The sequence below is a fragment of the Camellia sinensis genome, chromosome 6 (assembly GCF_055761805.1).
Source record: "Camellia sinensis isolate YWXY chromosome 6, ASM5576180v1, whole genome shotgun sequence".
NCBI classification, from domain to species: domain Eukaryota; kingdom Viridiplantae; phylum Streptophyta; class Magnoliopsida; order Ericales; family Theaceae; genus Camellia; species Camellia sinensis.
The window spans coordinates 112,052,803-112,124,891 of record NC_138966.1 but is presented as its reverse complement, the minus strand read 5'-3'; the positions used below and the strand labels follow the sequence as shown (position 1 = coordinate 112,124,891).

General features: G+C 35.8%; 2 pseudogenes across 1 annotated transcript; one reads left to right on the top strand and one right to left on the bottom strand.

Annotated features, from left to right (window-relative positions):
* Nucleotides 1-17,197: 17,197 nt before the first annotated feature.
* On the top strand, nucleotides 17,198-36,964 carry LOC145792838 (thioredoxin Y1, chloroplastic-like; annotated as a pseudogene). The gene is made up of 5 exons (XR_014332839.1): nucleotides 17,198-17,577; nucleotides 35,615-35,674; nucleotides 35,824-36,002; nucleotides 36,516-36,589; nucleotides 36,695-36,964. The product of XR_014332839.1 is annotated as a thioredoxin Y1, chloroplastic-like (transcript).
* A 10,579-nt stretch (nucleotides 36,965-47,543) lies between these two features.
* LOC114271033 (BURP domain protein RD22-like) lies at nucleotides 47,544-51,880 on the bottom strand (annotated as a pseudogene).
* Between the last annotated feature and the right edge of the window lie 20,209 nt (nucleotides 51,881-72,089).

The window sequence follows — 72,089 nt, the reverse complement described above, 5'->3', positions numbered from 1 at the left end:
ATAAAAAAATTCGTGGTCTCTGCTTTCTTGATTTAGAGAAGCGTCGGCGGTGGTCTTCAAATGGAGTGCAAAGCAAGCTGTAGAGAGAGGAGTAGGGTTTGACAAAAAGGAATAAGGTTATATATATATATATATATATATAAGTGGTGGGCCTTATCTCTCCAAGATTCAAAAATAAATGGGCTGCTGTATTGTAAAAGAAAGTGTGGCCATATCTTGTCAAGAATAAAAAAAAATAGGTTCTTTAATTTGCTTTGACTTGGAGTAAAACAATGCATCTTCAAATGTTCTAAAAGACTTGGAATTATTCAGGCTCTTAAAGAATTAAAGGATCAGGATTGGTTTCTGCAGAAATACGTAGCACAAATATTTATTTGGTGTCCAAAAAACAATATGTTTTTTTAGTTGTTGTAAAAAAAAAAAATTTATTTATTTATTTATTTTTTTTAATGTTACTTGTCGATTTTATCTGTAAATTACGATGAATTTTTAGCTTTATCTTTAGACTCTATCAAGACCAAATATTCCCGAAGACGTAATGCGGAGCATGGCTGATAAGGTGAAATTATGCATGTCCAAGAAATCTACAATTTCTCATACACGCAAGGGGCAAAAAAATATAGGAGAGGGTTCAAGAAAGGAGTTGGAAAATTCGAAGATCTTCGAAGATCCTTGAAGAACAACTTCGAATTTTCTAGAAGAAATGTGAGAGGCTTAGATTCTTCAATGGTCTCAACTCAAGAACACAAAGGTAAAGGAGATGATGGAGATAGGAGATTGGGTGAAGAAGAAGGCAAAATAGCTAGAGAAAGAATAATGGCAAGGCTCTCCCATGGATCTCCCACTTTCACTCTCAAGGTTGAAAATGGAGATGGGAAATTAGTTCTTTCCCAAGAGTCATCTCTCCAAAAATTCATCCCTTGTAAAGCTATGGGTGGGTACTATTTATAGGCACCTCATGATGTAAGATGGAGCCCATGTGCAAGGCACATGGGGAATATTCTCTCTAACCACCTTGTCCGAGGAGGTGACCTCTCCGAGGATGAGGAAAACCCCAAAGAGGAGATCAACCTCTCGATGAACCCTTCTTCTTAGCCACACCTAACCAATGATCCCCAATCATCCCAAAGGGTCAGGGGTAGTCCCAGAGGACGTCCTGCCGCAAATATTGCCGAGTTTCAGGGACCCCCTATATAGCGATCCCGGTTTTCCCTTTTGTGTTTAACTGTAATTCGGACTCGGTTCCGTAAGGGTGCTGTTGTCTTATCCTCTTTCTATCCCTTACTCTTTGTGATCGAGTTTTGGGTTGTGTTGGGCAAGTTGGGAATAAGTTGGTTGTGTTTTAAAACGTAAAATCTTTGCCCAGTTTTTGGTCTTTCCGCTCGAGCGGCGCTTTTGACGCTTGAGCGGGCCTTGTTGTTGCTTATCCGGTCGAGCGAGGGTGTTGGCGCTCGAACGGGGAAATCACCCATCCAGTATTTCGTCTGCAGTGGTAGACACTCGAGCGGGGGATTGACCGCTTGAGCGGGAGTTTGTGTCTGACGCTCGAGCGGGGAGATTTACGCTCGAGCGAGGACCATGTCTGTAAAAGTTCTGGGAGTGTGCATCTGCCGCTCGAGCGGGAGTTTGGACGCTCGAGCGGGAGTCTGTGAGTGACGCTCGAGCGGGGGGTTTCCACGCTCGAGCGTGGCGACTTTTATATAAAGCCGAGATCCGACTTTTTTGTTCACTTTTCAACATCCTTTCTCTCTCTTACTTTTCCAGAAAGCTATTTTGAGAGTTCTTCTCACTAAAACCCTAACTTCTCTCTTAGGATTGATCTAGTAGGAGTTGTTTTCTCACCTCCAACCTTTACAAAAGTTGTGTTGATCGTCGAGGGCTATCTTTTAATCTGAAAATTTCGAGATTTGGAGCATTTTCGTTTTCTTCATCTCCTTCGTTGGGATTAATCATTCGAGGTAGGGATATCCTACTCCTCTTTATGAGTTTTGTCGTTAAATTTTAGTATTTTGATACGTTGGGGGTTGTTGGGTAATTTTGAGAAAGTTTGGGCCTTTGTGTAATTTTACAAAAGTTGGGGTTTTAAATATATAAAACCTATATGCATGTTTGGCATGGAGAAGTGGAATTAATGTTGAAACATTAATGAAAATGAAACCTTAGGGTTGCAATATTAATTATGGAAAATGCCCTAATTACATTGATTAATTAATTTGTATAATTAATTGTAAGAAATGAGGAATTGAAATGAGAAAGTCGAGATTGAGAATGTATGGGATTAAAGGGTGTAGTTGAATCATTTATCGCTCACCAAATTGAAATGTTGACTACAATATCCGTTGGATGCATTTATTTTCTGTTTAGAAATAATTGCTTTGGGCTATCGGTAGAGGGTAGTTTTGATTGTTGTAGACAATGCATGATGATTAGGCAAACTAAAACTAATCAATTGGCTGTGTCATAGAGTATGACGGTTGAAAGAATACATTAACTTTATGTATTGATTGATTATGTATACTACCGATGTGTATATATATATATATATATGTTGTTTTGTGTTAACGATTTATTGGAAGAAAGGGGCTGGACCTCTAAACCAAATGGTTTATTGGAAGAAAGGGGCTGGACCTCTAAACCGGAAATTGATACAGCTCATATGCTTATCTTTTGAAGTATTGATATAGCTCATATGCTTATCTTTGAAGTGTTGATTTAGCTCATATGCTTATCTTTTGAAATGTTGATATAGCTCATATGTTTATCTTTCGAAGTGTTGATATAACTCATATGCTTATCCTTTGAAGTGTGGATGCAGCTTGTGTGTTTATCTGTTGAAGTATTGATATAGCTAGTAAATGGAAAAATGTTAAAGATGAATTATTGTCTCATACAAGTTGTTTGGCTGGGTTCTGAACTATGGTATGAACTGAGAATTGGATAAGAAACGGAAAGTGAAATGTAACTTGGACATGATTGTCATGAAACTGTAACACGGTATAAGTGGGAATATAAGTGTGGACCATCTGTTGAATGCTATTATTTTAGTCATTGTTTATAATTGGTTTAGTGTATTTCTACTGGGTTGTGGCTCACCCTATATGGGAACATCATTTCAGGTACAGGTAGCATGCCACCTCCAAAGACATAGCTTGGGAGGCTAGAGGCGGATAGACATTTTTGTTGTCTATTTTCTTGATGTATTACATGTAATTTAGGCCAAGGGCTTAATATGTATTTGAGTTAGCACTCTATTTTCTTGTAACCAAGTGTTGACTTGGAAAGCTGTAAGCCCGTAGGGCATTTGCTTTGTTAATAACATGTAATACTGTTGTAAGAACTACTTTGATTAATAGAAGAATGTTGGTCTTTTGTATATCAATACATTTCAATATAGGTGGGTTTGTTGTATTATTTTGAGGGAGTTACAACTTGGTATCAGAGCGTACCGGGTTCGAATACTTCGGGTACGTGGGAAGGGATTAGTATCATAATGGGTTTGTCTCGCTTGATTAGAGACTTAGATGTAATGTTATGTGCTTATGTGATAACATGTTTATGTGACTACTTGGGTATGGGATTTAATTTCTAGGATGTTGATTGGACCCTTGGGTTTCTGTGAGTCTTGTTGGAAAAGCACTTGATCAATGTTGTTTCTAACCGGAACTCTAGTAACGCCTCGGGACTATCATTATCCAGAAATGAAATTCGTAAGTGCTTATGTGTTTATGTGCTTACGTGGATTGAATTACAGCTGTCCATCGTGTTAGGATGCTAGTGAAATAATTTTGGCACCGTTGTCGTTGTGCTAATACCTTTGTTACTTTTACTAGGATGCCTAGGCGAAGAAGTTTTGATTTCCCTCCTTCCACACGGGAAGAGTTGTGGAAACAGTTTGTGGAGTTGCGCCAAGGTACTACTCCTTTGGTGCAGATTGAGGCATGGTTTGCTAACTTGTCGAGGTTTTCCCTAGAGTTGGTGGAAACGGAGGAATTGCGTTGTGCGGAGTTTGAGAGTAGGTTGTGTAACGGCATCCGAGGAAAGATTGCGGGGTCTTGGCGTAGGAGCTATAGTGCGCTTGTTGGGGCAGCGGCTTATATTGAGGCAGCGGTGCTAGCTATGGGGCAGAGTGGGGAGGAAGCCATCTCGGCGACTCCTGTAACTCAGGGTGTTGGTAGGCCTTTTAAGAGGCAGAGGGTTCTAAACCTGCAACATGGAGGTCAGTCTAGAGCTACCTTTTCAATGTCGGATTTGGGTTCGGGAGGAAGTAAATAGAGGAGTGTTACTTGTTTCAAGTGTGGTCTGCTGGGCCACAAGTCTTCGGTTTGCCCACAGAGGAAGAGGGCAGGTTTAGCAGTTCAACCAGTAGTTGTGCCACCAGCATTACCTAAAGAGCCAGGTTTTGAGTCGACTGGAAGTTCAGTGGGGAGGCAGTTGTTGGGGCCTCCATCAGCTCAGACTTTGAATCAGTCTCGTGCTTGGGAGTTGTTTACTTGTTGGGTGTGTAATCAACCAGGGCATATCAGACGTTTCTGTACTCAACCAGGGGCTTCTTTGGGAGTCTTACAACCTAGTCAGGTCCAGCCTTATTCGACTGGGCAGGAGCAATACCGTTTTGGGGGACAATCAGGCCAAATTTCGAGGGCCTCGGGTGAGTCGAGTTCCCAAATCCCAGTTGGGGAAATTAGTGGTTGTTCTAGGTGTGGCCAGATGGGGCACGCCAGTAGTTCGTGTCCGTGGCTTGTAAGCTCGTAGGTATCCTGTGTTTGGAGATGACCAACTTTGGCGGTCCAGTGAGGGACAGTAGTGGTGGTAATACCGATGGGATAGTTTTGTTTTGACTAATCCGTTTTGTAATCGGTGAATTATCGTTTTGAAATCATTGGGTTCTGTTGTGTAATCAATGTGTTTTGGAAATGTTGGAACATCAAGGTTGTTTGTTTCTATATATATGTTTATATAGTTGTGTGTGCTAGTGCTTATCTATTTTCTTGAAATGGGCAAGTTAGAGCTTGTGGTGGCTCGAAAATTTTTACTAATATAATAGGTTGTGGTGAGACCATAAAATCTTTGGTAATAATGCATTTATATGCGTGCGTTTTGGTTTGGAAAAAAATGAGGGCTGATGAGCCATGTGTTTCAAATTTGAAAGGATTACTGAGAGATGTTTATCTTAATCAGGATTACAAGGAGGCGAGAACAATTATACTTACCGGGTGTTCGAAATTTCCTTAGTGTTATCTAATTGACCTTATGTGCGTGAAAGTAATGTTGATCTACTGTCGTGAGGACTTCTCGAGGGGATGTGAAGTGTGCGAGTAATACTAGGTGTAGTATGTATTTAACATGGTGCTTTACGAGGGCATGGTGCATAATCTTATTAGGAATAGACTTGTACCTTCGTGGTAAGTAACGTTGCCGAACTGGCATATGTACTGGTTGGTTGTTTTGATTGAGGGATGGTTAGCCCCTACATGGGGGTATGGTTGTTGGCATTGGGGAGTGATGTGTTGTAAGCAGTTGGTGCTATATCTCGGGTAGTAGTATATGGGTGTTTCCTAAGTTTTTGGGCTCTTTTATTATGATTGAATGTGATAGGTTTGACCTTAACACTGGTTAGGTCGGGAGATACTGTCGTAAGGGTTGATTGGGTGTACAGCCCGTAGTTAGGGTGTGACCCGTGGATAGAGTCATAGTGGTATGGTAGTTGCGGATAGAGGTGTGGGTTAATAGTGAGGAAGGTGAGGACCTTTACTCTGCTGGATAGTTAGGATGGTGAGTCTTTGAAAGCCTGGTCGGCATCATGCTTTGGTGTCGGGGTTTGGTGCAAGACAGTTGTTTAGTTGTAGTAATGGCGGATGGTTGGGCACGTAGACCTAGTGTGTTGGTTGTACTCTCGGAATGAGTGACAAATAGAATGAGCAATAAAGTATGGATCCTATAGGTCAGTGTTGGATGAAGATACTATGATTGATTGTGTTCGATACGAAAGGTTGATGGGTAATGTTAAGTGTTGTGTTGTAGCAAACCCTGTTAGTTAACTCAGTACGAGGGAAGGAATAAGCAAATTCTGTTACTTCGAGTTCAGTCGAGGTAGTGGGTGAAATCTCTAAGTGAAGAAGTTTTGCATAGTACGATGCGTATTAATGTGTGGTTCGTATGTTGTTAGTAGATGATGTGTAGAAGGGGATTGATCATAGGAAATCCCTGGCGGATACCTTGGTAAGGCTATAATATGGTTACTGATGGAAGTGTGGTTTGAAGTTTGAAGTTTGGTAAAGCTAGGTCACTTTGGCATGAGTGCCCGTCGTTCAGTTTGGATAGTGGTAAAACGAGTAAGGGAGTGAAAGTGTGTGGAGTAAGTGTGGCACACTGTTAGAGTCGTTTCGACTTATTCAGTCCTGTCTGTGCGGTGGAAGGCGTGGGGGTGTATAAAGTTATCCTTCATGTTGCTGCGTTGTTGGGAACTTCAAACGTTTAGGAGTCCCTAGTGTGATAATACTGCTTTTGGGAATTGCGTCATTACGGTGAGTATAGGTTGGTCAAAGTGGTCCTTCGTGTTTGGGTTGTCGTGATTGAGGTTGACCATGTCGGTCTTCAGTCAAGGAAGTGGGCAGGCTTGCTAGATAGCCATGGCGGGGGATGGTGATTCCCTGAGACGCAGTGTTGATACGGTTCAATTTTAGGAGAACCGGTGAGATTCCAAAATTTATGGTTTGTGTAGGGAACTCTGTGTTTGGGGTTAGTGGTTTGAGTGGCACATCAGTGTGTGGATTACTGAGTGTAGAGTTTATTGAGTTGATTAGTTAGCTTGTCGGTATCGGGTTTTGGGTTGGCATTGGTCACCTTGAGTTTAGTCTCGTTTGTTGTAGACTTTGTATGTTGATTAGGGAAAACTGAAACTAATCAAACATGTTTTGTCGTTGAATTTGACGGTTGGAATAATACATCTAATATGTGTATTGATTGATCATTGTGAATGATTGGCTTTTTATACATTATGTATGTATGATGTTTGGTTTGATATTGATACAGCACTAAAATGTATACATTATGTATGTATGATGTTTGGTTTGATATTGATACATCACTAAAATGTGTATCATTTGTGTATTCAAGGGGTATTGTTGAGATGAGATGTGCTCTCATTTGGTTGTTGGCCAGGTCCTGAACCGTATTTATGATTTTTTTTTGGTAAAGGGAGGCGGAATGAAATTGCAAAACCATGAACCTCTTATACCTTATGTGCTGTTAGTACTGTTGTTATTTCTATTAACTATCATTATAGAAATGTTATATTCTGTGTCGGTTGTGGCATCACTGTGTGAGTGATGGTTGTGGATAGTGCTGTTTCGGAAAGAAATGGAAAAACAAAATTTTTCCAATGTTTGGGCCATCTAAGGGCATTGTTGAAGAGTTGATCTAATTCAAGGATTTTAAAGAATTCCAGATTTATCTTCTTGGCAAATAAACTGTGGATGACTCTGCGTTTTGGGTAACACCGTATTTGTGAAAAATGTTTACAAAGCTTTTGAGTTTTCGTATGGAAAATGCAAGATTTATTCCAGAACGTTAACGTTGAAAATTTAAACATCTTTGAGAAATACCTCTTGAACAAGAAAATGTTTTCTTATTATCTACTTTAAAGATTTGCTTCGGTCGTGTTGTTGAGTGGTGACTTAGCTTGAAGCACTAGTCGGTTGTTGGTGAATTGTTTTGGGGGAGGTTTGGTTTGTTGAGGCTTGCGTGCCTAAGGTGTTGTCATTTAGAACGTGTTCCCCTGGTTAGTCTCTCCCTTGGTAAGAGTGAGTCGGAGGTTTGTTGTGAAAGTAATTTCTTTCCCTGGGGCTCGGATGTTGAATGCTCTGTGATCTGTTAACCCTGTGTTTTGGCGTATCCTTAATTTCAGGGACGAAATTCTTTAAGGGGGGGAGGTTATAGCGATCCCGGTTTTCCCTTTTGTGTTTAACTGTAATCCGGACTCGGTTCCGTAAGGGTGCTATTGTCTTATCCTCTTTCTATCCCTTACTCTTTGTGATCGAGTTTTGGGTTGTGTTGGGCAAGTTGAGAATAAGTTGGTTGTGTTTTAAAACGTAAAATCTTTGCCCAGTTTTTGGTCTTTCCGCTCGAGCGGCGCTTTTGACGCTCGAGCGGGCCTTGTTGTTGCTTATCCGGTCGAGCGGGGGTGTTGGCGCTCGAGCGGGGAAATCACCCATCCAGTATTTCATCTGCAGTGGTAAACGCTCGAGCGGGGGATTGACCGCTCGAGCGGGAGTTTGTGTCTGATGCTCGAGCGGGGAGGTTTACGCTCGAGCGAGGACCATGTCTGTAAAAGTTCTGGGAGTGTGCATCCGCCGCTCGAGCGGGAGTTTGGACGCTATAGCGGGAGTCTGTGAGTGACGCTCGAGCGGGGGCTTTCCACGCTCGAGCGGGGCGACTTTTATATAAAGCTGAGATCCGACTTTTTTGTTCACTTTTCAACATCCTTTCTCTCTCTTACTTTTCCAGAAAGCTATTTTGAGAGTTCCTCTCACTAAAACCCTAACTTCTCTCTTAGGATTGATCTAGTAGGAGTTGTTTTCTCACCTCCAACCTTTACAAAAGTTGTGTTGATCGTCGAGGGCTATCTTTTAATCTGAAAATTTCAGGATTTGGAGAATTTTCGTTTTCTTCATCTCCTTCGTTGGGATTCATCATTCGAGATAGGGATATCCTACTCCTCTTTATGAGCTTTGTCGTTAAATTTTAGTATTTTGATATGTTGGGGGTTGTTGGGTAATTTTGAGAAAGTTTGGGCCTTTGTGTAATTTTACAAAAGTTGGGGTTTTAAATATATAAAACCTATATGCATGTTTGGCATGGAGAAGTGGAATTAATGTTGAAACATTGATGAAAATGAAACCTTAGGGTTGCAATATTAATTATGGAAAATGCCCTAATTACATTGATTAATTAATTTGTATAATTAATTGTAAGAAATGAGGAATTGAAATGAGAAAGTCGAGATTGAGAATGTATGGGATTAAAGGGTGTAGTTGAATCATTTATCGCTCACCAAATTGAAATGTTGACTACAATATCCGTTGGATGCATTTATTTTCTGTTTAGAAATAATTGTTTTGGGCTACCGGTGGAGGGTAGTTTTGATTGTTGTAGACAATGCATGATGATTAGGCAAACTAAAACTAATAAATTGGCTGTGTCATAGAGTATGACGGTTGAAAGAATACATTAACTTTATGTATTGATTGATTATGTATACTACCGATGTGTATATATATATATATATATATATGTTGTTTTGTGCAAACGGTTTATTGGAAGAAAGGGGCTGGACCTCTAAATCGGAAATTGATACAACTCATATGCTTATCTTTTGAAGTATTGATACAGCTCATATGCTTATCTTTGAAGTGTTGATTTAGCTCATATGCTTATCTTTTGAAATGTTGATATAGCTCATATGCTTATCTTTCGAAGTGTTGATATAACTCATATGCTTATCCTTTGAAGTGTGGATGCAGCTTGTGTGTTTATCTGTTGAAGTATTGATATAGCTAGTAAATGGAAAAATGTTAAAGATGAGTTATTGTCTCATACAAGTTGTTTGGCTGGGTTCTAAACTATGGTATGAACTGAGAATTGGATAAGAAACAGAAAGTGAAATGTAACTTGGACATGATTGTCATGAAACTGTAACACGGTATAAGTGGGAATATAAGTGTGGACCATCTGTTGAATGCTATTATTTTAGTCATTGTTTATAATTGGTTTAGTGTATTTCTACTGTGCTGTGGCTCACCCTATATGGGAACATCATTTCAGGTACAGGTAGCATGCCACCTCCAAGGACATAGCTTGGGAGGCTAAAGGCGGACAGACATTTTTGTTGTCTATTTTCTTGATGTATTACATGTAATTCAGGCCAATGGCTTAATATGTATTTGAGTTAGCACTCTATTTTCTTGTAACCAAGTGTTGACTTGGAAAGCTGTAAGCCCGTAGGGCATTTGGTTTGTTGGTCTTTTGTATATCAATACATTTCAATATAGGTGGGTTTGTTGTATTATTTTGAGGGAGTTACACCCTAGATCGTGCCACCTCGACCCGGGTATAGGCTAGTTTAACCAAAGAGTAAATTTATCTCCACTCACCGTCCTCGGGATTAAGTCCTTTGTTCGAACTCCATTACGCCCATGGTTCTGGTGCGTAGATCCCGGAAAGCTCCGAGCCCGCAAGTGTTCTGGGACTCATTAATGGAGCGACTTCTAGATTGCGTCTGAATCCGTTCGAAGTCAAGTGCTTCGGATCTCTAAGTTCGTGGATCCGAACTCTTTCGAGTCCGAGTGCCTCGGATCTCTAGGCTTGCTCAATACCCTTTCGAGTCCGGGCCCGAGTAAGTCTCTAAGTTCGTGGATCCGAACCCTTTCGACGCTTAGAGTAATTCAGCCCGTTTGATGGCGATAAATCCGGGCCCACTAATCTTGGACTTGCGATAAATTCGGGCCCACCAATCTTGGACTATTAGGCCTAATTAATTTAATGGGCTCAAATTAGCCCCTCTTACACTTGGTTATCCGAATTTGTATGCCCTGAATAGCTTGAATGTATTAAAACGACGTCATTTTACCTCCAAAACGACATCGTTTTGAGATATTCGAGCCATTCGAACTATGAAAATTTGGACTACCAAGTATTGTTGAATAAATTGTGTTATATGCGAGGTGAATTTGGCACAAGTAGAATTGGAGCTACATGATCAATTAGTGTAATCTAAGAATTGTGGCATGCAATTAAGAGAACACCGTAAATTACTGCGTGGTTAAAATTTGACTTGAGAAGTTCCTCCAACAATAAAGTTAGAAATATAGAAAATACGGTTATGAGCAAAAAAAACATACGGAGAACAAGAGATTAGAGAGTTTCAATGTATTCTCCAAAGAAGAATTTATTTATTTATTTATTTTTGAACTCCTCCAAAGAAGATGAAAGTTATATTTTGGGTTCGTTTGAGAAGTGGGTTGGCTTTTTGGCTATTTTAAGTTTAGGGTTAAAAAGTCTCGTTTGGGAAGGATTTTTTGATTTTTTTGACTTTTTATGAGAGAAAGAATGTAATGATTATGGGTTAGATGTGATGTTTTGTTTTATTGGAGTAAAAAACTTATTTTATTTTTTTGTAACTATTTTAACCAAAAAATTCCAAACCTCAACTTCCCATACGAGCTCTTTATAGTGTTGATCCTTCCTTTCCAAGAACCACATGAGAATAACCGTCTCATGTGCACCTTTGTTCAGGTCATTCATGCGCTTAGAGTAGGAGGAAGATCATTCTATTAGATTTAATTTCTACGAGGAGAATTCGTTATTCCATATAACTTAAAGATCCTTTTTTATTTTATCTCGCTAAATAAAATTTCTAATATCGTAACCTTCTCTATATGTAAATCATCTTAACCCTAAGGCCTAGTTTGGGAATTAATATTTTAGTCAAAAAATCACTATAAGTTATCACGTCACTCTCTCTCTCTTTTAACATATTGTTTCGTAAAAAATCAAAAAAAATACTAAAATAACATATTTGCAAACGAGGCCTAATTGTGCTATCCACTTCACCACTCGGCCCGTAGTCTAGGGTGCTCGCCATATGAATGCTTGGCCCATGCCCACAAAGGGATTCAACCCGTGGTCCAACAGGTGCTTGACCTATCCAACTTTACATGGTCATTTTCACCTTTTCATAATTTTGGATATTCTACCTGAGCAATTGATCGATGATTAAAAACACATAAAATATGACGAGTGTTTTTGATCGAAAGAAATTTCCATTAAAGTGAAGATTGTCAAACAACACTTAACAAGGAAATCATCAAACAAGTTTATACCAAACTAAGGAAAAATCTTGTGTAAAACAAAGGAAGATCCCCAAATAAAGCACCAAAGACAAGGTCAGGATAGATCTAGACATAACGTTTATACGGCAAAGTAGACGTCGACCATAAAAGCTCAACACTAGAATAAGTCTAACAAAAATACATAAACTATATCTAAACTGTTTGGATAAGCTATGAACACACAAAAACAAAAACAAAACAAAAACCCTTAAAACCTATAACTCCAGGCATTTGTGGTGACAGAGCTGCCGGTGGAAGGCAATGGAGCAAGATGATGGCGGCAGATCTGGGGGAGAGGTAGTAGATTCGGTGGAAAGAGGAGGTGAATAGGAGGTGGTGGCGGCCAAAACAGGAGGCGACGCCCGAGTGGATTAGAGAAGATGAGAGGTGGCAGATCCGTGGCGACCATGATCGAAGTTAAAACAAAGGGAGATAAGCACCTCACAAAGGAGGGAGAGGGTGGAAAGCCCAAAGCTTCAAAGTTATTGAGTAGAAAGCACGGAAAAGAAAGAAATGGGGGTAAGGGGAGCGAAGAGGAGGCCAAAGGTCGCCGGAAAACCCCTTCCCTACTCTAGTTGCCGCTCACACCTAAACCCTAAGGAAGGAAAAGTACAGAGAGAGAAGCTCTCAAAGTTGGATGGAGAGAGAGTGACATATATATACAGAGAATAATGATTTGTCCCCCTGATTTTTCCCCCCCCCCCCGAATCCCCCGAAAAACAGATGGAGAAGAGAAAGAGGGAGAAAGAAGAGGGGAGAAAGAGAGAGGAGAAGAGAGAGGGAAACAGAGAGACAGAGAGGCCCCTCCATTCTGCCGATCGCCGATCGTCGTCGCAGCTCGCCGATCGTTGTCCCAGCTCGTCGATCGTCGTCGCAGCTCGTTCGCCTCCGCCGATCGTCGTCCCAGCTCTGCCTTCTTCTCTTATTCTTTCTTCTTCTCTTCTTTCTTTCTTCTTCTTTCTTCTTCTTCTTCTGTATTTCTGATTGAAAAAAAAAAAAATTCAAACGACGAAACGACATCGTTTCGCCAATTAGGAGGATTCGGGGGGCTGAATTCGAGCTCTCTAGCACGGTCCATATTTTTAGGACCGAGTATTTTTAAGTTGACAAAAAATAATGATATATAAATTAAAAAATATATACATAAAATGGTGTGGCATATTATTATTATCTTAAATTAAATTATTCATTATTATTTATAATTTTAAGAATGTTCATTCAAATTCAATTTTTAAAAATAAAAATCTGTTTGTTTTCATAAAAATAAAAAGGATAAATTAAAAATACACTTTTGAAATTTGTTTAAAATACGAATTGTCTTCTATGATTTTGGAAATTATATTCCATCCCTTCACGTTTCTAATTGCATAATAAATAACTCATTTTATTAATAAATTATCAAATCAATTAACAGTATTTAATAACGTTGGAAATATATTTTAATTAATAATTCAAGTTATTTTATTGCTATATAAAAAAATCAAAAATGCTAGAGGCCCCAAAAATTCTACCAAAAGTTTTACCAAATGTCTCACATGGGTGTGGGACCTACATGGGACCCACGTTGTGTGGGTCCCACACCCATGTGAGACATTTGGTAAAACTTTTGGTAGAATATTTGGGGTCTCTAGCATTACTCTAAAAAAATAGTTATGAATTTATTTTTTTCCGTTGATTCTATTAATTAAAAAATTCTAAAAATTAAATATATATAATTTTTAAATTATAAGAGAATTTATATTTTAAGCTAAATCTCTTTTGTATTTATAATTTACTCAAATAAATAATGGATGAGGCTGGTCTCAGTACAAAATCAGAATGAGTATATTGTTGGACTCGTGGGGCAGGTCCAATTTTAATAATTTAAACCCGTAATGTGTAGGGTTCATCAAGTATTTCATTTTTTTAAAAAATTATGTTGATCAAATATTGATAATTATTTTATTAGATCATATTTTTATCAATGATAAATATAATTTTAAAAATAAATTATTAATAAAAATATGTTATAATCAAATAATTATTAATATCTAATTAATATAATTTTTTATATAAATAAAATACTCGATGAAAAACGAATCAAATGATAGAAAATTAAATCTGTAATGAGTAGTACAAATCTAAACAACTCCATTCAATTAACAAACTGGATTGGAGACTATCTGTATCCATAAATAATATGGGGATAAGAGATTGATCAGGTGCAGTGCAGGACACATTACACCATCTAAAAAATGATAGTGCTACATGCACCAATTAATGGGGCATTTCTCTAAATAAGCCAAAACACTAAATTAATTCCAAAACTAAACCTAGTTTTGAAAGAATTTCCAAAATAGGCTAAATCGCGGTTGTGAACCACGATTTCAACATATATGCACCTGTCTCGCGTAGATGGGAAATCTTAAAATCGTGGTTACAAAACGTGCTTTTGATTAAGAAATCGCGGTTACAAAACGCGCTTTTAATTAATTTTTTTTTTCTTCTGAAATCGCTGTTATGAACCACGATTTTATCCAAAAAAAAATTTCTTCTGAACTCACTGTTCTGAACTACGCTTTTATCCAAAAAAAAATTTCTTCTAAACTCGCGGTTCTGAATCACGATTTTGGCCAAAATATTTTCAAACACAAATTCATTCTGACACTATGACACACATATATATTTATTCAAATTTATTCTGACACTATGACGCTATGACAAACGTTTTCAACACGTTTTCTGTCTCTCTCACACTATGCCACACATATATATTTCGTAATAAAATTGAAACTAATATTATTTTAATATATAATTCATAATATAAATAAATTTTATTTTATAAAATTGAGACTAATATTAAATATATATAATAATAATTTATAATAGCAAATAATAATCAATTATATAATTTTTGTAAATATAAATCATTTTTATATAATTTTAGAAACAATTTTTTACAAATTAATTTGAAACAACCATACATACGGATGTATTTAACCTGTCCAAAAGTTAAAATGATAATTATTTTTTACCCTTAAATAATATTTATTTTTTATTTTTTATTTCTTAACCAAATTAATTTTTAATTTTAAAAAAAAAAATTCTAAAAATCAAACCATACTTAACCTAAAAATCTGTTGATAAGTCATTTTTTACGTTGGTAACTTATTTAATTATTTATTAATTTTACGACATTTTTACCATCTGAGGCAGGTTTGGTAACGATTTCGTTTTCAGTTTTCAATTTATATTTACAAAAATTTAAAAAACTATCATAAAAACTTGTTTGATAATTTTTTTAGTTTATAAATGGTTGTCTCAATTTGTAAATTTGAGGAAAAAATGTAAATTCAAAAAATTAGTTTTTTTGAAAAAAAAAATTAGTTTTTTTGATTAAAAAAATTATTGAGACAACCAACGTAATTATTTACAAACCAACGTAAACTCATTTTTTGAATGTAAATTCAAAAAATTAATTGAAAAAAAAAATTAATTGAAGAAAAATTTTGTTAGTAAAATTTACCAATTTTTTGAATTTATTTTTTTTCCTCAAATTTAAAAATTGAGACAACCATTTATAAACTAAAAAAATTATCAAACAAGTTTTTATGATAGTTTTTTTAAATTTTTTTAAATATAAATTGAAAACTGAAAACGAAATCGTTACCAAACCTGCCTCAGATGGTAAAAATGTCGTAAAATTAATAAATAATTAAATAAGTTACTAATGTAAAAAATGACTTATCAAAAGATTTTTAGGTTATGTATAGTTTGATTTTTAGAATTTTTTTTTAAAAATTAAAAATTAATTTGGATAAGAAATAAAAAATAAAAAATAAATATTATTTAAGGGTAAAAAATAATTATCATTTTAACTTTTGGACATGTTATATACATATGTATGTATGGTTGTTTCAATTTAATTTGTAAAAAATTATTTCTAAAATTATATAAAAATGATTTATATTTACAAAAATTATATAATTGATTATTATTTGCTATTATAAATTATTATTATATATATTTAATATTAGTCTCAATTTTATAAAATAAAATTTATTTATATTATAAATTATATATTAAAATAATATTAGTCTCAATTTTATTACAAAATATATATGTGTGGCATAGTGTGAGAGAGACAGAAAACGTGTTGAAAATGTTTGTCATAGTGCCATAGTGTTAAAATGAATTTGAATAAATATATATGTGTCATAGTGTCAGAATGAATTTGTGTTGAACATATTTTGGCCAAAATCGTGATTCAGAACCGCGAGTTTAGAAGGAATTTTTTTTGGATAAAAGCGTGGTTCAGAACAGCGAGTTCAGAAGAAAATTTTTTTTGAATAAAATCGTGATTCATAACAGCGATTTCAGAAGAAAAAAAAATTAATTAAAAGCGTGTTTTGTAACCACGATTTTAAGATTTCCTATCTACGCGAGATAGTGCTACATGCACCAATTAATATAGGAAAATGCCTGAGGCCTCGAATTTGCCTCGAATCCCATTTTTTTTTTTTTTTTTTTTTCTTTTCTTTTAATTTAAGACAGTTAGTTTTTTTTTTTTTTGGTTTTTTTTTTTCTCTTCTCTTTTGGCAAGGGTAATTTATGTATAGGGATGTGCTAAAAAATTAAACATTCTGTAAGTGAGTTGGGTTAGACTGATTGGATGATAAAATTGACTGATTAATTTTTAAAATTTTATTTTATTTTGATTGGATGATAAAATTGACTGATTAATTTTTAAAATTTTATTTTATTTTATTTATTGGGCTGTGTTATTTTATTTTATTTTTTTAAAAGGTAGTCATATGTAAGGGTGTGCCAAAAAATTAGATATTTCACACCAACTCATCGTACAAAATTATATGGAATTAATAAATTTTAACCAGCAGTGGTCAATTAATTAGGTTGGACTGGTTGAGTAATAAAATTAACTGATCAATTTGTTAATTTCATATAATTTTATACGATGAATTGGTACAGAATATCTAATTTTTTTAGTACATTCCTACACAACCACCCAAAAAAACAAAATAAATAATAAAAATAACACACAAAGTCAAAAAAAAAAAAAAAAAAGCACTTTCGAGACAAATTCGAGGCTTCGAATTCGAGGCCTCTATCACGACTGATTAATATATATATTAGTGTACTTATTGGTGTTATGCCATTATTATTGACTCTATCTATTATACAAATTTTAAATATCCAAAATTTTTAAAATTATAATACATTATCTATTAATATACTAATTAATACATTAATTGATACATATAACTTTATCATCTAAAAGATCTTAACAAGTAGAAAAGCGTTTCAATTTCACCCCGACGAGGAAAACAAAACTCAGGAATCCTAACCAACCAACTGCTTACATGAATCAGCTCTACCGTGTTATCATACTCCGATAAACACCCAATCACGGAAATATCCCCCATTTGTTCGTTGCTCTCACACTCTACCATTTTCCTCGTTCATTCTCTCTCCCTCCAGAAGAGCTTCAATGGCGATTTCTGCTGCGGCGTCCACAGTTGGGTCATTGAACTCGAGCCACTCCACCTGCTTATCTTCATCATCAGCATCATCTTCATCTGCTTCAAAGCTCTCTCTCTTGTCTTCACTGCATTTTCTTCGGCCTCTTCGTCGCATTCAAATCGGTAACAAAGGGTTCTCTTCTCGCTCGCTGCCTCGTATTCTTCCTCAGGTAGTAACTCACCAATTCCATTCGTCAAATTGTTGTTCAAATTATTCTACTTCTTTCGGGCTTGAGATTCTTGAATTGGAGCTGCCAATAATTGCTAGATGAGTTGCGAATATATTGACAACTTTAGTGGTTAATTACTTGCTAGGATAATTATATACTATTCAAGCTCTTTTTGTTTGGACTTAAAATCATATATATATATATATATATATATATATATGTATGTATAAATAAATAAAAAAATCGTATAAATTAATTTTATATGGAGAAAATATTTTTTTTTCAGCGTAACACTTGAAATAAAAATGTTTTATTATGTAAAAGAAAATTTTTGATTCTATGGCCCTATTTGGTAGAGCTGTGGGAAAGTGGTTATAGCTTATGCCTTAACAACTTATAACTTATAACTATGAACATTCTGACTTATAAATTAAACATCTCCTGCCCCACTCAAAGAATAAGCTAATTTCTGACTTACAAAAAGGTATAAGCTGCATTGTTAAGCTAAACCAAACACATCAAAATAGCTTAAATTAAGCTGAAAGCTGAAATAAGTAGCTTTTAAGCTATACCAAATAGGCACTATAAAGGATCGTTTATAATTTTTTAATGAGCTAATATATTTATTTGAAAAGGCTAAAATATGTTGAAATGATAGTGAGTAACTTATAAAATTTTAAAGGTAGGTCATTTTTAAAAGAATGATACAAAAAAAAAAAAAAATTTTAAAATGCTTTTGGATTATTTGAAATGATTAAAATGTCAAAACAAAAGAGCCTTAACTTGTAATGAAGTTTTACATTGTTTTGTTTATTCTGAAATTCTAATTGATTTTCTTTAAATTTTAAGGTTTTAGGGTTTAAATAGGTGTTCGTAGATCAATTTTGGGAGGGTCGCGTTAAGAGGTTGTGTCTCAGTATCTTAGATACCTTTTCACCATGTTAAAAAACTGGGTTAATTACATTTTAGCCCCTTGTGATTTAAAAATATACATTTAATCCCCTTGTAGTCTGTAAGTATGGAGTGACGGGCAAAAGTAATAGATTCCGTCAAAATTAACGGCAACAGCGCATTTGTAAAAATCACTGAATTAAGCGTGTGACGAAGTTGGATCCAAGAAAATGACAATTTTGCCCTTTTTCCCTTATTTTCTTCTTTAATCTTTTTTTTTTTAAGTGTTGCTATTAGTACTTACCTTTGTTCTTTGGACCCCCACATTTTCTTTATTTATTTTTATTACAATTTTGTCTTAACATCAATTTACATTTTTACCCATCTCCATCCTTCCAACCCTTAACCCTAACCCTAACCCTAACCTAACCCTCGACCTCTACCTCTACCTCTACCTCCACCTCCACCTCCACCTCCACCTCCACTCCACTCTAGCCGGCAGCCTCCCTCCCTCTCTCTCTCTTCTTCTTCTTCAGCAGATCCGACTACCGTCTTACCACCTCTCACCACTACGATCCCCTCTCATTTCTCTCTCTCTCTCTCTCTCTCTCTCTCCGTCCTTTTTTTTTTCTTCTTCTTCTTCTTCTTTTGGGTTCGTAGTCATCCCACCATCATGAACTCCTCACTGCCGGGCCGTCGAGTCCGACCATCTTTTTCTTCTAGGTTCGTGGTTGTCCCATCATTGCGAACTCCTCACCGCCGTGGCCGTTGAGTCCGACTTCGATCCCGGTCCCTAACCATCTTCTTCTTCTTCCTCACCTTCTCTCAAAACCCTAACCCTAGTCCTAGGGTTTTCAGAAATGGCAGCGGTGATTTGGGTTGCGATGAGAAGAAGAAGAAGAAGAGAAGAAGAGGAGGCAGTGGGGTGAAGAAGAAGGAAAATGGAAGAAGAAAGAGGAAGGCAACGACAGTGGTGGGACTGCCAGCAGTGAAGGCTCCGGTGGTGAGCTGCCGGAGGTGGTGGTTGGGAGTGGGGGCTAGGGTTTGGGTTTGGGATTAAGGGTATAGTTGGTACTAAGGTAGGGGTTCAAAGAAAAAATGGAGCGGTTTCATTTTGCTTGGTGGGAGTTCAAAGAAATGGGGGGGGCCAAAGTAAAAAGGTGGGGGCAAATAGTAGCCCTTTTTTTTTTCTTCTTTTATTTCCTTCCTTCCTTCCTATTCACCCTCATTCTTCCTTTCACTGCTGCTGCTGCTGCTGCTGCAGCATTGCACATTCACCTACCATCTCTTCTCTGTCATCTCCATGTCTTTCTCCTTCACTTCCTACAACAAGCTAAGACCACTGCCATTGAAACCATGGCCTCCCATGGTAGTCTCTCACACTCTCTTTCGACTGTGGCAACCACAACTACTAGTGGCTAACAAGCACCACCTCAACCAGCAACCCCCAGACCACCCAAACCACCACCACTTTCCACCATCTCTTTTCTCTACCATCATTCTCCATCTTCTCCATATCACTATAGATACACACATTTGTACATATAGGCGCACACAACAACTAAGCCATGACACAAATTGTAGTGGTGGCTACCACTAGTGACGGAATCAGAAAATTAGATCAGAAGGGACACTTATTGATTATAAATTTAATTTTTTTTTCCATAACTTATGGTAAGAAGATAATAATAATTTTTGAATTAATAATAAGTACAAAACTTAAATAAATTATTACAAAAATATTTCACATAAAATTTTATAATTAATTTCGAGTAAAATCGAAAAGAAAGTATTGCGTGTAACTAGTATATCATAAATAATGTAAAAAAGTCATATATTTACATCTTAAAATAAATTACATAATGGCAAGGTAAATCAAATTTTTACGAAATTTGAGTAAAAATGTCATATAATAGTAATATCACGTCATTATTGACATATAAAATCACCAACGAATAGTAAAGCAACATATGAAGGGTGAACTCCACATATAAATATAATTAACACTCTAGTAATTTTTACATATATATAGTGAGATTAATTATATTTGCTTATTAATAATGATGGATATTACTTTCATATTGAGATTTTTTCACAAAATTTACATACATAAAAATATAATTTGTTGTAATCACTTCATTTTCAATAAAACAATCACTATTGTTTTCATAAATTTGAAAATACCTTTGACATTTTATTCTAAATATTATTTTTGTTTAAAATTTTATATGTACACACATGTAATAAAAATAAAAAAACAAAAAAAAAAAATACAAGGGGGGCCACGTGACCCCCTAGACACCATGTGGCTCCGCCACTAGCTACCACCATGGATGCTGTGAGAGGGAAGGTGGTCGATGATCAGTAATAGGAAGGGAGATGGGCTGAGTTTGTTGGGTGATTGCAATAGTGGGTTGTTGAGTTTCTATCGGGGCATTGGGTTGGGTGCGCTTCGAGGCAAAAGACAAAGGAGTGAATGGGTTGCTGCTCCTGTACAGCTGTAGATAGCTACGGAAAAATAAGAAAGGAAAAAAAAAAATTCAGGAAATATTTTTTCTCACAAATTTTGTAATTGGCAAACATTATTAAGATAATTAGAATATGAACTTAATGAAAGCTTGGACTTGGAGGTTTTCCATTTTGTATTGCTGCTACAGTCCATTATTAATTGGCGGCAATTTGAGGCAACTATGGAGGGGCTGTTTGGATCTACTTCTACAGGGAGTTGTGGTGATGGTGGCATGAAAAAGAAAATTAGAGAGAAAAATAAGGGTACTATTAACTTTTCACCGAAAATATTAATGGAGTTAGATTTTACACTTCACACCAAACTATAAGGTGGTTATGTATATGTAGGAAATATATAACGCAGCGGATAAACAGATTCGGGCATACCTTATGTGTTAGAATTCGAAATGAAGAACCTTGTGGGTAAATCACGTGCTTCACAAGTATAAACAAAGAAACATCCAGCAATGGAGTGATACTACAATGTGAGTATCACCCACTCTAGTCATAGTGCAAAGGCTTGATTATTCTCTGATGGAAGAGAGTTAGAGAGTATGGAAAAACCTTTGGGCGTACCTTTCACATAATGTATCTGATATATTATATATATCAAATATGTAACCACCTATCCCTATCTCTTAATAGGATAGGATAGATGGAGATAGTGGATTATCCTAACAAACAGGATAAATAGGAATTCAAATTACATGGGTAATTTGATATGGGTCATGTGTCATGCCACATGGGTACCCAAATTTGGATCCAAACCCGACCCGATTTCCAACATCTCCCACTCGCACATGAGTTGGCATGACATTGCCACATCTCTATCTCAATCTGCCCAAATATTGAACAATCTCATACTAGCCAATGAACCATGCGACCTCTGAGAACACCTGCATATGGGAGCTTTATACTAGAAACTCAAATGAGCTAGCATAGGGACATCGACCCAAAAAGAATAGAAATAGTGTCTCATGTATCTAGACCCATCTAGTTGCACTGGTTCAAAAACAGCTCTAATCCCCCAAAGAGCATGTTTGACCCTCCTAAGTCCCGCATTATATTCACACTCAATTAGCATCCTATGCAGAGCGATGTGAGTTGTCGACAGTGAATATAGAGCAGAGGTGTAGAACTGGATGATCTTCGCTTCACCTTCATATCATTTAACTTGGTATTGACCGCTTTCTCAGTAATGTCCCTTAAAGCCGAATCATACATGACCGCAAGCAACATACCAAAGTAGCTGAACATCAACTCCTCATCTTATGCCATAGTCCAAGGTCACAAAAGGCACACAGGAAAAAATGACTTTTAGGACTCACACGGTGAGGAAGCAGGGATCCATTCTCTCACCTCGCTAACCGGTCGATAAGCACATGCAGTATGAATGCATGCTATAGTGGGGTAACTCTTCCAAAGAGTGATGTTCAACTCATACACCGTACATGTCTTAGTCTAGTCGCTCTTAAGTGCACAAGTTGCTTCCTAGCGTCTAACTTGAATTCTTTATTTGCTTGCCTCTCAGGCTTCAAATGAGATCTCGTATCTGGCTATCCATAACAGGCACATTATGGAAAAGTGGGTACTCACATCCATGGTCGGTCTCTTACAAGACCTCATCTTAGCTCCAACCAAGGCGACATAGATAGTGGATAATTTTAGCCTCTCTCTTGGCTCCAAATACAATAAGCCACTAGTCTCATCCTTGCTCGCTACCTAGCGCTAAGGGCGATTGCTCGTGTGAATGAGCCAATCTTGCCTGCTAACATCAAATTTATTTATTCTGTGTGTAGCAAACATAAATGTGTAATAGAAACAAATATGAATATTGATAACATAAATATCCCAAAAAAAAAGAATAAGAGTTTAACTGAATACGCATATATCACCACCTACATAGTCCTAAAATCCTAACATGAGTAAGATAAACATCTCTGGTAATGGGCTTAGTCAACGGGTCCGCAACCATGCAACTTGTAGGGATGTGCTCCAGGATCACTTCTTTCTACGCCACAATGTCTCTGATAAAGTTGAACCTCACATCAATGTGTTTGGTTCTCCCGTGATACTTAGGATCCTTAGTGTAAGCGAGTGTAACCATGCTGTTACAATGGATAGTCACAGGGTTTGGAGTGTGTGTGACAATATCTAAATGTTGAAGGAATCTCCTTAACCAAATGGCAAATGAACAAGTTATAAACTTTGCCTCCATAGTCGATAAGACGATACAGGATTGCTTCTTACTGCTCCAAGATATAGCACCATCGCTAAGCACAAAAGCATAACCTGAAGTGGACTTACACTCATCTAAGTCTCCTCCCTAGTTAGCATCACAATAGCCAACTAGACGTAGATCCGAACTTTGGTAGCAAAGTGTGTAATCTGCAGTCCCTTTAAGATATCGTAATATCCTCTTGACTGTTTTCCAATGAGCTGGTCCTAGGTTGGATTGGTAATGACTCACCAATCCAACTGCATAACAAATGTCAAGGCATGTAAACATCATAGCATACATCAAGCTTCCAATAGCATTCGAGTAGGGTACACGGGCCATCTTTTCTTTCTCTTAGGACTCATATTAAGGCTTAGGCTCTCGCCTTTCCCAACAGGAGTGTCAATGGGTTTGCAGCTTTACATCTGGAATCGCTCTAGGATAGTCTTAATGTAAGTCTCTTGAAACAAACCGAGAAGTCTCCTAGAGCGATCCCTAAGGATCTTAACACCGAGCACATAGCTTGCTTCACCCATGTCTTTCATGTCAAATGTAGAGAACAATCACTTTTTAGTGACGACTGAGAGGGAGATTAATGATATGGAATTTATGCCAGACAGATTTGGGCCGGACAGAGTTGTGCCGGACAGATTTGGGCCGGACAGAGTTTGGCCAAACAGATTTGGGCCGGGCAGAGTTGTGCCAGACAGGTGTTGGGCCGAACAGGTGTTGGGCCAAGTTGTGTGGCCCGGCCTTGATGGAAGCTGCTCGGTTAAGGCAGGGCGTTGATTGACCGAGCTGCAAGGATCCATGATTACGAAGCCGGTCAGGTGAAAAGTCCAGCGCCAGGAAAGGCAAGGTTGGACCGAGGTACCTGTTTGCTCGGCAGGTAGGTCGACCGCAGACAAGCGTAAGTAGTCTCGAGCTCGGCTTTGCCGAGATGCCGCCGAGTCCGGTCCTCATCTAAGCTTAGCTGTTGGAGTACTTGGGCATGAAGCGCAGCATGGCAGACGATGGCCGAGATGGAATTGCCCGGCTGCCGAGCTCCCAGGAGAATGGGCGGGCAGTTGGATTAGGTGATATTTAGCAAGGTTTATGCTGACAGATGGGATAGCGGAGCCACGTGTCAGGAGATGACTGGGAGTGGATATGGGGCGCAGAGGGTATATAAGCATGTCTGCGCCCCCCATACGCAGACAGACGAACACTTTGTAAGGAAATTCTTACATTCAAACACTCCTCCCTCTCTCTCTCTATCCTAAGGTGTGTGCTAACTTGATCGTCGGAGGGTTTTTCCGGCCACACACCGCCGGGTAGCTCACCGTTATTTGCTCGCAGGTGATCGGACAGAAACGGAGCTCGGAAGAAAAGAGTACGGGCTTGCCGGAATATTTGCTCCCCGTACAATTGGCGCCGTCTGTGGGAAGCTTGACAGATAAAACCTTGTCTTCCAGGCTCATCTGATTGCCGTCCATGGCGAACAACGACGAGATTTCGTTGTCCGCCATCGATGGAGCTACCCCGGAGTTCACCCGACGGAGATAAGGACATCCTGCCATCCTTCTAATGGCGAACTTGGATACGTTCACTGGAGGACAGTCAGGAGACGCGCGGGATAAGCGCGGAAGAAGTTATGGTCATTCACGAAGTCCAGACGGTCATCGGCGGCGGAGAGAATCACATGCCGACGTCTGGAACACAAGTTGAGGGACCAAGACGCTGTCATCCGACGAATGGCGGCGGAGATGGAGGAGTTGAAGCGGCATGTCAAAGGGAAGGGTATAGATGGAGTGGTAGACCACGGAGAGTGCACCCCATCCCGCCGTTCTGGTAGTCAGAGTCAGCGGCATACTCCGTCCATTTCTATTACCAGAAGTTACAAGGTTGGTGATTCCGATGTGCGTACAGAGAAGTCCAGCGCGCAAGATAGCACTTACCAGCCCTCACGTCCGGTGACGACGTCGAGATATTCCTATTCCGCTCGTTCAGAGGACTTGCGGGCAGTCTTGAAGGAACGGGCTCGCCGGCGGGAGGCTCAAAGGGTGCCGGCGTTCCAGCGGCTATCCTACAGGGTTCATGCCAGCGAGGAGGTCAGAATGCCCCCACCCCACCTAACGGCGCCACTCCTTGTAGATACAGACTTGGCGAGGCTGAGCGCCACCCCTTTTTCCCTGGAGATAGAAACAACACCGCTTCCCGCGGGCTTCCACCAGCCAAAGTTCACGCTTTATGACGGAAAGACCGATCCGTATATGCATGTAAGCCACTTCCGACAAGTCATGGCCGGACGTAGGCGAAATGACGCTCTTATGTGCCTCATCTTCCCGTCAAGTTTGGGCGAGCTGGGCTTGAAATGGTTTGAGAGGTTGCCGGAGGGGAGCATAGAAAGGTGGCAGCGGTTGGCGGAAGCCTTTGTGACGCATTTCAAAACCAACACCAAAACGCCAAAGGAAGTTGACCACCTTCTCAGTGTCAGGATGGAACCGAGCGACACTCTCAAGGCGTACAACTCCAGGTACTGGGATACCTTCAATGAGATCCTAGATTGCCCGGTCAACCTGGAAATCACCCAATATAAGCGCGGTCTCCCGCTCGGACATAGGCTGAGGGATTCGCTTACAATGAGCCAGCAGACATCCATGTGGCACCTAATGCAGCGCATCAATGAGCACATCCGAGTAGAGGATGATGCAGCGACGTCCACCATGGAGACAACCTCGATGGCAACGGGCAAGTGGGCGACTGGGTTTTAAGGAAGGTCATGGGCAACGCACTAGTGCCGGGTGAAGGCAAGCTAGGGGCAAACTAGGAAGAGCCTTACAAGATAACCGGGCAAGGGGGCATACCACTTAGAGGATTTGGATGGCAAAGGCGTACCCCGGCCATGGAATACGGCCTTATGTAATTTTTTGAGGGACTTGTTTCCCCTACACTTCTGAATGCAAATACTCTTTTTGTCAATGTAATAGAAGTGAATTACTTTTGCTGAAGAGCTTTGTTGTGTCTGAAATAATAGTGGATGAGGGGCCTACTCTTCTGTTCCAGCCGAGATGATTTACTCCGGCTGACGGGTTGATGATTTACTCAACTCTTCTGTTCCAGCCGAGATGATTTACTCCGACTGATGGGTTGATGTTTTGCTCAAATCCGAGGGTCCAGCCGAGATGATTTACTCCGGCTGAAGAGTTGATGATTTGCTCAACTGTGAGGTTCCAGCCGAGATGTTTTACTCTGGCTGAAGAGTTGATGATTTGCTCAACTGCGAGGTTTCAGTCGAGATATTTTACTCCGGCTGGCGAGTTGATGATTTGCTCAACTGTGAGGTTCCAGCCGAGATGTTTTACTCCGGCTGGCGAGTTGATGATTTGTTCAACTCCGAGGTTCCAGCTGAGATGATTTACTCCGGCTGGCGAGTTGATGATTTGTTTAACTCCGAGGTTCCAGCCGAGATGTTTTACTCCGGCTGAAGAGTTGATGATTTGCTCAACTGCGAGGTTCCAGCCGAGATGTTTTAATCCGGCTGGCGAGTTGATGATTTGTTTAACTTCGAAGTTCCAGCCGAGCTAATGTTGCTCGCCAAAAAGGAAGTCGCGGAGCGGATGTTGCTCACCTTCTTTGGAGTTCCTTGGCCGAGCTGTTCTTGTCCGCCAAGAAAGAAATGGCGGAGTGGACCTTGCTCGCTTCCTCGGAGTTCCTTGACCGAGTTGATGTTGCTCGCCAAGAAACAAGTCGCGGAGCGGACGTTGCTCGCCGACCTTGGAAGTTCCTTGCCGAGCTGATGTTGCTCGCCAAAAAGGAAGTCGCGGAGCGGACCTTTCTCGCCAAGAAGGAAGTCGCGGAGCGGACCTTGCTCGCCTTCCTCGGAGTTCCTTGACCGAGCTGATGTTGCTCGCCAAGAAGCACGTCGTGGAGCGGACCTTGCTCGCCGACCTTGGAAGTTCCTTGCCGAGCTGTTGTTGCTCGCCAAGAAGCAAGTCGCGGAGCGGACCTTGCTCGCCGACCTTGGAAGTTCCTTGCCGAGCTAATGTTGCTCGCCAAGAAGCAAGTCGCGAAGCGGACCTTGCTCGCCTTCCTCGGAGTTCCTTGACCGAGTTGATGTTGCTCGCCAAGAAGCAAGTCGCGGAGCGGACCTTGCTCGCCGACCTTGGAAGTTCCTTGCCGAGCTGATGTTGCTCGCCAAGAAGGAAGTCGCGGAGCGGACCTTGCTCGCCTTCCTCGGAGTTCCTTGACCGAGCTGATGTTGCTCGCCAAGAAGCACGTCGCGGAGCGGACCTTGCTCGCCGACCTTGGAAGTTCCTTGCCGAGCTGTTGTTGCTCGCCAAGAAGCAAGTCGCGGAGCGGACCTTGCTCGCCGACCTTGGAAGTTCCTTGCCGAGCTGTTGTTGCTCGCCAAGAAGGAAGTCGCGGAGCGGACCTTGCTCGCCTCCCTCGGAGTTCCTTGACCGAGCTGATGTTGTTCGCCAAGAAGCACGTCGCGGAGCGGACCTTGCTCGTCGACCTTGGAAGTTCCTTGTCGAGCTGTTGTTGCTCGCCAAGAAGCACGTCGCGGAGCGGACCTTGCTCGTCGACCTTGGAAGTTCCTTGTCGAGCTGTTGTTGCTCGCCAAGAAGCAAGTTGCGGAGCGGACCTTGCTCGCCGACCTTGGAAGTTCCTTGCCGAGCTGATGTTGCTCGCTAAGAAGGAAGTCGCGGAGCGGACCTTGCTCGCCTTCCTCGGAGTTCCTTGACCGAGCTGATGTTGCTCGCCAAGAAGCAAGTCGCGGAGCGGACCTTGCTCGCCGACCTTGGAAGTTCCTTGCCGAGCTGATGTTGCTCGCCAAAAAGGAAGTCGCGGAGCGGATCTTGCTCGCCTTTCTTGGAATTCCTTGGCCGAGCTGATGTTGCTCGCCAAGAAGCAAGTCGCGGAGCGGACGTTGCTCGCCTTCCTTGGAGTTCCTTGCTGAGCTGATGTTGCTCGCCAAGAAGCAAGTCGCGGAGCGGACCTTGCTCGTCGACCTTGGAAGTTCCTTGCCGAGCTGATGTTGCTCGCCAAGAAGGAAGTCGCGAAGCGGACCTTGCTCGCCTTCCTTGGAGTTCCTTGGCCGAGCTGATGTTGCTCGCCAAGAAGGAAGTCGCGGAGCGGACCTTGCTCGCCTTCCTTGGAGTTCCTTGCCGAGCTGATGTTGCTCGCCAAGAAGGAAGTCGCGGAGCGAACCTTGCTCGCCTTCCTTGGAGTTCCTTGCAGAGCTGATGTTGCTCGTCTTCTTTGGAGTTCCTTGGCCGAGCTGATCTTGCTCGCCAAGAAGGAAGTCATGGAGCGGACCTTGCTCGCCTTCTTAGTGCGGTCACCATCTTGCATACTGAGGACCGAGGAAGTATTACCCCGGTCAGGATAGGTAATCCCAGTCACGCTTCAGCGGACGGGATTAAGGGGCAATTGAGAGGGAGATTAATGATATGGAATTTATGCCAGACAGATTTGGGCCGGACAGAGTTGTGCCGGACAGATTTGGGCCGGACAGAGTTTGGCCAAACAGATTTGGGCCGGGCAGAGTTGTGCCAGACAGGTGTTGGGCCGAACAGGTGTTGGGCCAAGTTGTGTGGCCCGGCCTTGATGGAAGCTGCTCGGTTAAGGCAAGGCGTTGATTGACCGAGCTGCAAGGATCCATGATTACGAAGCCGGTCAGGTGAAAAGTCCAGCGCCAGGAAAGGCAAGGTTGGACTGAGGTACCTGTTTGCTCGGCAGGTAGGTCGACCGCAGACAAGCGTAAGTAGTCTCGAGCTCGGCTTTGCCGAGATGCCGCCGAGTCCGGTTCTCATCTAAGCTTAGCTGTTGGAGTACTTGGGCATGAAGCGCAGCATGGCAGATGATGGCCGAGATGGAATTGCCCGGCTGCCGAGCTCCCAGGAGAATGGGCGGGCAGTTGGATTAGGTGATATTTAGCAAGGTTTATGCTGACAGATGGGATAGCGGAGCCACGTGTCAGGAGATGACTGGGAGTGGATATGGGGCGCAGAGGGTATATAAGCATGTCTGCGCCCCCCATACGCAGACAGACGAACACTTTGTAAGGAAATTCTTACATTCAAACACTCCTCCCTCTCTCTCTCTATCCTAAGGTGTGTGCTAACTTGATCGTCGGAGGGTTTTTCCGGCCACACACCGCCGGGTAGCTCACCGTTATTTGCTCGCAGGTGATCGGACAGAAACGGAGCTCGGAAGAAAAGAGTACGGGCTTGCCGGAATATTTGCTCCCCGTACAACGACAATCATCTCCTTGTCATTTCCAGCCAATAAAATGTCATCTACATATAATGAAAATATCATAAAAATGTCCTTGGACTGCTTGACGTACACACAGTGATCTTCATCATCGTAAACCCATTACAAACAATGGCTCGATGAAATCTCATATTCCACTGTCTGGATGATTGCTTTAAGCCATGAATAGATTGATGAAGCTTGCAAACTTTGCACTCCTAACCTATTGCCACAAAACACTCTGATTGATCCATATAGATCTCTTCATCCAATTCTCCATTGAGAAATACAGTCTTAACGTCCATCTGATGTAGCTCTAAGTCCAACTGAGCTACAATGGCTAGAATTAGGTGAATAGAGGCAAACCTCACAATTGGTGAAAAGGTTTCCTCATAGTCCACACCCTCTGATTGGGTGTAGCCTTTCGCCACTAGACGAGCCTTATACCTTTCTATGGAACCATCCGCCTTGCACTTGATTTTGAGAACCCATTTGTTCCCAATAGCCTTGCGCCCTGCGGCAAATCAACCAAGTCCTAGACATGATTTTTTTTCATAGACTATTTCTTCATCCATTGCAGCACTCCATTCTTTACTAGCAGGGGATGAGAGAGCCTCTTTGAGATTCTTAGGCTCCATCTCATCACTCGGAGCAATCATGAATGCTTCCCCTTTAGTCTCAAAACGGCGACGGGGTATAGCTCCACATTTGCTTCTACGTAGTTGAGAGTCTTGAGAATCCTCATTCATTGGATCTAATCCATGAGTAGGAAAATCGCTCCCACTGTCCCTAGGAGTTTGAGGAATTATTTCCTCATTCTCTACTAGACTACTAGGTGAGCCTTCATATAGATCCTCCATTTCATAGAGCTATACATCTCTAGTTACCTCATCTCTGCTAGGGAAATCCTCCTCTAGGAAATCCACATCTCGTGACTTAATTTCAATCTCACTTCCATCCGGATGCTTCTGGATGCTCCCTAATAAAACACAGTCCTTAGAATGCTCACTATAGCGAATGAAGATACACTTCTTTCCTCTAGGGCCCAACTTCCAAAACTTATGAGAAGCGTTGTGTATGTAAGCTACCGAACCCCAAGGCCGCAAATTACCCATATTAGGCTTTTCGCCAGTCCACATCTCATCTGGAGTGGAAGGAACTAATTTGGAAGGCACACGGTAAGGATGTAGGCAGCAGTCAACAAAACATCTCCTTAATAAGAAATGGAAAGATTAGCTTGCACCATCATAGATCTAACCATGTCAAGCAATGTGCGATTCCTTCTCTCTGCTACATCATTTTGATGCGGAGTCCCATGAATTGTTAATTGCCTGATAATTTTTTTTTCCTCACAGAGCACTTTAAATTGCTCAGATAGATACTCGCGTCCCCGGTCAGTCCTTAAAGCCTTAATGCTCTTGTCTAATTGATTCTCAACCTCATTAACGTACCATCTAAAGCAATCCAATGCTTCTGACTTGTGAGAAATCAAATATACATGGCCAAAATGCGTGCAGTCATCTATAAATGTGATAAAATAAGGGACTCCATGCCTTGCCCTTACATTCATCGGTCCACATATATTAAAATGAATAAGCTGTAATGGGATAGATGCCCTTTTGGCTTTCCCAAATGGTTTTCTTGTTACGTTTCCAGCGAGACATTGCTCACAAGTAGGCAAAGTGACTCTAGCGAGTGGGCCTAAAAGGCCTTCTCTAGCCAATCTAGTTATCCTGTCTTGCCCTACGTGGCCTAATCTAGCATGCCATCTCATAGAATCATTATCACAAGTAGATGCAATATTAGAAACAGAGCCATTGGCATTATTATTAAAACTAGATTCATCCACATCCAAAACTAAGAAACCATCCAAAAGATAACCAAAATCATAAAAAATTGTGCCCAAATAAATGCTAATACTATTATTCTCAATACAAAAGCTAAAACCAAAGCTCATCATGCTAATAACTGAAATTAAGTTTTGCCGAACATCCGGAGCATAAAGAACATCATGAAGATACAACGTGCACCCTTGTTGCATTCCTAGCTTGTATGTGCCAATGCCAAGCACCTCCACACTGGACTCGTTCCCTACGTAAACTTTTCTGCTTACAACAGGTACTCGGCAATCTTCAACAAACCCTACTCTGTTCCTCGTGATGTGGTCAGTTGCTCCTGAGTCTACAACCTACAAATGAGGAGAATGAGCAATTAATGCTTGACTAGAAACAAAGCAATGAATGCGAGAAATTAAGTAAGGGAATACATTCTTCTATTCAGGACAATCTCGAGCGAAGTGTTTTTCCTTGTTACAGTTAAAGTATGTCAGTTTAGCCTTTACCTTGCCCATACGCTTAAAATTTCTTGCTCGTACGCTTAAAATTTCTAGCGCCATTGGGCTTTAGCTTAGTTGCTTTTTGCTTCTTAAGAACACCCTTTGCTTTTCCACGCTTGAACTGAGACGTCCTACGTGAGCTCAACTCAATCACCATAGCAGAACTATCAGACTTAGTCGTCTCTAGGCGCTCAGCCTCTAGCTCCAAATGACCCGATATGTCCTTCAATGTTTTCACTCTCATTATGCATTATGTTCTGCTTCATATGCTCCCAAGAATATAGCAGAGAGTGAATCACAGCTTGAACTTGTTGCTCTTGAGTCAAATTGCGCTCAGCTGTATCAAGCTCACGTATCATGGCTGACATGACCCTCAAATGCTGCTTTATAGAATGATGCGTCTTTTTCTGATAAGAGTCAAACTTCATAGTCAACCCACGTAGCTTTGCCAAAGAGGTGATACCAAATTTTTGCTTGAGAGCTTCCCACATCTCAAATGTAGTCTGGCAATGCTCAAACTCACTAATCAAGTCGTTGTGCATGCTGCTCAACATGGTAAGCGCGCACACCGATCTTTGTTACGCCAAGTCTGATAGACTTCAAGATCACGACGATGTTGAGATGTATTGCTCGGCTTAGGCTCAACCATCACTTGGTCAAGTTTGTTCAAAACTTCTTGCTCATTGAGGAGATATTGGATCTTACGGCGTCATATGTCATAGTTATCGCCATCCAATTTTTTTCCCTTAGTCAAGTCTGCCACAACTGTCTTAGCTGCCATTGCTACATATAGAGTAAAAGAAGAACAAGTGCGCAGGGGATATTAATGTTAACAACACAAAATTATTTTGCAGCAAAAAAAAAAACTTAAATTACACATCTCAAAATCGAAAATTTGCTATGCTCGTAATCATCTCTTGTACCTTTGGTGACAATTATCAAAACTTAATTTAATTTCGTGCGCAAATTTATTTTTTATTTTTATTTTATTTTATTTATTTATTTTTTTTTTTCGGAAGATAACTCCTAGAATCTTCTCATTCGAACAACCTCCCACTACTTATGGCATGTCTAAAGCATGATAATTAGTCTAATTCCATATAATAGCATCTTAATATAAATTTACAATCAACGCATGTTATGTTTCATTTAATAATAGAATTTGAATAAAATAAAAAACTAATCATGCTATTCTAATCCTAACATATTACAAACTCTGGGCAAAAAACAACAATATGCTGTGTTTAATGTTCAGATTATGCCATAACAGAAAGTACATAACTTCTGGAATTTTCATCACTTTTAAATAATTAATAAACACACTTAAAATCAGAAATAAATATTCCTAAATTTTGGACAGTGCAACAATCATTCTAGTAAATAGTAAACCAATACAGTAGTCTACAGTAAAAATTTCAGCTTTAGAAACTTAGTCATGCAACTCCAGAAGCATTTTAAAGTAGAAATAATGAATTATTACCTCAGTAAAAATATTTTTATTTTCATAAAATTTTGAAACTTTTACAGTAGATACAAAAATTTAATTCTAAGTTCAACGGTACCAACCACACTAAAAACAAAGCTATAACGTATTACTTATGACCATTTAAAGCAATTCAAGATTTTAAAAAAAACAAACAAGGTCTTACCAACAAGCAGCCAAGCTGGCGCGAAAAACAGCACGGCACGGCGCAACGTGCATGGCGTGAGCGTGGGCAGCATGCGTGGACAGCGCGCATGGTGCGTGCGAGCAGGTGGTGACGCGTGTGAGCGTTGACGGCGTCATTTGGCGAGTGAAACACACGCGCCGCCTTCCAGAGTGATTTCTGGTCTAATTTTGGTACTGCTAAACTTGATTTTCCAAAATAAAAACAATGGTGGTCTCAAAATAGACATTTGATAAATACAAATTTTAGGATGTATCACACTCTTGAGACTGGAAGTACAGAAGTTCTGCACTTCATCTTCTGTAAGGGTTTGAGTTTTCTCATCAACCGTAAGTCCAAATCTAACAAATAATATATGGTTTCGAAGGTCTCAAAACAAGGATTCTAGATATGTAAGATTTGTAGACTGAAATTAAAGCATGTAAAACAATCATGCAAACAAAGTTTCAAGAATATAAAATGGGTCTCCGTTTTTTTTAAAATCTAACCGTCTGATTTTAATGAAACTTTGCAAATATGTTCTACAACATATGTGAATTTCAGGTTGATCGGAGAAAGTTCGAAAAAACATTAATTTTCATGCATATATCATATATACATATATATATAGTTATATACATATTTTAATGCACAAAAATAAGCACGAAAATACCCTATGCAGCTCTGATATTAATGTAGGAAATGTATAACGCAGCGGATAAACAGATTCGAGCATGCCTTATGTGTTAGAATCCGAAAGGAAAAATTTTGTGGGTAAATCACGTGCTTCACAAGTACGAACAAAGAAGCACCTAGCAATGGAGTGATATTATAGTGTGAGTATCACCCACTCTAGTCACAGTGCAAAGGCTTGATTATTCTTTGATGGGAGAGAGTTAGAGAGAGAGTATGGAAAAACCTTATGGGGTACCTTTCACATATTGTATCTGATATATTATATATATCAAATATGTAACCACCCATCCCTATCTCCTAATAGGATAGGATAGATGGAGATAGTGGGTTACCCTAACAAACAGGATAAACAGGAATATGGGTCATGGGTCATGCCACATGGATACCCAAATCCGGGTCCAAAACTCGACCAGATTTCCAACAGTATATATGTCTAAATTATAAGGAGGTAATGTGTTTTTCGATTAAATCATAAGGGAGTAAAATCTAGTTAACCCTAAAAGATTCATCCACTATAGGGATTGCTATATGGAGGAAAGTGACAGTATGGTATTGTATTGCTGGAACAAAACATACATATTGAATTATTTATCTGCTAAGGCTTTGTTTGTTTCGGAAATTTTTTTTAGTAGAGAATATTTTTCTGTGTTTGGTAGTGGTGGTGGTGGAGGTGGAGGTGGAGGTGGTGGTGGTGGTGGTGGTGGAGGTGGAGGTGGTGGTGGTGGTGGCAATGGCCGTGGTGTGGTGGTGGAGGTGATGGTGGTGGTAGTAGTGTAGTGACATTTATAAGACTTTAGTCTGGAGTTTTTTTTAAAGTGAAAAATATTTTCTACCCAAATAAACTTGCTTTTAGTTGACTTTCGTTTTCCGCCTAAACAAACAGGGGTAAATGCCTATGGGAAAAAATAGATAAAATATTATGTTTGTTATTTGCTGTGTTCTTTTTGAATTTACTGGCCTTGCTCAATGAAGTGTTCAGATTGTTATAAACGGACCCACCATTTTGGTCATTCATGAACAAATCTAATTCATTCCTTGTAATTCCATGTGCCTTGTGTTTAAAAGAGATAAAGAAAAGTTTGTAATCTTTATTCTTCTATAGTGCTGTTGAGACTGCAGGGGATTTAAATGTTTTAGTTTTTTGGGCGGGTGGGTGGGAGGAAGCCTTTTTCTCCCAGGCCTAGAAAAAATTATCTGCCCAAAAGTGCATGGACAAAGAGACAGAAAAAGGCAGTGTTTTGCTGTGGTGCAAGTCAATCCACAGCTTTCATTTGCACCATAGCACATGCCTACTTGTACCTCCATGTTTTTGCAGAGTTATTCCTACTTCTTTCCACTGAACTGCAATTCCCCCTTGAATTGAACCATAGCAGGACAGTTGAAATTGGCTTTTATGCATACTTCTGTGATTTGTCTCCATATTTTCCATGTTTAGGTATTGCCTGATTACTAGTTTCAAATATTTCATGAACCAATGCGTGATTTGTACATTTCGCCAATTAGGTTGAAGTGAAGAATCAAACATTTTCTTCCTTAGATGATTTGCTGGCAAATTCTGACATGGTAAACTCCTTTTTCATTGGCGTACTTGTGCATAGCCTTGTGTTGTGGGCAGATGTTACAAATTCATGTTTCTCTTAGAGAAGATGCTAGATTTGTCAACTACACTACTGACTAGGATCAAAGAGAGTTAATGTGAGTTCTTGCTGCAGGTGTGGTCCTTGTCAATTCATGGCTCCTATTCTGAGTGAAGTTGGTGCTTTAATGGAAGATAAGATCCAGGTGGTGAAAATTGATACTGAGAAGTACCCCGAGTATTGCTGACAAACACAGAATAGAGGCATTGCCTACTTTCATTGTATTCAAGGATGGAGAACCCTATGATCACTTTGTAAGTGGAACTCTCAATTCTATTTCTTTCGGTGCCAGTCTTATACTTGCCAAGATTCGTAGGTTGGTCTGTACAATATCATATCGGACTTGCTGTTTTTCTCTTGCACATGCCTGAGGAGGAGTAATGCTATAAATATAAAATGATTGCCACTTACAAAGTAATTGCAGATTTCACAAATGCTTGGAAGTTGGAAGATAAAATTGTGATGACCTTTTTGAGCATATCTACGCATTGTGTTTAACTTGATTGTTTCTTGATTCTACTGAAATTTGCCTCAATGAATTTTGGGGATTACAAATGTTAGTTCCTTAGAAAGGGAGATCTCGTACTCAATATAAATTTTCAAATTGTTGACAATTTTCTTCTGCATTTATGCCGTGTGTCCTAAAGCTACTAGTGGGCTGCATCATCAGCACCATCATCTGCTAGGGATCTTGTATTTTATTTTGCTCTACTTTTGGATCTAGAGTTAATATTTCGCTGTGATCATTTCTGTTTATTAACTTGCAGGAGGGGGCTTTGATTGCAAATCAGCTCATTGGATGCATTGAGTCGGCATTACAAGTTAAGCAGTAATTTCTTTGGTGAGCCCTTTTTTCCCTCTCATTCTTGCGGTTATCTTTTTCAAAAGCAACTCGCTCTTGAGAGACCCTTGAGGAGCTTCTTTTTTTTTTTTTTTTTTTGCACAGGTTAGACTGGGAAAATCGTGATCAAGCATATTCAATTGGAATACTGAGCTGCTAGAAAGAAGACAAAAAACATGCTCATTCCCTCTCCTCCATCCCTACGTAGCTGGCATTGTGCCTTAGAAATGCGATAGTGTTTGTTCATGTTCTGGATTATGTCAATCAAGTCAAACAAACTTGATAACCAATTGTTTAAAGTCTCTGAATTTTCATAGCCATTGACAATATTATACAAGTTCAATGAGAAAGATAATGATTTATACTTTCTGATAATTGCAAAATGAGCACATTCTACTTTTGGCATGGTGGAGGCAATGGTGGAGCCAGAATTTTGATTCAAAGGGGACACTATTGAGTTGAAATCTTAACAAAAATCATAATCAAACTGCTTAATTTTTATTTGATGGTAGGAATAAAAAACACTATAATGCAAATGTTACATTTAAATATAAACCTGAGCTAATCAATCTTAATTATTTTTTATTTTTACTTTGATTTTATATATGATGATCATATGGTTTGAAAAATAATCACATGCCTTATAAAATATGAAAACAAAATTATATTAGTTGCACACACAAAACAGAGGTAGATAGGAATAAAAAAGAAAAGAAATGAGAGAGAAGGTGAATAACAAATATAAAGACACTGATATATATCACTTATTTTTTTAACAGTTTTGAATCATTGAATTGCATAGTAATATATTATTAGTTGTTGTTAATTGTGTAATAAGTATTTCTAAGTAAAGAAACTAATTATGAATATTCATATAATAGGTGATATAACAAAAAATTCAATGACATATAATAAGTATTTCTCTAATATAGAAAATTGTTGACAAATAGTAATATATTAAACAAGTTTTTTGTCATTATCAATCACAATATTGAAAATTTTTACAAAAATATTACATATAAATTTTTACGATTGACTTCAAGAAAAATTAAAAAAAAAAACTAATATTATTTGTAAGTAGTGTATTATGGACAATATAAAAAAAAGTTAAATATAATTTTTAAAATAAATTATATAATGATAAAGTAATTTTTTATATACAAAATTTGAGTAAAAATTTAATATAATAGTAATACCACGTACATGTGATATTATCAATCAATAGTAAAGAAACACATGGAGGATATTATCAATCAATAGTAAAGAAACACATGGAGGATAAACTTCACATGCAAAATGTAACTAACAATCCAATAAATTTCATATCTTCATTGAGATTAATTATATTTACATGTCAATAATGATAGACATCACCATTATATTGAAATTTTTATAAATGATAATATGACTTATCATAATCTCTTTATTTTTAATCAAAACAACAATTATTATTCTCATTATTTTAAAAATGTCATTGACAATTCACGCTAAATAATATTTTTATAAATTTTTTTATTTAAAATATTTTCCTTCCGTTTGAAAAAAAAAAAAAAATTCCAAACCTAGTGGGGCACGTGACCCCCTAAGCCCGATATGCCTCCGCCACTGGGTGTAGGAGTTAACTTACGGTATTTATACCTGCCAATGCCATGTTTAAATCTTGAATTTATTAAAATAAAGAAAAATGAAACACCAATTGTCCTGACCTAAATTTCCAATGGGCCTGTAGAAAGCATTCAAATTAAAACCATCTCTTTCTAATAAACTATTGGACTGTGACTACTAGGCCCCAATCCAGTTTAAATTCGAAGATTGCTCAGGCAGGCCACCGGGACCCTTTGGTGGGTCTGGAAGTTGGATTAATGAGGCTTGACCCAGTTTTCTAAAACTTTCTTGGCCTTTAATTGATGCCTTGACCAAGCTGGCCCAATGTCATCCCTGTCTACTTCAGTTGTCAGTAATGTTGCGATGATCAAATTTGAATATTATCTAACTAGTGTAAAACCTGTGCTATGAACGGGTAAGTAATAAAATGTAATAAATAATATTATTATGATATTAATTTAGATAAGTATTTAAATAATGAATTTGAGTAATTTCACTATGTTTATATAAATATGTAGGACAAATTAATTTTTTTGAAATACACTCCATCGAATAAATTCAATTGAAAATGAAGAACAAAAGTGAAATTCTAATCTAAGATAAAGATATAATAAAAAAAATTAAGTTTAAATTTGAAGATGAATGTAGAAAGAGAAAATTAGATAAATTTTTTAACAAAAATAAATTCAACTAAAAATTAATATCGAGAGTGGATATTGTAAATATAAGATAAATATAAAAAAATCAAACTTAAATTTAAGGATGAACTATAAGAATATAGAAAGAGAAAATTAATTAAATTTTAGAAAAAATGAGGTAGAGAGAAATTCAGTAAATATCAAATGAAGATTGAAAAAAAAAATCAAATTGAAATTCAAAAATTCAAGAATAAAATAAGATAAATCTTTTAAAAAAATCTAATATAACTCTAATAATAGAATAATAGTAGAGGCTAGTAATTTAAAAATTGGATAAGAGTGAAATGTCACCTATAATTTTTTACAATTTGCAAAAAAAAATTAAAAATAAATAAAAAAATAAAAATTGAGGTGTAGTAAGTTAAAAATTAGATAAGAGTCAAATGGCAACTATAATTTTTTTAAATTTAAATTTTGTGTAGTTAAAAAATAAGTATTTATGATATCTTATTATACAAATTTTAACTCTATTTTGTGTCTACTACTAATAATTTTTAACAATTTTTGTATTCTAAAGCTACTTAATTAAAAAAGAAAAAATTATGGGATCACCTTTTTATTTCTTAATTTTGTTTTGTGTCAATAAACTATAAATTTCAAAAAAATTTGTATTCTAAAACTACGTAAAAAAAATAGCATCACTCTTCTTTTTAAAATCTTAGTTAGTTTCGTTTTAACTTTGTTTTGTCTCAATAACCTATAAATTTTAGCAATTTTTGTATTATGAAACTACTAAATAAAATAAATAAATAAATAAATCACTTTTCTTTTTAAAATATTAATTAGTTTTATTTTTATTTTGTGTTAAGAGCTGGTAAAGTAGCATTGGTAGTTTTATGCACAAGTATAAATAAATAATCAAAAAATAGTTTTAAAATTAAATAATAATATAAAATTTATTTAAAATATGTAGTAAAAATGATTTATAATCAATTAAATTTTACTCATTTTTATCATAGTTACGCATAAATGACTTGTATATTTATTGTATATTTATGCTAAAGTGACCTTCACCTAATCATTAAAAACTGTCTTAGTCTATGCCTAACTTATGAATCATTTGACCTATTTATTTATTTATTAAATTGGTAAATAAATATCTATAAGTATTTTTTATTTTTTAAATAAGAAAAATGAACATATTTTATGCATATCTATTAAAAAAATTGAACTTAAGCAAAAAATTATATATTTATGTTAACATTATGAAATAAATAGTTACATATATTCATATATTAAAAAATTATCTAAGATGGAGTTGCCCTAAATTATATGTCATATTTTAGCTTTAATCTTACTAAAAATATTTGATAATAATAAATTTAAACATTATGTATAAATTATATTATAATTTATCAATTTGTGACCCTTATGAACTAGTTTGGAGGTTATAATATTGGATTAAACATTCAATAGCCCAATATTTGGGCTCCATTTTGATAATCTGAACCGTTCACATTTTAAGATTCGTCGATTACATCTTCCTTACAAAAAAATAAGATAATGGAAATCACGTATTTGGAGATCAATTTTGTATAAGCTATTTATTTTCTCACCATCTTTTTTTTTTTTTTCCTATACAAAACTGATAAAAACATATAGTCACCGTTATCTGATCGACTTGATTTTTTACACAAATGATATACTCAACGAATTCCAAAATATAAATAGTTCAAATTATTAAAACGGGACCAAAAAATGAGCCACAAAGCCCAACAACACGTCTCTAATACAATGCAAGACTAGAGAGAAACTCAAGACATGTTAAAAAATTAGTAATGTTTAAATTTTAAGTTAGTGAATTAATTATCTTCTATATGTGTATGTATGAATGTATCAAAAACATGCATTAATGCAATTTTAGGGAAGCAATTTTGAAAATAAACTTGGTATGGTAAACATAAATTAGAGAAGTAATTTGAAATGGTAATTATGGTAGCATAATTTAAGGGTTTAATATAAAGCTCCATGAATTTAATTATGAACTAATTAAAATGCTACACATAATGACACTTAGTATTTTCATTACTAAAAAATTAAATTTTTTTAAAAAAAATTTAAGTTGAGAGTTTGAACCTTAAAGAAACCCTATTAGCATTTACTGTGTATGAAAATAATAAGGTTTGATATATACATTGAGTAATAATGGCCATGGTGAGAGAAAAAAAAAATGTTACAAAATTTTAATTATATAAATTATTTTATACTTTATGGTGAAGAATTTAAAATATTTTAATAGAAAATATTTTACGACAAAATATTTTTGAGTGTATGATTTATTAATTTTTTTAATTGGAAAACTCATTTTTTGAGTATGTAATTTATTAATTATTTTTTTCTTAATTGGAAAACTCCGTCATTTGATGGTAAGGAAGGAATAATTTTCAGAATAAAAAATGCATTCTTTGTTAAAAAAGAAAGTGTTAGTGTGTGATTTATTAATTATTTTTTAAAATTAAAAAATTGAGAAATTTGAATTGAGCATTTAGAGCTCTCTTAGCTCTTTTCACTAGAAATCCTATTTTACTTATATAATATAATAGCATATCACCCGTGCTATGCACGGAATAAAATAATATATTATTTAATAAAAATATGATAATTATATTTAATTTTTTTATATTATGAAAAATAAAAGTTGAATGGAAACAAACCAATCGGGATTTTCTTAATTATTTAAAATTAAAAAAATCAAAAAAAAATTAATATGAGATATTGATCATAAAGCTTCTCATTAAAAATCTCATTTTACTTATATAAATGAGCGTATAAGATTCACTTTATGTAAGTAAAACAATTCACTTTTTTTCTTTTTTTCTCGATACGAGATTATAAAATAAAAGTTAAATGAAAGCTAGCCAATGTGACTTTTCTTAATTGTTTAAAAGTTAACAATTGTTTGGGTGGGAAGTTTATTTCAAATCAAGCAATTTAGCCGTTTAATCTTTAATTAGCTCAATCCTTAATTTATTTCGAATCAAACAAATTTAACTAATATATTTTGATAAAACCGCTAAAATCGCAGTTAAACCAACGAATTAGTCAAATCGAAAACGATTCACCCTATCGGCTAGGTCAAAGGACTAACTAACTTATACAAAAATTAATTAATTAAAATTTTTAAATTTTATTTTAATTTTAAAATTTAAACTGTCTTGAATTGAAACATACACAGTATTACAATATTAAATGGGAGCATAAGGTTTATCTAGTGAAATAATTCATTTTTTCCTCATTTTCCTGATGTGAGATTGTAATATAAAAGTTAACAGTTATTTGGACGATAAGTTCATTTCTAATCAAGTAATCTCAGTACGTTGTTCAATTTTTAATAGAATAAAGCTTTGGACCCCCAGTGGGGGTACTGGGGGTCACCTCCCATTGGTCCAAAAAAAAAAACAGTTTTTTTTTTTTTTTTTTTTTTTTTGAGTTTTCAGCCAACCCCAGGCCGACACGTGGCACTGGGGGGGGGTCACTGGGGGTCATCCCCAGTGGGGGTCTGTAGCATTGTTGTTTTTAATAAGGTCAATCTTAATTTATTTCAAATCAAACAAATCTAAACAATATATTTTGATAAAACAGTTAAAACCATAGTTAAACCAGAGAATCAGTCAAACCCAAAATGATTCAGCCTAACTGGCTAAGTCAAAAAACTAACAAATTTATAACAAAATTAATTAATTAAAACCTTTAAATTTTATTTTAAAATTTAAAACATTTTGAATTGAAACATGTACAATACTATAATATTAAATGAGAGTATAAGATTCACTTTATATAAGTGAAACAACTCACTTTTTATTTTTATTTTTCTCGATGTGGACTATAATTATTTTAAAGTTAAATATTATGAGAGTTTTAAAAACTCATACAAAATTATTTTTAAAATCAAAACGTCTATGTGAGATTGTACAATAAAAGTTAAATAGAAGGTAACCAATGGAGTTAAGAAAATAAAAACAAAACTAGTATTGATTATAGGGCTTCTTACTAAAAATCTTCTTTTGCTTATATAAATAAAAGTATAAGATTCACTTTATATAAGTGAAACAATTCACTTTTTTTTTTTTTTTTTTTCCTGATGTGAGATTGTAAAATAAAAGTTAAATGGATATACTCATTGGATTGCAGATTAAAACTGTATTTACAAAAGTACCTTCACATAGCACGGGTGATATGCTAGGAGTATTGTATATGTGTTTTTAAACACACAGACAAAAAAAATTGGTATTGATTGTAACGCCTCCAAAAAAATAACATAAATACATCCACAAATATATAGATGATATCATAAATCAGAGTCTCAGTCCTGTCATTGCACGAGGTTAAAGATACAAAAGAGTTTAATATAAATGAATACCCTATTGCCTTTCATCTTTCTAAGCCTTAACTTGGTTACAACAAAAATGAGTTTCGCTCTTTACATATTTAGCCCTGGGCTATACAAAATAAAAAAAACATAACAAAACATGAAGCTCTTGCTTCCCAAAGATCACTCCCATGCTATTGCCTTAGAGGAGGCATGTCATCATTACTTGAGAATGTTATTCCTAACTAGGGTGAGCCACAGCCCAGTAGAAATCATCTAACACAGTATATGAGTAAAGGTATAAGTACAAGTACATAAACAATGCATGGTAAAACTTTTCTCAACATTAAATACTCATAAGGTATCAATCACAAGCCTTTATCCATTCACTCTCAATTCATATTCCATTCACTTATGTGTTATTTCATGAGTCAATTTCATTATTTCTCAACAAACGAATTGAGACTGAAACTCACAAATTCTAAATCGCATTATTAACATGCAAGCACTTCAAAATTTTCTTTCACAGATATTTCATCCGCGGACAGCCGTCAACCGGGACTTATGTATTCTTTTATGGATATTTCGTCCACGGGCAGCCGTCAAACTGGACTCATGTAAAAGTAGACTATACAAGCACTACAATTTTCATTTTACGGATATTTCATCCGCGGGCTACGCACCCATGTATAATTTCAGGACTTTCACCCAAGACACTCCAGTTAACTTAATTATAATGGAGTCCATCCATTTTCTCCTCCCAAACAATCATTCATAATATGCAATGTATTTAAACACAAATTCAAACTATGGAGTATATCCTCTTTCCACTCCCAAATAATCATACATATGCAATGTACATATATATAGTCATGTTCAATGACAAGCACAAGTAATTAGTTCCAATTCACCTAATCCGCATGCATTTTCTACAACAATCATAACTATCCTCCACCGATAGCCCAATACAATTATTTCTAAACAGATATAAAATCTCATAATAGATAGTTTATTCGAAACTACCAAAGAATGAAATAACACATAACCAATTTCACCATTCATATCAAAACCCTCTCAATTTCACATTTTCAATGTCAATTTTCATTATTTATATATAATAATAATTAGATTCAATTTGGACAAAATCTCCTCTTTTTGCCAAGTATAAGTCAAGTGCCAAAATCATCAAATTTTAGGGCTAATTACACTAATAATTCTTATAGTTTGAGACTCATGTCACTTTGGTCCTTCACTTTTCAATTGTGACACATTTGACCATAACTTTTGAATCTTGTTTAAATAAGGACAATTAAAAATACCATTACTCAATTTCAAAGGCAAAGTCGTCAATTCAATAAAACATAAACTAATTTGACAAAAATAAATGTCAAAAAAATATTTTCAAATTTTTAAAAATATTTTCTATCAACCAAAGATAAAATTATGTAAAATTGATAAATCTTTTAGACATTTATTTATTTTACCAAATTAATTTTTATTATGTGTTTGGATGATGATCATGTAATGGGTAATTGTTAGGCTTTTAATGTGTAATCGATATATTTAATATATGAAATGTTTTTAGTTTTGAATTTTTTGATTTAATAACTTGGTTTAATAATGATATCAAAATTGTCGCCATATTTGACTTTTGAAAAAATAGAAACTAATTTAATGAAAACAAAACAACCACCCATTACATGATTATCATCTAAATACATAATAAAAATTAATTTGGTAAAAAAAATGTCTAAAAGATTTATCAATTTTACATAATTTTATTTTTAGTAGGTAGAAATAATTTTAAAAAATTCAAAAATATTTTTTTGACATTTATTTTTGTCAAATTAATTTGTATTTTATCAAATTGATGACTTTATCCTTGAAATTGAGCAATGGTATCTTCAATTGTCTTTCTTTGGAACAAGATTCAAAATTTAGGGTCAAATGTGTCACAATTGAAAGGTCAAGGACCAAAGTGACACAAAGTCCAAATTATAGGGACTGTTAATGTAATTTACCCCAAATTTTATACAATACGACATCATTTTCAAACCCCTCAAATATTTATTTCACCTTCACCCAAAACCCCTCTTTCCATTTTATGTCCAAACCCTAGGTTTGTTTAAAACCTCCCCAGATTACTCCATTGTTACACAAGAGGCTATAACTAAACTAAATACCATATAAAGTGTAGAAAGATCCCTACCTCAAAAGAAGAAGATGAGTCCAACAAAAGGGAAACTCTAACAACAACGAAACTCACTTTCAATTGGATCAAAACGAAGATCTTGACGAACTCTACCTTTTTCTCAAAGGCACTAGGGTGCAAAGATTGATGGATCTAGGTGAGATCCAAGAGAGAAGGTGAAATGTAGAGAGAGAAACTCAAGAACAAGCAATTTGGAAAGTTTTAGAGAGAGAAATGAATGAAAAAATGATTCAACATGTCATCTTCTCAGACTGAAATACACGCAGTCCGCTCAAGCGTGGAAAGCCCCACTCGAGCGTCAGACGCAGACTCCCGCTCGAGCGTGAAACTGGACACTCGAGCGTCCAATGCATTCTCCCAGCATCTGCAGGCCTACAAAAAAAATGCTGAGAGCTGTAGATTCCCGCTCGAGCGGAGGAGTAAAATTTTTGAAACCTGCTCGAGCGTGAGAATGCCCACTCGAGTGGAGAGGCCAAAATCTGGGCAACACAGGTTTTGAAAAAGAAGCAACCAGCCTATTCCAAACGCACAATTACAACCCGATAACCAAAAATAGAAGGGAGACAAGAGAAACAAGATATGAATAACTTTTTAACCCATACAACCCGAGTCCGAAATACAACAAGAGATGGGTTAAAAATCGGAATCGCTATATTGATTATAAGGCTTCTCACTAAAAATCTTTTTTTACTTATATAAATGAGAGCATAAGATTTACTTTATATAAGTGAAATAATTCACTTTTTTCTTCTTTTTTCAAAGTGAGATTATAAAATAAAAGTTAAATGAAAGCTAACCAATGAGAATTTTCTTAATTGTTTAAAATGAAGAAATTTCAATAATATATATATATATATATATATATATATATATATATTGGATCATAAGATTCACTTTATGTAAATAAAACAATTCATTTTCTTTTTTTTTTTTTCTCGATTTGGGATTGTAAAATAAAAGATAAATGGAAGCTAACTGATGAGAATTTTCTTAATTGTTTAAAACTAAGAAAATTTTATAATTTTATACTGAGGGTTTGCACCTTCTAAAAGGCTTCTCCTTTAAAACTCCTTTATAAGATTTATTTTATATAAGTGAAACAATTTACTGTATCTTTTTTTTCCCGATGTGGGATTGTAACACTTTATATAAGTAAAACAATTCACTTTTTCTTTGTTTTCTCGATGTGAGATTGTAATTATTTTAAAGTTAACTACTATGAGAGTTTCAAAATCTCATACAAAATTATTTTTAAAATCAAAATTATGTAGGATTGTAAAATAAAAGTTAAATGGAAACTAGCCAATGGAGATTTTCTTAATTCTTTAAAATTAAGAAAATCAAAAAGATGAGTATGAGATATTGATCATAGGACTTTTCACTAAAAATCTCTTTTTACTTATATAAATGGGAGTATAAGATTCACTTTATGTAAGTGAAATAATTCACTTTTTCTTTCTTCTTTTGATGTGGGATTGTAAAATAAAAAGTAAATAGAAGCTAGTCAATGAAAATTAAAGAGACATTAGTTTAGGTTGGTGAATTTATCATACTCGATCATTTTTGTGAACTCATATGCATATTAAAAAAAAAATCAAAATACATTCTAAAGTCATGATCATGTGTGATTTAAATGTATTTATCTTTAATAAAAATATATGATCTATTTATAAAATTATGAATTAATTACCAAAAAGTTTTGTCTACATATTTAGTGGTAGTTTAGGTTTTGTCAAAAAAAATTTGAACCAATAAGTCTCATTTATAGGTAAAAAGACGTTTTGCCCTTTAATCCCAAAACTGAGAATGTTTTCAATTTCAAAACTAAGAATGTTCTCAATTTTCAAAACAAAGAAATTTCTCAGTTTTTTTCCTAGTATGAACTAAGAGGTATGTGTTTTCTTCTTGCTTGATCACAATCTATTTGGCTTCTGAGAAAAGTATGGGATTAAAAAGAAAGATAATTCTGCGAACTTGACACATGAGATTGTTGAATTGAGTTTTTTTTCATAATTAAAATTGAGAATATTATAAAGTAAGAATATTCTCAATTTAAAAAAAGAGACTCAACTAATGGATTGACCCATATTTTGATAAAAATCTGTTAAAATGCATACATGCATATGCTTATGTATAATGAAGTGGGTGTTTATTACATGCATGCATGTGATACTGTAGTAGTAGAGTTTCAAAATATTACAATCCAAACTACACAAAACCAACAGATGGAACTAACAAGTGCTGATTCGTTTTTGCGGAGATCTAGTTGGAAAACCAGACAACATGATCCTCCGGAAGGAAATGGCACATCGGAAGAGTTCCTTTTTTAACCTTGAGCACTAGAAAGGCCAAGTGCTTCGGATTCCATGCCGATGTATCGGTATGACACACTGCCACTGCTTTGCTTGTGTGCCGTCAGCACCGGCCATCGACACCATATATGCTTTCGTGGTGTCTGTTTTGTGGCAGTAAAATACAGCATACTCGTAGTTCTGCTTATGGCACACCACAGCTTTGCCGTCGGCTATCGTCTCTGTTAATGTACACTAAACCTAACCCACTAACCTAACCCACTACATCCACCCCACTAAACCTAACACACTTACCATCTCCACTACCACCCACCACCTCCACTACCATCCACTACCACCACTCACTAACCCAAACCCTCTCCTATATAATGCCACTCTGATTTGTAATACAACACATCAATCAATACATCAATCAATAATAATACATCATTTATTTTTCATGGTATCAGAGCAGGTTTAGAACTTAATATTTTCGCTTCACCGGCGGGCGGCAACCTCACCTTGGCCGCCTGCCGGACCTCAACCTAATCCGCTAGAATTTTCTACACATACCTTTTATTCGAGTCCACCACCACTGCCCCTCCTCTCACTGTTGTCCACCATACACCACCGTCTCGGTCGTCTTCATCTACCACCACAGTTGACCTTAACCCGTCGCTGCAGTCCCTTCACTCTGATCACCGGCCGTCACACAGACCTCACCCATCGCCTTCCCCGCCTTCCGCGCCTTCACCTCCAACATCTCTGCCACCCCCGCCTTCCTTCATATGGTGGACGCCGACCACGTACCTCAGGTCTCTCTTCTTTGTCGAGATCAGCCTCCTCGGGACTGGCTCTCCCTTCATTTGTTTCCCGTATCTCTCTCTCACGCAGGGATGGGGGCGGAGGCGAACGCGGCAGAGCAGACTCCAGTGGAAACGACACCGGAGAACGTCGAGGCCTTGAGGCCTTGCTTGAGGCTGCCAGATATGACGATATTGATGATGTCCCGAACTTAGCTTCTGCTGGCATTTCTCTTGATTCCAAGGATTCACAGGGCCGAACAGCACTTCATATGGCTTCGGCAAATGGGCATCTTGACATTGTGGACTATCTTCTCAGCAATGGAGTGGACGTTAATGCATCTAATGTGGAGAAGAACACTCCTCTTCATTGGGCTTGCCTCAATGGGCACATTGAAGTGGTTCAGAATTTGATTTTAGCGGGAGCAAGTGTATCGGTTCTAACCAGCCACGAGCGGACTCCCATGGACGAAGCAGTGAGTAAAGGGCAAATGGACGTTATTGATGCAATTAACACCGCAGTTACACAGGTTGAGCTTAGCAGTGCCAGCGTCTCCAAGCTGGAATGTCAGTGGTTCGATTCGACTTTTCAGGGGGGGGGGACACACAGCCTGGTTTTCAAGAATAACCACACACCCACCCACCCCACTTCTTTTACTCTCTCTCTCTCTTTGTATATGTTTATTATATTCTCCCTCATACCTCTCTTTTTTTTATTTTTTCTGCAGCCACTTCCTCTTTTGCACCCACGTTTCCCCTTACTTTACAACCCATGTGCACCTTTTTGACATCCCTGTAGGTCCAGGCGCTATTCCACATACCAACCCATGTGCACCTTTTTTTTTTTTTTTTTTGTTTTCTTTTATTCTACTTTTGGCCCCATCATTCCACCACCTCCCTTTTTTTTTTCTCACTCATATTTTTCCCACCGTCCACTCCATGATACTTATTTTTTTATTATTCTTCTTATTATTATTATTATTCTTATTATTATTATTCTTATTAAAAACATATATATATATAAAAAAAAATATATATATATAAAAAAAAAAAAAAAAAAAAAAAAACCAAAACCATTGCAATCACTTTACAAATTTACACAACCAACCATTTTTTATTAATCCATCTCATCCATTATCTTTTATTTTTTATATATCTCTATCTATATGTCCATTCCACCCACTCCTGCTTTCCACAACAAAAAAAAAAAAAAAAAAAACACAAAAACAAAAACAAAACAAAAAACAAACAACAAAAAAAAAACAAACAAACAAACAAAAAAAAAAAAAAAGAAGACAGAACGAAGAAGCCGAAGCACTGCACACCAAACTTCTTTTATTCATGTCGGGACTCACCCCGATCACCATTTTACATCAAAAAAAAAAAAAAAAAAATACAAAAAAAAAAAAAAAAAAAAAAATACAAACAACAAAAAAAAAAAAAAAAAAAAAAAAAAAAAAAAAACAAACACCACATCCACAAGTGGGATTTTTCTTCTCTACTCTGCAGCTGGTCTCTTCTTTTTTCCTCCGTCCTGGACGGTCCTTGACGGTGTTGCCTCCGTGTTTCCCACTCCACTGGGCACGATCACTACTCCCTGCTCCTCCACTGCTGCATATGGCGGACCTCCAAATCGGAACATCACGGTGGCCTTCCGCTTCAACTCCTTGTTTTCTGCCCTTAGCACGCTTATCTCTGCTCGCGCATCCTTATACATGCGTTGGAGCAGAGCCAGCTGGGAGTTTAACTGCTGCACCTCATTTGTCCTACTCTGCAGCCGGTGCGACAAGTTTGTGACCGCCGTCATGGACTCCACACATGCCTTCAAAGTATACTGATTCGCCTCCACATCCGTTTGCACTGCCATTTTTTGCTCCACCGACTGCATCGGAAAGTTCAACGGAGCAAACCCAGTGGTGTTTGGTTGAGGTTCACGGGACACCGCCCCTGCTATCTCTCTTGTGGACTCGTTGAGGTCGGGAAAGAGAGTAAGTAGACCACGGGACGACGAAGCCATTCTCTCTCTCAGCACAACAGTGTTACAGCCTCTCTCTCTCAGCACAACGCAGACTTCTTCAGAGGTTTCTCTCAGTTTCTTGTCTGAGCCTCTGCCTCGGCCTCAGCTCCGTCTTGGTTAAATAGCCGAGGCAGCCACGCGCATCGCGCGCCTCTTCTCGCCGACAAACTGGCACGCCTTTTCATGGCACGCCTTTTGATGCATTCGGGCACGCCTTTTGATGGCACGCCTTTTGAGGGTGCGGGCACACCTTTTGAGGGCACGACTTTTGAGGGCTCGATATCTACATCCATGTATATTATTTGGGCAGCCTATATACACACTCATACAGTGTCTTCTACACCGGTCAGCTTTATCAATCCCTTTGTTTCAACCTCAAATAGGTTTCTATCTTCACACCTATTTGAGTTTGAGGGGGGGTTATACCAGTATCATGTATAAGTCGCTCATGGCGCACTCCCTAAGTCGCCTCCTCGGTGCACCACCACAGCTTCTACATCGGTCCGACATGACCTCGTAAACTGTCCTGCTACATCGGTCCGACATGACCTCGTAAACTGTCTTCTACATCGGTCCGACATGACCCCATAAACTGTCCCGACATTGATTCCGGTCAGCTATTACATCGGTCCGACATGACCCCGTAAACTGTCCTGCTCCAACGGTCCGACATGATCCCATAAACTGTCTTCTACATCGGTCTGACACGACCACACAGTGTCTTCTACAACGGTCCGACATGACCCCGTAAACTGTCTGCTACAACGGTCCGACATGACCCCGTAAACTGTCTGCTACAACGGTCCGACACGACCATACCGTGTCTCCTATCCTGTTTTGTTTTTTTTATTTATCAGTTTACTTTTCTGTTTTGTTACTCTCTTCAAACTCAAGTTGGCTAGTTCCTATCCTCCTTGAGTTTGAGGGGGGCTGTTAATGTACACTAAACCTAACCCACTAACCTAACCCACTACATCCACCCCACTAAACCTAACACACTTACCATCTCCACTACCACCCACCACCTCCACTACCATCCACTACCACCACTCACTAACCCAAACCCTCTCCTATATAATGCCACTCTGATTTGTAATACAACACATCAATCAATACATCAATCAATAATAATACATCATTTATTTTTCAGTCTCCACTCCTGAAATACTATACTTCTGCAACGGAGTTTCTTTTTGTACCTCCGTGGAGACTGCGTGGGCGGTTTTCCCGAGCATTGAAGTGCTGAAATCAATCATCGATTCTAATGAAGTTGCACAATATTTGTCTTTTCCTTTGATCTCGGGCTCTTCACACTCTTTGATCGTATTCTCCATTATCCCAAACTCAGGTTTGGTAGTTAAATTGACCTATTAAAAATTAATGAGATTTAAAGAAGCAAATAATTTTATCTAGGATTTAATGGATTATAAGTTCACAAAATGAGCCTTATATGTAAATGTTCCTAAAATTATATATATTATTTATTTTTAAAAATTAAATACAATAAAATTACATGATTATAAATGATAGTCTCGCTCAAAGTAAATCGAACTTTAATTTGTTTAAAATGTTGTTAATAAAAACTGAAAAAAAAATCAAAATCAATCAATTAAGCTATTCTCCTTTTTGACATGTGCCTTGTTACATTGTTATCCTTGTGGTCATAATCATGGAATTAACTTGCATCATTATATTTAGAACAAAATATTGTTTTAAAAATATAATTAATTATAGTCATGCAAACAAGATGGACCCAATTGGGAGAGATGGGTGACGGCTTCCAAATTTCGAAACCTTTTTATTATAATAATAACATTAATTATGAAGAAAAAAAAAGCCTTTAAATTATATAGGTTGACCTCCTATTAGAGAGACATATTTTCACCGTACAATTTGGTGAACCATCAACCTAAACTATGATAAAAGCTTCCAACTTAAACCATCCAAATATAAACAATTCACTTTTTACTTCTTTTCGCGATATGAGATTATCAAATAAAAATTAGCCAATAGAGATTTTATTAATTATTTAAAATTAAGAAAATCAAAAAAATTAATATAATATATTGAAACTCTCACAAGGTTCCTCACTAAATGGAGTGAGAGTATAAGATTCTCTTTATATGAGTAAAACAACTTATTTTTTTTCTTCTTTTCCTAATGTGGGATTATCAAATAAAAATAATTATTTAAAATTAAGAAAATCAAGAAAATTAGAATAAGGATTTAGAGCTCCTAGAAGGCTTCTCACTAAAAAGTTTTTTTTCCTTATATAATATACTAGCCTATCACCCGAATTATAGATATTTATATTTGTTTTAGATTTTTTTTAATATATAAATTATGTTTTTCAAGATTTTTTGTAAAAATAATTTAACAATCTTATCACTAACCATAGTGTATGAGAGAAGTTGAAAAAGGTACTACAGTAACTATATACGGATTGTATCTATAATTATTTGTATGAGGGGATTTTAAATGCTGATCAGAGGATTTTGACCAAATCAATACATGCAGGCATGTGAAAAGACACGTGCATTGAAAAAAATTAATAAATGTTGATCAGGGGATTTTGATTAAATCAATAAATGCTAAGTTTTTTTTTTTTAATAAAAAATTTAAAAAATTCAGATTGGGATATTGAAACTCCTATAGGCCTTAGGGGTTAAAAACTCATTTTTACTTAATATATAGTATAAATAGATAGATAAATAGATAGATAGGGACTCTTTGTTATAGTTTTTGGGGGTGATTATAACTTATTTTGATTTGGAAGTTCGTACCAGACTATTTAGTGTAATTTCTGTTTATAATTTCTAGTTATAATTTATTAAGCAAAAATAACGTAAATAAAATGAAAAAAATTCATTATTTAAAAATTAAGGTAAAAATACTTTTAATTTCTATTTTCTAATTATTAACTGCTAATTAAAAAAGTTCCACCCAATAGGGCCGCAGATGTGTAGTCTATTTATTGAGACAAAGCATAAAAAGTGGGATTCTATTAAATCAATGTATGAGCGACACATCATATGGTAGCATTATTGAATATTATATAATGTGCCATCTATTTATTCACATAAAGCATAAAAGGTGGGGTTCTATTAAATCAATGTATGAACGACACATCAAATGGTAGCATTATTTTATCGTATAATACATTCACTTAGGGGTTTGCAATATCAACAATGATTCATTCCCCCTTTTCCTCCCACCCCTTTTGACCCCCTCTCTCTCTCATTGATTACTTTTTCTTTTTCTTTTTCTTTTTTTTCCTGCTCCTCCAATCACCACCCGCCACGTGACAAAGGGGTGAAGGGGTGACCCCCAAAAGGAGGTCCCAAGTATTATTCTTGCAATATAAGCCGTAAGAATCTAAATAAGCATTTTCAAAATGATGTAGTATAAAAATGTAACAAGTTTAAAATAGAGTGTGAATAGAAATTTTCTGACATTTGATCCATCGATGTTATGGGAAAATGGTCTTTCCACCACTAACAATCACTTTGCGTATTTTTAGTTTTTCAAAAATATTTTTTAGAAAATTTTATTTTCTTATTTTTCGTATTTTTTTATTTTTATTAAATCTTTTTAATATTTTAAACATTTTTTTAATTTTTAGATACACCTAATATAAATACACATAAAAAGTATAATTTTTATGAAAAAAATCTTTTAAAAATTCATTAAATACCAAAAATATAAAAAAAAATACGAGAATTCAGTATATTTTTCATATTTTTATGTATTTATTATTTTTTTAAATATTTTTTCACAATTTTTTTTACTTTTTAGATACATCTAAGTAAAATGCATCTAAAAAAGTAAAAAAATGCTTAAACTTTTTAAAATATTCACTGGAAACAAAAAAAATAAAAAACAAAAAACTAAATTTTCAAAAAATTTAATCCAAAAAATTCAGACCAAACACACATAAGGTTACTTAAAAAAATTTGAAAATTTACAATGAGCAAATCTCATTTATTCAAATTTGGCCTACATAATACTAAATTTAAATTTATATCATATATTTAAATTCTTGATTTTTTTTGAATATATAAATTGAGATAAATTGATTAATAGAATATTCAAATTTTACTTAAAGATATGTTCAAATTTTATTTATTTATTTTTCTCAAATGAACATTAGTAAAATCGAGTAAAAATAACTTGGCCTCGTTAGTTTTTTTAATGGTACATGTAACTTTCATCAATCTGCAAGTTTGACTTGGGTTTTCAAATATGTTTAATTATACTTTTTTTATCTTTATAGTTTGAGTTAATTTTTATTTTAATTTGAACAATTTAATTTTTATATTTTAAGTCTAATTTTAATTTGGTTATTTTATTTAAATTTTTATTAATTTTTTTACATGTATATTTTAGGAGGTTGATAAGTGTCTCAAAATTATTAATTTTAGTTTTCAATTTGAACGAAATGACTAAATTGAAATTAGATTTAAAATATAGTGACCAAACTATTCAATTTAAAATAATAACGATTAAAATAAAATTTGAATTAAATTATATAACAATACTTAGTAGCCCAAATTTTTATGGTCCGAATGGCTCGAATGTCACAAAACGATATCGTTTTGAGGGTAAAATAACATCGTTTTGATACATTTAAGCTATTCGGGCTATAAAATTTGAACTGCCAAACATTTTTCTAAAAAGTATTATTAACTCCAATCTTAAAACAAATTTTTTAAATTTTTAATGAAAATATAAGTTCAACTTGAATAATTTAAATTAGGGGTCGTTTGACAATGACTTTTTTAGTTAATTTTTTTACTTTTCTGACTATTTTGGTCTAGGATTTTTTTGGTTGTTTGGTTTTCTTATTTGAATTTTTTGACTTTAGAATGGCAAATTTTTTTTTATCCTTTTGTGATTTTTATCATTTTATGATTTTTTAACTTTTTTTTTATAATCTTTTTATGATTTTTTAACTTAGAATGATAACCAAACGAGCACTTAAGTTACATCCACCACCACCTATTCTAACCAAAGCGCTCATGGTGGGGTATGTGCTTTGGAGATTATTGTTCAATGATTAAAGTTAGGTTTGGATTGTTTATCAACCTACTTGCCGATGTTAGGCCCCCTCTAGCACCCAGTGGTGTTTTAAGAAATTGATAAAAAAATTAATTTTTTAACTTTTATAATTTTTTGTATAATACACTTGATTTTTTTAAATTTTTTTTGTGATTTTTTTTTTTTTTTTTTTAAAATTAAAAAGTCAAAAAAACTTGCTTTTTTAGCAAGTTGTCAAAACGCCCCCAAAAAGTTGCAGCTTCGGTCCATAATCATTCTTGGGCCTGTATGTTCCCCATTCACATCCTGTAGAGCCCACATCCATTAATTCACGCGTTTGTTTCATGCGATTGAGGTGTAACATTTGATTTTATATTTAATAAATTTATTAATTTATCATTTGGTTAAAAAAATAAAAATTGATTTAATAATTAAATACATATTATTTTCAGTCAAATAATTTTTAAATTATTTATCTCAGAACTAACAATCTATTGTGTTATAATCTCCCTTATTTAATCTATCCAAACAAATTCCCTTATATGTGTATGTACATCTCTTTCTTATTTCTTTATTTTGGGTACAAACTCATGTAAATCTCAATCTCACCAATTTTTCTTAAAAATCTCAATAGATGTCATTGGTTGAACCAAATTGAGACATAATTTAAAATTTAGAATCATAATTGAATCAATTAAAATTAGAACGGCCAAAATAACCTAAAGAACAAAAAGCAAAGTAAAAGCACCATCCACATAATTTGTTCTTAAAAAAGTTATGTCATCCAATAATAAAATTTGAAACTATTGACAATTACCAAACACATCAAAATTTTAAAATTCTAGGAAAACGAAAAACAAAAACCTACTAAAAAGAGTAATTATTAAGCCCTACAAAAATTTGTCATAATTTTTTATTAAATAAAAAATTTAAAAAACAATTGGAAAATCCTATCCAAATCATTTATATAAAAAATTATATAAGGAAAAGGGGGTTTCTAACTCATAAGTCTTGTGGGAGTTTCAATATATCAATTTTAATTTTCTAATTTTTTTATTTAACAAAAAAAAAATCTCAACACTTATTGACTTCTCTCAAGCCTTTTTAACTTCTCTCATACACACCTTTTTCCATTTCTCTCATACCAATTGTGGGTATCTATCTATATCTTATATACTATATTATAACATAACCAAAAAAAAAATTAAAAATTAGATATACAAACAGATAAAATTAATAAATATGATTTTTATTTATTCAATTAAAATCTTTCTTTTACCTCTCAATATCCAATTTTAAATTTAAAAAATCTTTAAAGTCTATCTAAATAATTTAAAAATATCTCACACCATCGTACTTTAAATCAATAAAACTCACATGTCTATCACATATCTAACTCACATCATTACTTACCTAAATAATAATAATTAAAAATAAATAAAAAACACAGCTAAATTAAATTTAAAAAAAAATAGAAACCCACAATTTCATCTTAAATAAATTGAAAAAAAAAAAACAAATAGAAATCATACAAAAATAAAGAAGGTAAGAATTTAGATATAGATCTTAAAAAGATATGGCAATATCTAAATTTGAATTATGATTTTGTTGGCTTTTTGGCTTTCGAAGGTTATTTTTGTAATTATGAGCATGCCAGCAAAGATCAATCAGTCCTTATAGAATTTTGATTGCCAACCAATTATCAGACGATTGTATTGTAGTTCTTTCAGCCTCAACGAAGAGGACTTTTACTGGTAGCTTGATTTAGGAGAATTTAAGCACAAGAACAGTTAAATAAAGAGCAATTGAAGCATTTCATTAGTATGAAAAACTTACAATGATCCAAACTCAGCTTCGTAGAGGTTTACAGCGACAATCTACTTGAAACTACTCCTATGAATGAAGTGCAGTGCAGGAATTTAAAGTACAGGAATGTAAAGAACAGGAAATATAAAAACTGGAACGAAATATGTAAAGTAAGATTGGTTTCTTGGATATGAGTCTGGGGGTTTTTCTGGGGTCTTTCCTGCTATTTATACTCCTCAAAGATGACCATCGAACTACACTTCAAACTGTCGAACTGCTCCTCCGTGATCACTGATCATGCTGCCTCATAAGTAGTTCTACTACGCCATTACTTACAGTTAAGCTTCCCTCCTATATTTGAATTTGAATGTGAGTAACTGTTGAAGCCACGTTACCTTGCATCTCTTTGCTGATCCAATGTTACTCGGACCACGCAATAGACAATATCAACTGTCACTTGTACGATCAGGATCGAAGACTTGAACAGTCTTCCTATATTACCCTTACTCTGTCACGCGTCGAACTGTAACTGGTCTTTTACAAAATATGTAGCCAACATTACCCCCCGTACTAATATACCCAATACTTGGTGATATTAGTGGATCAAAGCCTTTCTCCCGCGTTTCTTAGAACGTGCATGGGGTTTAGATTCTGGAAACACAACCGTCACTTATTGATGATCATTTGCATTTAATTCTCTTTCAATCTTTTAAACACCCCAATACCTTAGCACTTGTACAGGCTGATACCTCTTCTATGGCCAAATCAACTTTCTTCTCTATTGATCGGGCACATGAAGAGTCATTGAATAATGCTGCTTTCCCTCGAAAGAACCTCCACGCATTCATTAGCCACCTTTATCCACCCTTCTATATTCAAGTTATGGAAGTCTTTGCAAATTACCAACCTTTGGATTACGAACATATTGCCCTTAATCCTTCGATTCAGAAAATTACAGATATAGACACAAGAAGTTCTTCCACTAACTCACCCTTACAGTTCGAACAAACTGCTCTCAAACCTTTGATTCGGAAAGTTGCAAATATGGACTTGGGAAACTCTTCTTCACAAGCTTCTGTATGGGATAAAGCTACAACTTCTTCCTCTTCTGGGGGTTCTGACTGGACAAGCTAGTCAACACCTGAGACCTGTGATTTGAGGGAGCGAATCAACCATCATTTTGTTGAGTTCACTGACCCTTTAGAGTTTCCTTCCTATGCTCGAAGTTCAGTGGTCTACCCCTACGTGCCCATTGACCATCGACGTAGTCTGGAGGAGAATCTGCTTGTAGCATGGTATACATCCTCCATGCCTACAAAGATAGTGCACGCTGTCCGACGCCTAGAAGAAGCACAAGGGTACAACCCATCATTCTTAGCCCAGAAAGCGAAAATTTGTTCTTCTGACTGGCTTGATTATATTAATGCCTTTGTTCCTTCTGCTCCCGTGCCATCTCCCATAATAGAAGCATCCACACTTTCTTCTCTATCTCCTGAAATTGAAGCATTCACACCTTCTCCTCTACCAACTCTTTGCTAGACAGAGAGACTGAAGCTTGCCCTTTCCATTGTGTTTATTAATTGTTGTCCCATTGCATCTACTAGGCCACCCCATGGATTCACTGGCTGAGCAGATGGGACAGTGAACGGTTCAATTCCTTGGTCTCGTCCAATATTACGAACAAATGGTATTTGCTCTGAAGTACTGGTCTGTTCGACTATAGGTTCCGATAAAATAGGAGTTTCCACAAGATGTGTTATCACATTATCCTCTGGATTAGGTATCTCTACCTCTCCTTCCACGCCTTCTTCCAAGCGTTCATTTTCTCCTTGTCTCCTACGTCTAGCCATTTTAAATGCGTCCCACTGGGCGTGCCAAAAATATATGTTGGCTTTTTGGCTTTCAAAGGTTATTTTTGTAATTATGAGCGTGCCAGCAAGGATCAATCAGTCCTTACAGAATTTTGATTGCTAACCAATTATCAGACGATTGTGTTGTAGTTCTTTCAGCCTCAATGAAAAGGACTTTTACTGGTAGCTTGATTTAAGAGAATTTAAGCACAAGAACAGTTAAATAAAGAGCAATTGAAGCATTTCATTAGTATGAAAAACTTAAAATGATCCAAACTCAGTCTCGTAGAGGTTTACAGCGATAATCTACTTGAAACTACTCCTATGAATGAAGTGCAGTGCAGGAATTTAAAGTACAAGAATGTAAAGAACAGGAAATATAAAAACTGGAACGAAATATGTAAAGTAAGACTGGTTTCTTGGATCTGAGTCTGGGGGTTTTTCTGGGGTCTTCCCTGCTATTTATACTCCTCAAAGATGACCATCGAACTGCACTTCAAACTGTCAAACTGCTCCTCCGTGATCACTGATCATGTTGTCTCATAAGTAGTTCCACTACGCCATTACTTGCAGTTAAGTTTCTCTCCTATATTTAAATTTGAATGTGAGTAACTGTTGAAGCCACGTCACCTTGCATCTCTTTGCTGATCCAATGTTACTCGGACCACGCAATAGACAATATCAACTGTCACGTGTACGATCAGGATCGAAGACTTGAATAGTCTTTCTATATTACCCTTACTCTGCCACGCGTCGAACTGTAACTGACCTTTTACAAAATATGTAGCCAACAGATTTAATAATAATTATCTATTTTTTTATGTATATCTATCAAAATTTTAAATAACTTAATAGGACAAAATAATCAATTTTCAAGTCTTATTTAAAGAATAATTTGATTAGTTTTCCCAACTCTTACACTTCGCGGACACTGGCGGAAAGGCTGACGGATTAGGCAGGACGAGGTCTAAGTTGTTAGAGAGTAATATCCTACCACTCCATAAATTTATTTATTTTTTAATTTTATATTTTTTCCTGTGTGATTCTCTTTCTCTGTTGTTGGTTTGGTTTTAGTTTTAGTTTTGGTTTTCGTTTTCGTTTTAGTGAGATTTATGTGTTTGTTTACAGGTTAACATGGTGGAGAAGAATTATTAGTAATGATGGTTACAATCGAAGTATGTATGCCCATTCTGTACCAAGGATTTTTTATCGGATTTTGTTTTTTTTCAATGAAAACTGTAAAATTGAAGTAAAAAAATGAGTATCGGATTTTTTTATTTTTTATTATCATTTTATTTTATAGAAAATGTGAAAATTTATTAGGAATTCAAAATTGTACTATAATATTAGATTTTTGTATAACTAGGTAAATTTAAAACTTTTAAATATCATTATGCTTTTTATTTTTATTCTCTTTCTATCCTATTATACCATTACGTCTATTTGTTAATTTGTTAATCATAATTCAATTAACTGAAAATGAAAACTTAGGATAACTATTCATATATATTGATTAATTTGTTACCGTTATATTTGTATATAATAGCATAATATATAGAAATAATCTCCAAATATAATTTCTATTTTTTTATGTGATTAAAATAATTTATCTTAAAATAGTGTATAGAGGAGTTAGATGGCTTCTTTTATCCCCAAAAAACCCAATCTATTTTTTTTTTATACTTTTTAATTTTTTAAATTGAAACATCAGTTGTTTATGTCCACAAAACAAAATTGATAAATACATATCCAAAAGCTACACATTTTTTCTTTTTCTTTTATTTTTTCTTTTTTTCAATAGATATGATATTTACAAATGAAAAATGTTTGACACCTCAAAAAACTTATAAGTGTCAATTTTTATACAAATATAAGAAGAGAATTAATCAAATTATACATTTCAACCAACCACATACTCAAACTTTCATTATTTCAAGATGTTATTTCAGTGTAATTTTAATAAAGACACTCTTCAACCCTTAATTTTTTTTATCGAATTATAATTTGATAAAAATTTAAAAAGATGAAGCTTTGGAAATTATTTTTTTTTTCATCAAAATTGATGGAAAAAAAATTTGGGATAAGAATGAAAGTTCTTTTAAAAAATAATAAAAATTTAATGAAAAAATTAAAATAATTCATATCAAATCAATTTTTTTATTCAAATTTAAAATTAAATTAGATAAAAAAAAATTAAAAGAAAATGATGAAATATTGGAAATTTCTAAAACCTTTTTATTCTTATAGACTAGAAATTCGTGTGCTTATTATATTCATATTGTATTTTTAGTTACGAAATTAAAATCAAAAGAAATGTAACTTAAATTATTGAATTAATAACAGAAACATCATATCAATTATTGTTAAATATCACTTCACTTCACATTTAATAATAAAGTTATATATTTGTTTTAATTATAACTTTTAAATTTATATATTTTCATAACAAGAAGAGGTATATCATAATTTATGTAACATCATTTAGTTAGGTTTAACTTTTTTTTATTATTACAAATGATCAAAATTGCGCTTATATATTTTTTTTAAGCTAATAATTTAAAAATTTATAAATATAAAAATTAATTTCTAAATTTTATATATACCATAAGATAAAATATTAAATTATTTCAATATATTTATAATATATATATATATTTTTAATTTACAAAATCCAGTTCATAGTACGATTATCACTAGTCATTTATATAAGAAACAATTTTTTTTTTTTTTTTTTTTTTTTTTTTTTTTTGGGGGGGGGGGGGGGGTGTAGGGCATAGTAGGTTAGTGGATGCACCATAAGAAGCCAACACAACTGGATAAGCCACATTAAGATGTAGGGCCATATGTCTTTAGAAAAATGCTTGGGAGCATTAATTAGTGCTCCCGCTAATTAGGTGGCAATGAGTTCTGTCATTAATGATGTGATATTTTGATTTTGAAATTGTATTTATTTATTTATTTATTTACTTTTTTAATACATTAGTGTTATTAGTGGTGATATTTTTAGTGGGATGAATCATTGTTGATGTCTTTATATTTATTTTTATGGTTATTGGACAAACGTGGCAACACGGTCAATGATTGGCCCTTTGTGGTCACATATCCAAGCAAAATATCCTTATGACTTGTCAACTGTGTATTTTTAGGGCAATGTCATGGAGTAAAAAAATTATAAAAATGTTAAAGATTTTGAATGAGTTGTTAAATATTTTACATAATATTTTATATGGGTGTAGGTCTTATGTAGTGTATGTAAGTATTGTGTAGAATTTTTTTATAATTTTTTGAAGTCCCTAAACATTGTTGAAAATAATATTAAATTTTTACATAATATTTATATGGGTGTGGGACTCATGTTACATGAGATCTGTATTGAGTGATTATTCGGTAATTCTGGAATACAGTCATTTAGTGTTCCATGGTAGTATGATTGATAAAAAATATAAAGTATTAGCTAGCTATTTGTATTGGCTGATTAAGAAACATGAGGAGATATAATAAATGATAATTGGTTAGAGAGTATAACCACGTAATACTCCAGAACTATTATATAATTTACCCTACTTAAGCAAGCAAAGCACTTAAGTGGCCTACTCTTTGAACCACCACTAATTACTATAATTGGCATGTATGGTATAACTTATTGTAAGTTAAAAACTAATAATCAGAAAATAAAAATCAAAAGCATCCATTCTCTAACTTCTAAATAATAATTTTTTTAATTTATTTAAATTATTTTTATTTAATAAATTATAAAAAAAATTATATCTAACGATTAAACACATATTAAAAAAAATATAAACGACTCATATAAACCATACGAAACAATCCCAATGAAATTGATCAACCTCTAATGCTACACCACCTCCAAAATATCAAATGGTGCCTTGTTTTCAAATTACTAGAGTTTACAATTTTTTAAAATATTATTATTATTATTATTATTATCAATCATGACGTGTTACCATTAATACATTTTTGTCCCAAAATTAATCCAATTCTAAAGCAACATAAAGTCATGATTGAACTTTAGACATGTGTGGTGGTTGATGTGATTATGGTAAGCATGAAATTTCATACCTGTCCAGATACATTCAATGCTTCAAAACAGTTTGATCTTAAAAATATAAAAAATGATAAATGTTTTAAAAATGAGGAAATAACTTAACAGTGGTATCAGATTGTACATAATATTCGCATAAATGCAAATCGGATAATTATTGGATACTTCGTTAGTACCTAATAATTTTCCCATTATATTTGTGTTATACATCTTTCATTTTCTTAGTCAATATTAAAAAAATAAATAAATAAGGCATCACATCAAAATTATTTTAATAAACCTTAATTAATTTTTTTGCCAACCATGAACCTCATGTACGCCTTTCTTTTTTAAGATAAATAAGTCATATTATAACCCCCAAAAAAAAAAATGATATAAAATGAAATTTAATACACATCTTGAGGCTAACAATTTTTATAGAAACTGAAATTTTGTAGTAGTGTTAGTGTTGATATGCTCAATGCCTCTTTGGCATGTTTAATTGGGTGGATTAGAGAATGGGATTAGGATTATTAATCCGTGGACCCAATTATCCTATATTTGTTTTAATATTTTGGTTTAAGATTATTAATCCAATGGATAATTAATTCAATAAATTTGTAAGATTATTAGTAATGGGGTAGGGGTAGGATTATTAATCCAATAGATATTAATTCAATTGAATAGTGAATACCACAATAATTTAATAGGATTATTAATATTTCATTATTAATTTTGTGAATCAAACATGACCCTTGTATCTGCTAAACTTTAAAAACAATAAATAAAAAATAAAAAGTGGCTTAAAGAAAACAAAGCAAATCCTAATCATCAGATCCTATTTTCAAGGGTCACAATCATCTCCCCCAGTAGTCTCCATTTTTCTTTTTCTTTTTTTTAAGACAAATTATATTATTGGGGGATTTTTTTTAAGGTCCCTGATATTAAGAATTTATAGCATAAAGGACACTCAATATTTTTATAATGTCTAAGGTCCTTCAACATCAATCCAGAGAAAATTCGATCCAGAGAAAATTCGGTCCAGAGAAATTCTCTCCAGACATCCAGAGAAATTCTCTTTATCCAGAGAAAATTCAGATAGTCCAGAAAAAATTTAGACATCCAGAGAAAATTCAGATAGTTCAGAGAAAATTCACAAAATCCAAGAAACTCTGCATCATCATGCATTTTATATGTTCTCTTACAAATATCTTTTCATGAAGAGTTGCTATCAAAATTCTGTTTGCTAATCCTAGTGCTCTTTGTAGATCAAGTCCAACAAGATGAGGTGGTTGACAGTAAGATCTTGCAATACCCTAGCATAGACAAGAAAGAAAAGAAGTCATTCCCTAGACTTCCAGAGAAAATTCAACTTCAAAGAGAAAATTAGTCCAGAGAAATTCTGGGAAGAATTTCTCTGGACTTTCCAATTTCTCTAACATTCCCTAGATTCCCACTGTAAATTTCTCTGGCCTTCCATTCTCTCCAGAGAAATTTCCATTCTCTCCAGAGAAATTGTAATGTGCTTCATCTTGTTTGAATATGCTATATTGTTGATATTGATTCAGAAATTCTACAATTGTTTGGGAAATTTCTATCATTTTCTTTGAATGAATTCAATAAATTTTTGTTGTACTTATCTACAAATTTTCCAGGGTATATCTATCCTTACCTAATTCCAAATTTCTCTGGACTTCTTTTCAAATTTATCTGGACTTCCCACTGTCCAGAGAAATTCTCGCCAAATTTCTCTGGATTTCCCACTGTAATTTCTTTGGACAAAGTAAGTTCAAGTCTCATCTTACCCTAAACTCTCTCTCACTCTCTAATATTTTTTCTTTGGATATATGGTTGTAGAAGAAGCTTCTGATTCTCCAAATTTCTCATAGCCATTATTGGTCATTCAAAATCAAAGAATTTCTCTAGTTACCTACCAGGAAATATTTCTTGGTTATCTAAACTTCTTTATTATTGGTCATTCAAAATCAAACCAAACCAGAGAAATTTGGGCTACCTAGAAACAAAAAAAAATCATAATTTTCTCTGTGTTTTGAACAAATTAGAGAAAATTGTAATTGTTTTTCTCTATGATTATTTTTCTAAGAAACATTTTATCAAACAAGTTAGCTTCAAAGCTCATAGCTATATGTTTTACAGTTCTAAAAAGAGTTTTGTCAAACCAAATCTCAATCGAAAGAGTCCATAGCTTGTTTCTCTGCAAATCAGCTCCATGGCATCAAGAGAGGAGGATACACGAACATGATTACAGAGAGCTGTACACGGGCTCTCTCTCTCGGCTTAGAGAGAGAAAGGAGAGAGTACACAGCAAGGAGAGACCCACACACCTAGACCATGCATGAGGGACGGGATAGAGAGGGCAACACAAAGAACGACCAGCTTCTCTCTCTATAATGGAGACATGCATACGGCAGACCAGCTTGTTGCTCGGACTCAGGACAACGTGGATGGAGAGGGGATGGGGTGAGGGACCTTAGACTACAAAAGAACAGATTGTGGACTTAATCCATTACTAAAAGTTTGATAGGGACCTTAGACCGATTTTCCCTATATTAAACGCCTTCAAATTATTGGCTATGTACACTTCATCCTTATAATATTTTAAACTTAATAATTACTCCCTCAAATTATATGAATTTAAATATTAAGTCCTTTTATTAGTCCTTTGTTAGATATTTAGATAAAAAATTGTCAAGTATTGTACACATGATGATTATATTAAAGTTTTACAAAAGATAAAATACGGTAACTTGGCCATAAAATTTAATATAATTATCATGTGCACAACATTTGATAATTTTTTATCCAAATATCTAACAAATATCTAACAGAAAGACTTGATGTTCAAATTTAAATAGTTTGAGAGGGTAATTGTTAGGTTTAAAACATTAGAGGAATAAAGTGTAAATGACCGATAATTTGAGAGGGTTTAATATAATTTGTCCTTTTTTTTTAATGTGAATAATATCTTGATCTTTTTTTTAATGGTTCAAAGAGTTGCATTGCATTCTAAGAAAGGAATAGGTGTTCACATTGTAAATTAATAAACATAATTAAAATATTATCCCATCTAATACAAAATAAAAAGTATATAAAATTGTTTTTATTTCGTTGAGGCTCAATCTATGGTCTGTATGATATAGTTTTGATTGAGAATGAATAAAAAAATTCTTAATCCAAAAAGTAAAAGTGCTTGAAAAAGTGGTTGATTCTAAAAATACTTTAAAATGAAGTCTTTTTTTTTTTTTTTTCTTTTTCTTTGTAATGCTTTAAAATGAAGTTTGCAAGGGTAAATTCAAACCTAGTGTCATGTGGACGAGACTCCGGCCTGACATATTTCAATTTTTTACAGCTTTTCGAGTAATTTTTTTTAAAAAAAATTAATAGCATTGTTATTAATATTCAATTAAGAATAGTTTAATTGATCCATACTACTTGTTGCTCTTGTCATAGGCAAGTCTACTCGTTTCCTAGACTATGCCTCTAATGTATTAACAAAATATATATTATTATTATACTCCATTAGTTTACTAACATAATCAATATTGTTTGCTATAGCTTAATAGATTGATAGTATTTTATTTTTTAGTTATAAAGTTGTCTGTTTAGGCTGTTTGGTTTAACTTATATTAAAAAATAAATAAATAAGTTTTAAGAAAAAACTTATTATTTTCAAATTGGAAAGAGTGTTTCTAGTCTAGATTATATATATGGATTTGTACGAGCACAGAAATAATATTCTTGTATAATTCTATTGATCAAGTTTGCACTTCTCGTACAATCCTGTTGATCAAGTTTGTACTTCTCCAAACGTCGTCGTTTTGCCACCTGAAAACACAAACGTGAGCTAGCCGGCGGGTATGTGCCGGAAATCTCTCCGATGCCTAAGTCAACAAATAGACAATGGACACAAAAGCTCTGTGTATTCTAGAGTAAGAATTAGAATACCTGTACATAGGTCCTGCTATGAGCTTTTATAGATTCTACCTAGTCCAACCCTAGTAGGATTCCAACTCTTTTTATAAGAGTCCTCCTAAGAATCACACACCCTACTTACTACCAACCAAGTGAGATGGTTTGCACAATCCTAGTAGGACTCTACTCTTCTTAGCAAAGTCCTCATAGGAATTACATTCTCAAGGATAATGCATATTCGGATAACTCCTTACTCACTGCTTGTCTAGGTGAGATAGTTACAACTCTTACTCTGGCTAACACAAGACATAACCGTGCTTACACAGCTCGGTGCTAATTAAGTTAATTTAGTCAACCTAGTCTTTGGAATGACCTCCTGCCGAGCTATCTTTTAGCTCAGCGATTCCCACAGATACCTCGGTCTACGATCGCTAGACCAGGCCACTGATAGCCCACCTTTGACCGAACCAATGCGACCAAGGACCAAGTCTACCGAGATAATTACCTTGGTCCGTGGCTCGGCCTAAGACTATATCTATCTCGGTCCATTCCAACGGGCTTACTTAGCACGACCCAATTTATGCATAAATTACCGTCTCAATTGCCTCTTAATTCAATCTGCGTAGCATGATTGGGATTATTTTCCTCCAGCTGAGCTAAGAATGCCCAACTCCGCCGAGCTAGAAAACTTATTCGGTTTCAATAAGTCTTGTCAGTTGCTCAGCGCGTCCTTCCACTAATCTAGCAAGTAGCGTGCCCTTATTAGCCCCATTTCCCTGTTACAGCCGTCATGCCAAAAATTTGAATAGTCTCGCATTTTTCCTTCAACGTATATACCCTTCGAGTTTGTAATCGTACGGCGAGTCGTTCTTTCTGTGTAAGCGGGCTATATGTCCCATCTTTTGCAATCATTTTCCAATTAATGAAAATTTTTGATCTCTTGGCGCGGTTACTGTGTTTCTTTTTCAATATTTTGCATCATTCCCACTGCATGTCTAGCCAAACTAATTAGCTTGGCCTTACCTAATCTTGCCGACCTTCTTTGGCCGAGATACGCAACTTGGCTGAAGAATCCAAAAAACTTGTTGGTCAAACCTGCCAACCCGCTTTGGCCGAGATAACTATCATCCCGACCAAAGAATGCAAAAATTTTGTTGATCAAACAGTTCAAAAAAGTTTTGTTGGTCAAACCTACCAACCGCCTTTGCCCCCCAGTTGTGCAAGGAGTCTAGAAAATTTTGTTGGTCAAGCCTGCCAATCGTCTTTGCCCCCCAGTTGTGCAAGGAATATAGAAAGTTTTGTTAGTCAAACCTGTCAACCACCTTTGCCCCCCAGTTGTGCAAGGAGTCTAGAAAATTTTGTTGGTTAAACCTGCCAACCGCCTTTGCCCCTAGTTGTGCAAGGAATCTAGAAAGTTTTGTTAGTAAAACCTGCCAACCGCCTTTGCCCCCTAGTTGTGCAAGGAATCTAGAAAATTTTGTTAGTCAAACCTGCCAACCGCCTCTGCCCCCCAGTTGTGCAAGGAATCTAGAAAGTTTATTGGTCAAACCTACCAACCGCCTTTGCCCCCCAGTTGTGCAAGGAATCTAGAAAGAGTTGGTCAAACCTGCCAACCCACTTTGCCCCCAGTTGGGCAAAGATTTTTGCGTGGTCGGTCCTTCTTGTTGACCTTGTTAACTTTTGCCAAGGGTGTTTTGTCCGACATTGCTGTTTGTATCGGACTCTGTTTTAATACGCATCTCATTTTTCTCGACCAAGATGTGTTAGTGCACTCTCTCCATCAGGACTTCCATGGTAAGAGGCGGCGTCATTGTCATTGAATCTCTTAATTTATTGTCAGCCGGCAAATCTCGTTTGTACTGTGCGATAGCTAAGTATTATCCAAAAAACAACCTAAGAGGAGGGGTGAATTAGGTTTTTACAATTAAAATTAATAATACCCTAATAAAAATTATGACTAGCACAATAGATAAATATAATTAATGAAATAAAAATAATTAAGACAAGTCTCTTAACAATTATGTCAGTTAATGATTTTAGCACAGTAAAAATGTGAAATATAGGTATGGAAATTTAAAATAAAATAAAAAGATAAGGGAGAGAGAGACAAACAAATTTATAGTAGTTCGGCTTCAACTCGGCCTACGTCCACTCCTCAAGCTTCACTTGAGATTTTCTACTATCTTCTAGCTTCACAGGGGTGCTAGCAATCTCTTTACAAATGAAGTAATCCTCCACGGATTTTATACGGACTTCACAAGTCCAAACCCTTGCAAATCTTAGCTGATTCACAATCACTCTCAAGATTTCAAAAATACAGTGTTTTCAACACTTTTACAAGATGAAATGGTATTTTTGCTTTCAAAGAAAACTACAATAAATATCTCTCAAAGATAAATATATAAAATGAACCTTTGATTTTTTTGTAAATCTCACACAGGAAAGATGGGCTTAAAAGTATAAGGCTCAGTGTATAATTTCTGAGAATAGATGTGAGTTATTATAGACTAAAGAATATTTTCAGGTTTTTGTCACTTGTTTACATTAGAGGCTTTGGTATATATAATGAAAATTATAGCCGTTTATAGCCGTTGTAGTCATTTGAATTTATAGCCATTTATAGCCGTTGTACTTCCATCATTACCAATTTGAATATCTTCTACTCCATCATTACAAATTTGAATATCTTCCACTTAAACCTTTTGAACCTTTTGAACTGCTACTGTACTGGACTGTTTGAACCTCGATTTTGGGCTATTTGAACTCTTGATTTAATCAAATATTAAATACATTCTAACAACATTTAAGATAAATTTTTAGGTGAGAAATAATGGGAAAATAAATTTTGATTTATTAAAACATAAAATTATCAAAATAAATGTTGATTCTATTTTTCGCTTTCAAATAAATCATCAAAATAAATTTTGATTCTATTTTTCTCTTCCAAATAAATTAAAATATACTTCAATAAATCATCAAAATAAATAAGTCTAACACTAAGTTTGTGGGACAATCTTCAATCTGATTAAAAGTCTCCCAATACCAATTATTGTAGGACCTCAATGTTTCCTTCTTGCCCATGTCTATAGAGAGAAGCCGGTCAATCTCCACTGGCATCTTGGTGTTTGTTCTGAATCTGGTCACAAATGCCTCCACTAGTTGCACCCATGAAGCTATACTACCTTTTAGCAACCTTTCAAACCATATTAAACCCATGTCGCCGAGGCTAGAAGGAAATAGGATACACATCAGAGCCTCGTTTCGCCGACACACGGCCATAACCTGGCAAAAGTGGCTCAAGTGCATGTAGGGGTCTGACTTCCCCTCCTAAGTAGTGAATTTGGGTTGGTGGAAGCCCGAGGGTAATGGTGCGTTCTCTATCACCGGAATGAACGACGAGCGCTGCAACCTTGCTAACGCTTTGTCTACTGGTTCAAAGGCAAAGCGCGGCTCTGGCATCCCAACCTCGATACTCCCATGTGCTCTAGGAGCTAATCGTTGTAATGCGGAGACTCTGCGGGGGTCACGAGCCTGAGTGTCTTCTCTCCTTCGAGCCTTTTTTCAAGCACTGTCCGTAAGTCCGCCAACCTAGGCAACTTCGTGTGCCTAGATGTCGTTTGGTGTGAATGTGTAGGCAGATAGCTGCTTTCTTCTGTGTAAGACCTTTCAGTCCTCATTCTCTCAGACTTGGAGTAACAAGTCCTAAAAGTCCTTAATTGTGTATCACCTGACCTGAGGCTTCTACTTTTAACTTGTGATGGTGCGGCTTGTCTGTCATGATCTTTTGTGTGGCGAGGATGTGCCCTGCTCTTGCCCACCTTTCTTTCGCTGACCCTTTGCCCTTTATTTGGTGCTTCATAGTCTCCATGTCTGCCGCCATCCTCCGTATCAATTCGTCTTGCTCCCTTACCCGATCTTCTAGAACTTGAGGATCAAAGTTTCGCCTCTGCCTTTCAGGGCCTCGGCGGCGACGAGGACTGGAGCCCCGTTTCACGGGTATCCCTCCGCGGGTTCTGTCGCTGGGGATCTAACTCTACCATAGGCGGGATAAAAGGTAAGCCTTCGCGCCTTCTGCGCCCCTCCGAGGTTTGCCCATCAATGGCAGAGTGTGACATGTCTTCATTGTGCGCCATTAAAATCAGTTGAAAGAAAACTTAATCAAGAGGTTCGTTCTTTGTGATTGTAATTCCCACAGACAGCACCAATTGTATGAGCACATAAATAATGTTCTCGTATAATCCTGTTGATCAAGTTTACACTCCTCCAAACGTCGTCGCTTTGCCACTTGAAAACACAAACGTGAGCTAGCCGGCGGGTGTGTGCCGGAAATCTCTCCGACGCCTAAGTCAGCAAATAGACAATAGACACAAAAACTCTGTGTATTCTAGAGTAAGAATTGTGATACTTGTACAGAGGTCCTGCTATGAGCTTTTATAGATTCTGCCTGGCCCAATCCTAGTAGGATTCCAACTCTTCTTATAAGAGTCTTCTTAGAAATCACACACCTTACTCACTACCAAACAAGTGAGATGGTTTGTACAATCCTAGTAGGACTCTACTCTCCTTAGCAGAGTCCTCCTAGGAATTACATTCTCAAGGATAATGCATATGCTGATAACTCTTTACTCACTGCTTGTCTAGGTGAGATAGTTGCAACTCTTACTCTGGCTAGCACAAGACATAACCGTGCTTACACAACTCGGTGCTAATTAAGTCAATTTAGTCAACCTAGTCTTTGGAATGACCTCCTGCCGAGCTATCTTTTAGCTCAGTCCGATTCCCACAGATACCTCGGTCTACGACCGCTAGTCTAGGCCACTAATAGCCCACCTTTGACCGAACCAATGCGACCAAGGACCAAGGCTACCGATTTAATTACCTCGGTCCGTGGCTCGAC